This window comes from Papaver somniferum, chromosome 4 (genome assembly GCF_003573695.1).
Source record: "Papaver somniferum cultivar HN1 chromosome 4, ASM357369v1, whole genome shotgun sequence".
Lineage (NCBI taxonomy): Eukaryota > Viridiplantae > Streptophyta > Magnoliopsida > Ranunculales > Papaveraceae > Papaver > Papaver somniferum.
In genome coordinates, this window is record NC_039361.1 from 9930099 (window position 1) to 10001773 (window position 71675).

General features: G+C 36.4%; 8 protein-coding genes and 1 pseudogene across 10 annotated transcripts; 8 read left to right on the top strand and 1 right to left on the bottom strand.

The window, feature by feature from the left end:
- Nucleotides 1–3826: 3826 nt before the first annotated feature.
- On the top strand, nt 3827–10080 carry LOC113274718 (polyadenylate-binding protein-interacting protein 11-like). Of its 2 annotated transcripts, none has more exons than XM_026524107.1 (12): nt 3827–4179; nt 4300–4908; nt 5027–5134; nt 5240–5284; nt 5383–5455; nt 5539–5651; nt 5795–5854; nt 5936–5983; nt 6073–6141; nt 9103–9164; nt 9271–9338; nt 9651–10080. In XM_026524107.1, the coding sequence occupies exons 2-11, from the start codon at nt 4384–4386 to the stop codon at nt 9323–9325; spliced, it is 1158 nt and encodes a 385-aa protein (XP_026379892.1). In that variant the 5' UTR covers nt 3827–4179; nt 4300–4383; the 3' UTR covers nt 9326–9338; nt 9651–10080. The 2 variants fall into 2 exon arrangements, with proteins under 2 accessions (XP_026379892.1, XP_026379891.1); XM_026524106.1 differs by having other exon boundaries at nt 3829–4179; nt 5024–5134.
- Nucleotides 10081–17241: 7161 nt separating this feature from the next.
- Nucleotides 17242–17898, top strand: LOC113271976. The gene has a single exon (XM_026521897.1). It carries the CDS (start codon nt 17242–17244, stop codon nt 17896–17898), a length of 657 nt encoding a protein of 218 aa, XP_026377682.1.
- Nucleotides 17899–22083: 4185 nt separating this feature from the next.
- On the top strand, nt 22084–25271 carry LOC113274721 (short-chain dehydrogenase TIC 32, chloroplastic-like). Its single transcript, XM_026524112.1, has 8 exons — nt 22084–22410; nt 23031–23262; nt 23399–23478; nt 23707–23860; nt 24061–24139; nt 24259–24343; nt 24744–24805; nt 24941–25271. The coding sequence occupies exons 1-8, from the start codon at nt 22305–22307 to the stop codon at nt 25097–25099; spliced, it is 957 nt and encodes a 318-aa protein (XP_026379897.1). The 5' UTR covers nt 22084–22304; the 3' UTR covers nt 25100–25271.
- Nucleotides 25272–25714: 443 nt separating this feature from the next.
- LOC113274720 (short-chain dehydrogenase TIC 32, chloroplastic-like) lies at nt 25715–27187 on the top strand. Of its 2 annotated transcripts, none has more exons than XM_026524110.1 (4): nt 25715–25999; nt 26064–26295; nt 26648–26733; nt 26982–27187. In XM_026524110.1, exons 1-4 carry the CDS (start codon nt 25891–25893, stop codon nt 27020–27022), a joined length of 468 nt encoding a protein of 155 aa, XP_026379895.1. In that variant the 5' UTR covers nt 25715–25890; the 3' UTR covers nt 27023–27187. The 2 variants fall into 2 exon arrangements, with proteins under 2 accessions (XP_026379895.1, XP_026379896.1); XM_026524111.1 differs by having other exon boundaries at nt 25715–25978.
- A 142-nt stretch (nt 27188–27329) lies between these two features.
- Nucleotides 27330–30019, top strand: LOC113274719 (short-chain dehydrogenase TIC 32, chloroplastic-like). The gene is made up of 8 exons (XM_026524109.1): nt 27330–27609; nt 27850–28081; nt 28217–28296; nt 28586–28739; nt 28893–28971; nt 29340–29424; nt 29517–29563; nt 29674–30019. The coding sequence occupies exons 1-8, from the start codon at nt 27504–27506 to the stop codon at nt 29833–29835; spliced, it is 945 nt and encodes a 314-aa protein (XP_026379894.1). The 5' UTR covers nt 27330–27503; the 3' UTR covers nt 29836–30019.
- A 29164-nt stretch (nt 30020–59183) lies between these two features.
- Nucleotides 59184–60035, top strand: LOC113271977 (F-box/kelch-repeat protein At3g06240-like). Its single transcript, XM_026521898.1, has one exon. It carries the CDS (start codon nt 59184–59186, stop codon nt 60033–60035), a length of 852 nt encoding a protein of 283 aa, XP_026377683.1.
- A 3081-nt stretch (nt 60036–63116) lies between these two features.
- On the top strand, nt 63117–63779 carry LOC113271978. The gene has a single exon (XM_026521899.1). It carries the CDS (start codon nt 63117–63119, stop codon nt 63777–63779), a length of 663 nt encoding a protein of 220 aa, XP_026377684.1.
- A 99-nt stretch (nt 63780–63878) lies between these two features.
- LOC113271979 lies at nt 63879–64853 on the top strand. Its single transcript, XM_026521900.1, has one exon. It carries the CDS (start codon nt 63879–63881, stop codon nt 64851–64853), a length of 975 nt encoding a protein of 324 aa, XP_026377685.1.
- Nucleotides 64854–67909: 3056 nt separating this feature from the next.
- LOC113271980 overlaps nt 67910–71675 on the bottom strand; it is a 9003-nt pseudogene continuing 5237 nt past the window's right edge.

Below are 71675 nucleotides of genomic sequence, written 5' to 3' on the forward strand. Positions count from 1 at the left end.
CAACACTAGTGAAACAAACCCATTGATTTAAAAATGAACTAGATTTAAGTGAAGCAACACATTAATAAAATCAAGTTCTGAAAGGAAAAAATGAAAACCTAACCGATCTTAAGAAAGAAAAAAGAAAAAAACTTATTACCTAAAAAGATTTAAAGACGATGAGGAGAATAGATTTAGAAGGGGTGTTTGAGTCTGCTCAGATCGATCCCAAAAGGACATATATGAGTAAATGGGATTTTTATTGTGAAGGGTTTTTAATAGCAAAGGTTAAGAGAGAGATATTTTTTTCAATACTACTAATATTTATTGAAAAATGATATTAGTTGTTACGCTTAAGTGCTTCTTATCTCGATCTTTTTTCCCTTCAGTAATATCTTAACCTTTTCTTAATAAAAAAAAATATCTTAACCTTTTCCGATAAAATAGAAAAACTAGTCGATCACAGGTGAAGCACTAAATGTAGATTTTAGTAATACTGGTAGCTAATATTTATTTTGTTGAACCGCGGATAGATATCTTGCTGTCATGGCACCTTTCACATAGGGACACTAATTTAGTTTGGTACTATCAATAAACAGGTCTTGCCTCAAAAATAGATAAACAGGTTGAGTATCAAAAATGTGCGACTCCTCTCCAATAAAGTAATTTTGTGAACCAATCCGTTCTCCGATAACTCCCCATGCAATATAGTAATCAAATGAATTGCTCCCTCACCCAAAAACGTCTTTGTGGTTAAAAAGACCAAAATCAACAATTCCTGGGTGAAATGGATAATTAGATTTTGATATTGTTTAAATGGACAAAAATGTAAAAATAGACAGGATGTAACCAGTTTCATCGTGCCCATTTTCAAATATTTTTTCTTATTTTTAATTTACACAAGATGTATCCAGTTTCATCGTTGCTATTTTTTAAATTTAAGCTAGGATGAAACCAGTTTCATCCTTATTATTATTTTTTTTTGGCCATTTCACCCAACTATTTTTTACTCGTCCATTTGAACCGTGATTTAAAAATATTTAGACAAATGACCCATTTTCCGTTGATTGTTTTTCCTAGTTTTTGAGGTTTTTATCATTCTCACGTTAGATCGATCAAAAAAAAAATCATTCTCACGTTAGGGAGGCTGCGAATTGTGCCTCATGCTATGCATAACAATTTGCACGTTTGATTTGGAGCTGGGTTTCCATGTCGGAAACCGATAATGATAATTTAGTCAAACTATTGACATTTTCAACCATTATTGAAAATCCAATTATTAGGTTGTTGTAAATTCTAAGCATAGACTAAGAAGTGGAATACGGATTTGGATGAATATTAGTTGCGTTTTTGTTTTTTTTATGTGAAGCGTGATAATGTTTGCAACAACCACTCTTCACATTTTCAGGACATTTTTCTTTTAGTTAATACCAAGCAGGAAACCAACAAAATAATAATAATATAAAAAAAAAGAGATCTAGACTTACAAGTCGAGGGTATAATACTAGAATCCATGATTGATAAGGGCTGATACCGGAATTACTGGGGACTGATATCATTTAACCAATCCGACGGTCAGGATTACTTAAGACCTTTTTGTCCTATATGAAATGGTATCGGCCCCTAATAATTTGGTATCAGTCTATATCAATCGTGCTAAAATCTACACTGATTATCTCCAAATTTAAAACTAATTATTTTTTTAGGAGTGTTAACTGATTTTTTTTGTTGCTGAAAGAATAGTAACATTATTTATTTTTTTTGATAGCAGTAACATTATTTATTAGATAGATATATTCTCTGGGGTACGAACACCCCATTGAATCATTCATTACAATTACATTAAGAAAGTGTGGGCATGTGTTATCCCAAATAAAATATTATGCATTTCTTCTCGTACGTAGTTGTTGGTCAATCGCGTAGTTTGCTAATCCATCTGCAACTGGGTTCGTTTCTCTGTAATTATGAGTGAGTTTGACTTCCCCAATTTGTTGCAGATGTTGGTTTATCTCTCTGACCATGTTGCTAGTGATCCACGGTGTTTTCCGAAGTGACTGTATCAGGGAAGTTGAATCCATCTTAAACCGGACGTGTTTCCATCCCTGTGAAACCGCCATTTTTGCTGCCAGATGAAAAGCCCATGTTTCCGTTACCAGTGTTGTTGTAGTTCCTATATGAGCAGCCGTCGCATCACTGTTGTACTATGCAAATCCATCTCGCTCCTGCTATTTATGGTTTCCCTCCTGGTTCTCCTTTACTGACACCCTCGATATTGATTTTCACCCGGTTTGGTGGTGGGGGTAGCCATTTAACCCAGATTGTCTTCGGTCTGTTTGGTGGTTGTTCTGTGTGTTGTTCTTTGACACACTAATGCTTGTAACCTGCTTATGCGCCCATTTATAGTCCTTAGTAAGAAGTAGTGCCATCTGAAGGAGTCCAAATTTGTCCACACTCCTCTAAAGAGTGTATATCTAACATATTCTTCTGATTGGTTGATTATTTAACCGATGGCCCCATTACCCTTTTTGTTGAGAATCTCGACCCTCGTCACATCACTCTATAAATTAAATCGATGATGGAGATTGAAATGTTACGTGCACACTCATTAAGGAGTGTGCACAAATTAAGACTCTCTAAGAAGTCTGATTTAGTGTTTGTATTGTTTTTTGGTAGACCCTTGTATTGCGTGCTAGCCAAATCGTCAAAATCGTGAAACAACACAAAGTGAAGTTGGTTTTATTTTCTGCTATTTCCATGAACTCTCCAAAGTTTTTTGGTACCTGAACCCGCTGTTGTGATGAAACATTTGCATTTCTTGTTGTTTGTCTCCACTGGTTAACAATGTTGTTAGTACGTGATAGGGTTGTTGTTTGACAAATGGTATTGGGCATCGAGTGTGCTGGTAGCTGTAGCTGGTTATATGGTTTATTTGTACTGTCATTTGTGTTAACTGATTATTCGTATCTTCTTCCTTTTAATGTTGTGTTTGAAATGAATTAATCTCATGGAAACATCTATTTTTTCATGCAAATAACGTGTTTTCTCTCGTTTGATTAAAGAAAATTCATAAAATTGTAGGTCCATTTATTAAAAAACGTGCTCTAAAATATGTATTCAAAATAATTCCATGAAAAGTGTCTTCTTACTTCTCCAAAAATACCTATCTCATGGAATACACTTTCTACGAAATTCTTTTCTTTTTCTGGTACCAAAAATAGCCTAAACAAATTTACCATAAAATCAATTAGGCTCTCCGTAACCGTGAGATAGATGTTATAAAAATCTTCGGTTAGAGATTTCTTAAGTCCACCTATGGATATATCATTGGAGACCTGACTTCATTCTTACAAATTTTAATAACATATATTGGTTTGCACTCAGCTTCAACTTTTAATTAAAAACTGGCTAGCAAGTAATAATCGTCCCTCAAGCAGATGCAACTGCCTCCAATTGCTAGCTAGTTGTAAGGTTCCTCATGCACTTTATTTTTATTTTTGGCTAAAAAAGGAACTCTTAAAAATTTTATTTTTATTTCTTCGTATCTTCATCCTCAGTCCTGACTCTGTCACATGGGTGATGGCCTATACTTTAGCCTTCATCGGCCTTCAGCCATGTCATTCTTAGTATTCTGGTAGATGGTGTTTACCATAGCGAGCCATAAAATTGCCATAACCACCGATCCATGCATGCAAACCATCACTGTCTTGGTAAAAAGAGGTGTGCTACAGGCCTACAAGACTTTTTATAAAATGGCGTAATAATTTATAAATGGTGAGGTCATTTCATTTAGTATATTATAACCTCGAAGGACTAAATTAAAAGATAAAATTGAGACTTCCATTTTTATTATTATGATGTCATTTCTTCAGGAAACCGACGATCCGAAGAAGAACTTCCCCTACTAAAACACAACAACTTCACACAGAACAGAAGACACTTTCTCTCTATCACTCTCTCTCTCTCTCTCTCTCTCTCTCTCTCTCTCTCTCTCTCTCTGTCTGTAGATTTTAATAAAGAAAAAAATAATTTAATAAAACAAAAAGAAGAAGAGAAATCTCTTCTCTTCTCTTTTTTTCTGGGTTTTTGATTTGATTCTTCTTGTTGATCTTTTGTTTGAGAGATTTTGAGAAGTGTATGATTTTAATGGACTGATGATTATATGAAGAAGAAGATTTAGATAATAATAAAGAGTTTAATAAGGTACGATTTCTTTTTTCTTTCTCTTTTTTTTTTATAGTATTTTTATTTATTTTTTTTACTCTTTTTTAGGGAAATTGAGTTTTGATCGTTGAAAATTGATTAAAAGATTTGATTTTGCAGACTGATTTTGAAAGAGAAGGTGAAATAAGAAGTGGGTTTTGTTTCAATTTGTGAAATTTTTCTGTCTGGGTTTGTTTGATCATCATGGCGGTTGTTGAAAATGAATTGGGGGTTGTTAATAATGGTTCAGCAAATAGGACACAGACAACACAAGATTCATCAAACGATCTTGCTGATCAAAACAACAATTCTGGGATTCAGATGGTGGATCCTAATCCTAATTTTCACTTGAAAGTTCAGCAATTTCAGCAGCAGCAGACTGCTGATGCTCACATTAGCAGCAACAACAACAACCATATATCTCAGATTCATCATCAAGGAGACAATAACAATAATATGACTAATGGAAATTCGGGTTATGGATTGCAACAACAACAGCAACAACAGAATAATCATCAACAGAAAATTAGTGAAGAAGGGTTTAAAAGGGATATGAGAGATTTAGAGGAACTTCTCTCTAAATTGAATCCTATGGCTGAGGAATTTGTTCCTCCTTCACTGTCTAACAATGGATCAGTAGTAGGTGCTGGTTTCTACCTTAACAATTTTGCCATGCATAGTAACAATGGCAATGGCAATGGCAATGGAAATGGAAACATTAACAGAAGGGTATGATTGAATTCTTAATTTTGTTTTTCATTTTTATTTGTTTCATTTAAATTGCAGTTATTGTTTTTCTGTTTCTTATGTCTTTTATTTTCTTTTGGCAACTTTTTATGTATAGAAGAAGAATAATTATAGCCAGGGAAGGCGCAGGATGAATAGTCGAACAAGTATGGCGCAACGAGAAGATATAATTAGGCGCACCGTATATGTATCTGACATTGATCACCAGGTGAAATGTGATTACGTTTGGTTCCCAAGTTTGTGGCTCTCCTTATTTGTTTGTTCACCGATGTATTGAACTAAATTTGGTTAATTGGTTCTTGGTACTACTCAGGTTACTGAAGAACAGCTTGCTGCTCTCTTCATCAACTGTGGACAGGTAACGTTGTAGTTCTTTAAGGTCATTTTGAAGTGTTTGTTGTGTTGGGAGTTTAAGACTAATTTCTTTGAATAATTTTTATATTTTGTGTTTTAAAGGTTGTGGACTGTCGCATTTGTGGTGATCCTCACTCCGTTCTTCGTTTCGCTTTTATTGAGTTCACTGACCAGGGTAAATTTAACTACCTTAATGAGTATTCTACTGATAGAAATAATAATGGATATCCGTTTTAAGATTTTTCTTGTCTAATTTAGATGGTGCAAGAGCTGCATTGAGTTTGGCCGGGACCATGCTTGGTTATTACCCAGTAAGGGTTCTGCCTTCCAAAACTGCAATTGCGCCGGTTAACCCAACATTTTTGCCGAGGGTAAGAACTGAGGAATCTGTATCTTCTTGTGTGGCACTGATTGATTCATCATTTCCATTTGAATCTGGATATCCAGAAATTAGTACAAGAGTTGTTGATATTCTTAACATTTTGATAATGCTGAACCTGTTGTTATTGGTCAGTCTGAAGATGAGCGGGAGATGTGTGCGAGAACCATCTATTGCACAAATATTGATAAAAAGGTAGTTTGAGTTTCTTTAGTGAACTTCTTGTGGTTCAGGTTTCTCAAGTGGATGTTAAACAGTTTCTCAGTTGTACTTTAGGTTTCTCAAGCGGATGTGAAACACTTTTTTGAATCCATCTGTGGAGAGGTTGGTGATTGCTATTCTAATAATTCCATGAGACTTTCACTCTATGTTTGGCACACAGAAAGAGCTGATTGGGCGTATCTTTTGTGTAGGTTTATCGTTTGAGACTTCTCGGAGACTATCACCATTCTACTCGTATTGCTTTTGTCGAGTTCATAATGGTATTTCCTATATATTTTTTTCTTTTTTTTACTGGCAAAGGTGTTATGTTCTTGTTAGTTTATCTTATATCTGATGATTTGAAGAGGAAAAAAACCCTAGCAAATTTAAGGTTCCAATTTGATACGCAAAATGGCTTTAGGAATCATTTTCTTTCTTCTGTTATACCCTTGAATTTATGTTTTAGGATGGAACAAGAGTAGGTACAGTCGTATAGATGTTTACTTTCGAGAACTTAATAGTAGAAAAATAAATAGACGTTATTACAGAATGTTGTTTATCTGATATAATGTATACCAGAAGCATTATTGGTATCATTTATTTCTCGATAGAAGTTATTACTTCTGTTGGAAGCTGGCCGTTTGATGGAGCGGCATGTTCAAACCCTAAACCTAAATGACTTTAGGTTACTTATTTAATTTTCAACTACATGGTTTTAAAAAAGAGAGTAGAAATTCTGACCTGTGTTACAAGGACACGGTCACAAAAGATTTTGAGCCGTGTCGACACTTTTGACACGTACACGCGTGTACGACACGGCGGACACGGCTCAGTTACCGATAATGGGGTAAAATATTTAGTATTTGTATTAGGAAACAAGATATTTTATCTATCCTTACTTCTATAAGAACCTTTATCTTTCGTAAAATGATATTTTGTTATTTTCAATATAAGGAGTTTTATCTTTAGTAATAAAAATAGAGACTCTGTAGTAACTCTCCACTGATCTCCCTTAAATTTTCTTAGCAAAAATAGAGATATTTCCCTACAACTACAGCTATATCTATGCGATCATGAAGATATATAGAAATATCAATGGAGTTTTCTAATGCCTTTTTTTTATTGATCATACACATATATGTATGTATTTTGCTAAGTTTCCTATCCGTGTCCATGTTTTCTAGTTTTTTAAGTTGTCGTGTCAAAGTACGGTACTGGACACAGGACACTTACACCACGTCAGTGTCGTTGTAACACAGGTTCTGACTAGATTTACAATTTTTGAATGGCGGAATATGTTGGTAATTAGGAATCTAGAATAGGAAGTATCAACTGGCATTAATTTTTGTTACTGCTTCTACAATAGTTCTACATCATTACGTGAGAACTTCTAAGTTGTTTTACTGTGTCAAGAGAACATTGTGAAGGATCAATTATTTTTCATATTGGTTGGTTACTTGGTAAGCGGTCTGTGATGCCTAAACTTACCAAATTAACTCAACCATATACTTGGTTGCCAATTAAAGGAGCTACAAAGATATTTGAAGTCTGCAAATGCTGTATTGACTGAACTTAACAAGAAAAGTGTTTATTAAGCTAGCACGTTTTAATAGGAAGTTTTAGTCAAAGCTTAGTAGTGATTGGATTTTCCTAGCCAATGCGATGAATAGGTTAGATGTCACTGTACAATTAAAATAAAATAATCTTCAGAAAGAAACTTCTGGAAAGGTCTGAATTATGAAGTTTCAAGCATAACATAAGCAATTGTCGGATTTCCTAGTCATTTTCCATGAATAGGTTATGTTCTATAAGTCATCCAGTACTTAAAATTTTTGATTGGTCATAAGAAAGAGGAATTTTTGTATGAATTATCTGAATTATAAAGTAATCTGTTCATTAGCGAGAGAAAACAAGTATTTTGAGTCTACGCGATGGCAAATCTAACTGTATTGAAACAAGTACTTCATGTGTTAGCGAAGAGGGCTAAATTTCTTTTGTTAGATTTTGATGTTTGAAATTGTTGCAAATCTAACTGTATCGAAGTTCACAGAGAAGATTAATTACACTAAATTCCTAATGTATCCCTGCTACACTATTTTAGAGCATCAATGGGTTCCTAAGAATCCTAACTTCAAGAGACACCAGCTTTATAGAGCAATTCAATATTAGGGGAGCAAGTCAGTATTAACGAACAGGTCACCATTGATATTTACGTTTTTGTCTTCAGTAAATAGGCTTACTTTGTTATGTACGATATGTCGAATTCGGAAACTACTTTAGATGAATGTTTTTGGCCAAGGCGCCATATATTTGCAATCAGCTTTTTACATGTTCAAACCTGCGAAAGCTATTTATTGATAATGCATTGGTGGATTTGATGTGAGAATGCACCTTATCCAGTAGTACATAAATTATTTTCGGAAGTAGAAAGATGATTGAGAATTTAAGATTTAAGCTTACTCTATAGCAGTTAGGTTATGTGGAATCTGCAACAACCTTTAGGAGAGAAACAGGTAAAGATATCACTAGTCAGATATTTTCTATGACTGAATCTAGCAATCGATTGGTAAGAGTGTTAGATGCAAGGGAATCATTATCTCTAATGTTAGAAAACTGACCAATAATTTCCCAATTCCATCGTTTTGTTTTCTACCATTAGAGATGCTGATTCCTTCGCCGTAGCACTCTTATCGATTGCTAGATTCAGCAAAGAAAATATCTGACTAGTGATATTTTCTAGAAGTATACTTCCATTTCCAGTCACTGTGAAGAGTTGAGATAAACCGTGTAAGTGCGATTAGACTGGAAGTATGTTAGAGAAGTTGGTTAGCCAAATTCGAATTCCTCTGCATATCAACATGTTTATTTAGTTACTAAACCAGAAGACATGATTCTTGGACCTGGCATTATCGAGTTATAAAGCATTCCGGCTATGTTGCCTAAGTTATGCTTCTGTAATTCTTAATGTTTTGTGTGCTTGTTTATTTATTTTTTGACCTCAAAAAGCTTTGAACAAGTTGGTGAAATGTGTCAAAAAGTAAAAAACACTACTTCTAGTAGAAAAATCCCCTGATATTAGCAGTCAATTTATCTGTATACTAAAATAATTTCATGCTATATGACAATTTCATGTTAACTGTATGATTCTAGTCCTCATTTATTTGCTGTTCATGATATCTGCATTGGTGTTTTATAGTTCCCAGTTTTTTGTTTCGTTATACTTGATGTTACTATTATTACAGGCTGAAAGTGCAATTGCTGCTCTGAACTGTAGTGGTGTGGTGCTGGGATCCTTACCAATTAGGTATGTTTTCAACATTTTCTCTTTTTTGGCTCTAAGCAGAAGGTTCTAGGTTGAGGCCTGGTTGTTACAATTTGTTTCTGATCATTCAATGAATTGCTGAATCCAGAGTAAGCCCCTCAAAGACGCCAGTTTGCCCACGTTCACCTCGTCAAATGCACTGAGGAGATCTATCAGGTCTTGCAAATTGAGATTTATATTATACTCCGTATTTATTTTCTTATTTAAGCATGACTTGCACCTTGGCGTATTTCTTGACCGTACACCTTATGCGTGCCTACCTGTGGAGTCGGCATGAAGATGATGCAAGAGCTGTTCTAACGCTCTTGGATCATCTCAATGCAGGTTCCACGCAAAGGTACAAATATAGCTAAGCTCAAGTGGGCTGTTGCATTTAAGAACCATTATAATCCAGAATCTTATCAAGAGTTCCATTTTTGTTACTTGGTTGTTTTCCTAAATGATTGCACATGTTTATCTGTTTTCCAGACGATCAAGCTGAAGAAGCCAGAATCTAAATATACGGTCCTGCATTCCAGTCGTGGCTGCAGGTCTCCTAGGTTATGTTACCGCTTTATGTATCTACTGCCCTTTATGTATCTACTACTCAAGATACAGACATTTAAAGATACCTCTGGTCGGTTTTCATTTATAGTTCTTCTATTTCTCTTGTTACCCCCTTTTTTTTGCATATTTATCCTGCAATCTTTTGTTTTATCCAGGATTAAGGACATATATGCTCTGTTAATTTCTAGTATGTAGAGTTGGAATGGAACTTGGAGGCTTTAAAAGTGTTAATAATGTTTCCTTAACTGCAACAATTTGTCTTGCAGGAAGATGTACCAAAAGTTTATATACGATAGACTGGTTTCTATCTGTTTTACTATTCAAAGTATTTTCTTGTTTGGCGTTTATTTTTCATTTGGCGTCATTTGTGTGTGGATACATGGATGGGTCAGTCGTCTAAGTGGTCTGTGTTGTTGTGGTTTTCAGATGGGTTGGCAAACTTTTTAGTGTCACAATCTTGTTCCACAGAACATTTTTTTTTCTGCAACAGTGGAGACAGTTTTCAGTCTTGTTTTTCCTTTCCTTCCATGATATAGTAAATTACTCTAGCTTTGTAAGCTTGGGCGCATGGCTGGTGGATTGTTCAGTTGCTCCATGTCTATGTAAATTACTCTATGATATTGTTTCATGCCTTAGGTAGGGGACCTAGTTCAACCCATGACAGGAGTTAAAAGTATGTAGACTTGTAAATGAAGTCGTATGGGTTTGTTCAATGTAGTCAGGATTGGGTTTGTCATCAAGTGATTGCAGAAATTGGTTGGTTGATGCAGTGTCTGAATTATCACTTGGCCAGAGTTATGGTCCTTCTGGGATGGAAGGTGTAATATTCAACATAAAGTATATTCTTTTGTCAAGACCTGAAAATGGAAAATAATTTGTCCAAGTAACTTTTAATCTAGCCGCATCACAACAGTAACAAATCTTTTTATAAATATTATCAATTAACCACTAAAATAAAATGGTTGTTTTTTGAATCCCTTTCTCTCCTAGTACGACTCCTCCTCTCTCCTAATTGCATGTTTTCTCTCCCTGGCGGCTATCCCTACTAGCCGTTGGGTCGTCCAACGGCTAGTTTCAGCCGGATTATCTCGTCAGAATTCATGTCAAAACTCTAATCTTCCCTTTTCCTCTGCCCTGTTTGCTATCCTGGTGCTCTGTGAATGAATCCCAACAGTTTTTACTACCAATTTAGTATCTCTCTTGCAATCAAATGACCAATCCAAATAAAATCTCAGCTTTTCCGGCAATTTCAAATTACTCTAGAATCAATTTCACCTACAATCTGAAAATCTCTAACATGACTTCAATCACTAATGTCACAAACCGAGATCAAATCACAGAAGATACAAAGTTGGAAGCTGGAACTCTCCCTTCCATGAAGAACAATCAACATCTGAGCTATAAGAGAAAGAATTTCTATTACTCTCTAACACGCAATTGTCTCATCATATAAGAAATTGCCTCACACCACTCTAAAGAATGCACACTACATCAATCTTACATCCTGAAGCAGTACCTAAGCAGATATCTCAAACACCATAGGCAAATCTGGATGATCTGGCATACTAACATCTCCACCAATTACTCAATTTATGGGAACTGGTATTTTCACAGTTTCTACTACTTGATACAATACTTCTGGAAGCATCTAAACAGGTTTGAACATGTATGTCCTTCCTATAAGTCTCCCTACTCCTATACCCTTTGCTTCTCTGAGAATTTCTCTCATATCAATCTATGTGTCATTCAATCTTACATCAGCAGTACTAAGTATAACATTCCTCATTCAAATGTTATTTTCACTAAACATGAATCTCTAACTATCATTAGTAATTTAGTATCCCCTGCATATGCAACCATGATAACATTAGACTACACATCAAACTTAAAATCATTTGTTGGCCAAGCTGCAATACCATGATCAAAATAACATCCATATCAATTTCCTTAACCCTGATAATAATTTGCTTGTCTATACCTGGTTTTCTTTACCAAAAAAACAAGTAGGTACTCTTTAAACCCAAAAGAAAAAATAGTTTTCTATCTACCAAGAAATTTCAAAGAGTTATCATTGTGATATGCAACTTGTTTAATCCTCACACCACTCTGAATTATGTTGTCATAATTACCAAATTAGACAGTACTATCCTCTCCAGATGCTTCTGTAGTCTCTCTTGCAGGAACATGAACAGGAACATGATCAGCTGGAACTTCTACATTCTCTTGTGTTGGATTGGAATGGGTAGGATCTGGTCCTGGTGCTGGTTCATCATACGGAGGATTAACTTCTCCATACCCTGCATTAGCAATGGCATCCACCTCTGTAGCAATCCGACCAATCACAGGGCTCAACATGTCCAATTGTGGGAATATCACAGAATGAGGAGGGATGTGAATGGAAGCATTCTCTCGGATTGTTGCTCTGACAGGCGCAGGCATGGTAACTGCATAAAATCCGTGACACACTCCACCACATACCACGAACCGATCACCCACCAGTACCACCCCTTCATTGACCACAAATCTCCCTCGCCGGGATGAGTTGCAAACACCACCCAACCATCATTGACACCCCATACTCTATCTCCAAATGGTTTTGGAGGAGTCCCTTGCTGATCTTGACCCCCACCAGTAGTTGTTATTTCACTTTCGTCTCTAGCCCTATTTACACTGCCACTACCACCACCAACTTCATTAATGATGTGTCGAAATACATACCTCCCCTCATCTCTTTCATAAGTAGACCTATCTTCACCCACAGAAACATCCTGGAAAATTGGTGGAATAGTAGTTCCATTAACACCCATCTAATCATGTTTGAACCCAATTCTTATTGCAATAATTAATATTAGAAGAGAATAAGAAAATTCATAATCTTGCATGTCAAAGATACTTACCTGGTTAGAAGATGGCAGATTAAATCTTGGCCTCTTCACAATTTTCCCATGCCCTGGAGGGATCTGATGATGGGTGTCGTAGGCTCAACAAATTATTTATCTTATTTCCGCACAATTAACTGGTAATATAATGGAAGTAAGGATCATTCCCACGAAGAGCAGTGAGTTTTAGTTGTCAAAGTGTCACAAAGGGGGGTTTTGTTTTAGATTGTGAACAAAATAAATAATTAAAGCAAATAAAATTGTATTGTAATCAATAGATAGAGATATGATCGAGGAATCCTTCTTCGTATGTAAACCGTCAATGAGTTAACATATTTATCTATTCATCATTAATCATAGATTATCACCAACCGTAGAAAAACAGCTAAAGCAGTGCTATTCTCTAAAGTTCTTTGGTCACTGGGTACCGAAGCGCTCGAATACCAGATTTTATTCGTCCAAACCACCAAGTAGTAGCGCACTCAAGGTGTAGCTTGGTCGAATGCTTTATGTTTTGTAACTTAGGTTAATTCTAGTAGTTAGACTCTTAGCGCAAAGTCCACTTTCTAGTGTTGTTTCTATGCGTGATTTCTCTACAGAATCCCTCTGCAAGGTTTCACGTTTTCTACTTGTGTAGGGGTTATTCAACAATTACACGGATATCCTAACCCTTTACTAGATTTAGATTAATCAATAAAATGATTTAGTTGGCCACCTAGAACAATCAATCAATCAATCAATCATAATATTTACTCATAGTAGAAACAAATGATAATCATATAAAGAAATCAAAATAGATTCATATATTAAATCAAATCAAGTTTACAACTTAGAATTCATCCTCAATCAATAGGTATTTATCTACTCATGGATGTAGAAGCATCCATGATATATATAAGAAAAGTTTAGAGATATCGTTAAGATTGAGAATCGCTCCGAAACCCTAGCTTTCGCTCCATGTGATTTTTCTCCTCTCCAAGACTTACAATTTCGTGATCCCTTGATGATGTTTTATTCATGACCTAATACCTCCTTTTATAGGTTTACATTGCTTGGCCTTCACGTATTTAGTTCGGCTCAAGAACCCGACCCGAAAATATGAAATAACGACCCCAAACGCGACCTTAGGCCTTTCAAGGTATGAATACACGTTTTCCTACTTGCTAAGTATGCGTACCTCAAATTCCAGCAGAAATTTTCGGAATTAAGTATGCGTACCCGGTATGCGTACTTTATTGTCTTCCATATTCAATAAAAACTTGTTTTGGCTACAACTTCTTCATCCGGACTCAGAATGACCTCATTTTTTATCTTTAAATTCTCTTCAAGATGATGATGAGAAATCCTTAATTTGAATGAGTTAAGATCGGTCTTTGGCCCTTCTCTTGATTTTGAGCGTTTTGCTCCTTTTCGTCACATTTCTTCCACTTCTCTTGGACTTGGGAACTTGGATACTTAGAATAATTCTCTTCCTAGCTCTTTTCAGCACTTTGTAGCTCCTTTTTGGATGATTCACTTAATAGAGGCAAACAAGAGAAAACAAGAGTAATAATACGAAAATATGCAAGAATAATAGCTAAAACAAATATGGAATGAACACTAAAATCATATGAATTATGCACTTATCATATGATCATACATTTGCTCTATTTTACGATTCGATTGTGGCGCAAATTAGCCCAGTGCCAATTGAAGTTGCGGGTATAGTTCATTGCCTCCCTACCATTTGGGAAAGCAATACCATATGGCAGACTAAAGATGGGGATATGAGGATTGTACTAATCCAGAGTACGCTCCATAAGTATCTCTGGGGTTTCCTCTACTATGTATCCCTCATAATACAACACTCGAGGCATGTTTTGAGAATTTACCTGAACTTAGAAAAGGTTCTTCTCTGTGTTTTTGATCTGGATAGACTGAATGAGAAACTGAAAGACTTTCTCATTTTTTTGCTTAAAATATGGCTGGGAAGAGCAACTGTCTCCTCATCGCATCCGTTGATCGTCTCACTCTCCTATTTAATTATTAAGAAAATCGGTCCTAGACGTTTGGTTCAGACGCAATTGTGCTCTGTCAAGTCTATTGGCTATATGATTTGGAACTGCACCTATATTATACTCTCATTGGCACATGCAGAGTGTCTCCAAACACTTGGCAGTAGCAAATCTTTCAATGCATCGGGTTAGGACTCGGGTATGATTAATTACCCATTGTTTTCGGTATCCGACCCGTATAAAGATCCATTTCTGGATGCAAAGTCTTTGCTGGCCTACAACGCTCAGAACTACAAGCCATACTCACCAAAAATTAACCACTATGGTTTGGGTCACTACCAATTTTATGCCAGTCAAAGAAACGCTACCAATGAATTCAACGACATCAATTCTGACAAAGGATCCAACCGCGTTTGGAGTCTTTTGGTCAAAAAAATTCACACACAATACTACACAATTTACCATCTGAATCAAGGTAACAAGTACGAACTGTCTTCTAGCATTATTTTTTTGTTTTGTCACAGGACCAACAACCAAGTCCCATTAGTCATCAAGCTTCAACCACAATACGCGCCTACTTCTCCACATGTGAAAGCGATATGTCTCCAATTTGTTGCTAGAGATCTTACTGGCTATTTCAGCATGGTTGTCCTTATACACCAACAACAACACACAAACTGCAAAATGTTTCTCAACCATCAGAATGTGGAAAACAACAACAAACAAACTTACAAACCCGTGAATCATATTCAAATTAAAGCTTTTAATCTTTCCCTCCATTTAGACACCCCTCATACTCACCTTTCTCTCCCTAGTGAACATTACCCCCCTTCTCCCTTTTCTGCAAAATTAAACATCACATTCTTATGGCTTCATCTTCAAACACAACCACACCCAATATTGACAATCTTGTAACCAAGATGAACATTGCTCTCACTATCCATGAGGATCTCTTTCCTAAAGTTTTCATAAACCGTGATAGTGTCAGAACCAAACAACCTCTAGACTGGAAATGGTGCTTCATTGGAAAACTCTGAAGTAATATTTGCTTTCAAACTTCCAGAGTGAGTAATTTCATCAACAATTACTGGGAACTTCAAAGTAGAGTTGAAATGGAGGTATGAAACAAGAGAAGAAATTACTACATCCTTAGACTCACTCATGAAGAAGATTATTCCACTTTGAGAAATGGAGGAACAAGAGGGGTTTTTGACAAACTCATGGTCCTAGTAGGAGTTCCAGCAGGGGGTCCTGACTTGATTCATGAAGAACAATTCTCAAAAATGATGATCTGGCTGCTCATCAAAAGAATACCAACACATATCATCCCTCACATCCAAGGCATTCTCAGGCCTATTGGGGTATACCAAACTGCAAAAAAAGCTTATGGAAGGGACAAATTTGAGAAAAACCTGGAGGTAAAACTTACAATTGATGTCACCAGACCTCTAAAGTTTGGAATTGAAGCTTATGAAACTCCAACAACATCCCACTGGCTGGAATTTGCTTATGCTCTAAATGAAATAAAGTTTTGTAAAGTTTGTAGAGTCCTTGATCATCCAAGCCCCCTGCCCCACTGCACCAAACCCCTCTCAATCCCATTACAACAATCTCCCAACCCCCCAGCCAACCCCCGCCAAAAAAAATAAAATAAATAAAAACTCAACAACAAAAAATTGTTCAAGCTGGAAGGAATGTTATTCACAGGTCTTACTCTGATGTTGATGTTGCAGTTGAGTTTGAGATTAAAATGAAAGTTGCTAAAAAATTGGAGCTAGAAAAAGCAATTGCTAATATTGCTTCCTCTTCAAAAGATCCTATCATTTTTGGAGAAAAAAACCTCCACTAATGTGGAAACTAATTCCCCTCATCCAGATGTTATAGCCTTCCAAATAAGAAACAGGAAGTTGGAACTCTCCAAGAAAATTGTTGGAAACTACAAGAAAAACCTTCCAAATATGAAAGCTGCTGCAAGAGCCAAAAATGATGGAACTTCAATTAATGCTCAAACTCAAGATGTGGATCCTGATGGCATCTTCCCTACCTCTCCTCCACCTAAACCTTTCCCTTTCAACACCCTCCCAACTCTTTCTCAGATTAAGGAGAGAATGGAGGCTGAAATGGCTAAAATGAAGAAGGAAGCATGAAAGGCTAAAAAGAAAGCTCATGTCTTTGATAAAACTAGTTCTCCTACTCATATGCCCAATTTTATGGAACCTAAAAGAAAGAAACCTCTCCCTGCTGAGGATGATATGGACATCAACTCAATTGATTCTGATTGCCTCAAAAGATTCAAAGACCAAGATGATCTTTCTGCTGAACCACTGGACTCCAACATTCCCTTGATGACTAATGGTGACTCAGGCAACTCCTCTACCAAATCCATGGTACATTTATATATTCTCTACAAGTTTTTCATATTTCTGATTTTTAGACTGAGTAGCCACTTAAGTTTACTTACTTACTATGACAACATTGCTAAAAGACCTTCTTCCAAGTATCCTAATGTATCCTATTTATTGTCAAGGATTGGTCACAAAGGATGCTAAAAAATATCTCAATGATATGTTGAATAAACTCAACCCTGATATTATTTTTATCTCTGAAACCAAACAAAAACAAGAAAATCTCAAGAAAACCATGAAAGATGTTAATGTCCAGAATTATTGGTTTGTAAACCCAGGAGGGGCTAGTGGCACTGCTGGTGGTTTAACATTGATATGGAAAAACAATAGTGATATTGAGATTCTTTATTACTCCTTAAACCATATCAATGCAATAGTCAAGCCTGTCAGTGACACTCCTTGGTTATACACTGGTTACTATGGTAGCCCCTATGACACCAATAGTAAAATAGATACTTGGAAAATCCTGGAAAACATTGATGTCAACAATGCTATCCCTTGGTTGGTCATTGGAGATATCAATATCATTCTCCATGACACTGAAAAATTCAGTACTCATCCTTTGGATGCAAATGAGGCGGCTATCTTTGGAAACAAAATCCTTGATATGGATTTAGTTGATCTGGGCACCACTGGTTGTCCCTTCACTTGGTCTAACAAAAGAAGTGGACATGCTCTCACTGAACAGAGATTGGATAGAGGGATAGCTACTGAAAGTTGGCTCCTCTTATATCCCAATGCTACCATATCTAATATGCTAGCTATTGGATCAGACCACCACCCAATCCTTCTTAATTCTAATCCAACTTGGCAAACTGGTAAAATTCCTTTTAAATTCTTTGGTCCTTGGTTGGACCAAAAGGATTGCAGGAATATCATTGCTGAGTGTTGAAGAAGAAATCTCACTGGCTCCAGTTCTTTTCTCATTGCTATGAAGCTTAAAGATATCAAACTTCACCTCAGAGTTTGGAACAAAGAGGTTTATGGTAATATCAAAACTAACATTGAAGAATGTAAACAACATCTCTTATGGTTACATAACAACTACTTCAGAACTGACAAAAGTAAAGCTGTCAGCTTAGCTAAGCAAAAGCTCAGTGATTGGCAAGATATTGAAGAAAAATTTTGGAGGACAAAAAGTAGGGATCAATTCATAAAATTAGGTGACCAAAATACAAACTACTTACATAGAACTACAAAGTGCAGAACAAGAAGAAACAAGATAGATACTATCCAAGACAGTGATGGAAATTGGATCTCAGATTATCAAGAATTGAAGAACTGCTTTACTCAACACTTCTCTAAGATGGCTACTGCTGAAACAACCCTCATTAACCCAGAAATTATGAATCTAATACCCACTACCATCACCCCTACTAACAACAATATGCTTAACATAACCCCAGATTACAATGAAATTAAATCCATCCTTTTTAGTATGGCAAAAGAAAAAACCCATGGGCCTGATGGTTTCCAACCTAATTTCTTCCAAGAAAACTGGGAGCTGATAGGAGAAGACATTGTCAAGATGGTGCAACATTTCTTCATATCTGGCCATATGTACCTTCATTTCCCTTATAACCAAGATAGACAATCCAACTTCCCCAAGCCATTTAAGACCTATAAGCCTCTTCAATACTACCTACAAAATCATATCCAAACTCATATCCCAAAGAATGAAACATATCTCAGCAAAATTATATCACCCTATCAATCTGCTTTCATTCTTGGAAGGAAAATCTCTGATAATATTGCTATTGCACATGAGCTCATTCATTCCATGAGATCCAAAAGAGGTATCAAAGGTGAAAAAGGAAGTATGGGGATAAAGATTGACATGGCTAAGGCCTTTGATAAAGTTGACTGGTTTTTCCTCAACACTATTATGACCAAGATGGGCTTCAATGATCAATGATGCCAAAAAATAATGCAATGCATCTCTACCACCACCTCTGCTGTCCTTATTAATGGCTCTCCTGATTCTTTCTTTACGCCTTCTAGAGGTCTTAGATGGGGGACCCTCTGTCTCCATATCTTTTTCTTTTCTGCATGGAAGCCCTATCCAGAACTCTTATACATGCTGAAGACCTTCGAATCATCTCTGGAATAAAGATTTGCTGGGGAGCTCCTTCTATAAATCATCTTCTATTTGTCGATGATTGTATAGTCTTCTGCAAAGCAAACAAAGTAGAAGCTCAAAATCTCATGGACATCCTCAACATATTTGGAGACACTTCTGGCCAACTGATCAACATCAATAAATCTGGAGTGTTTTCAGCAGGAACACTGATCCATCTCTCATCCCAGCCATCAACAACATAATGGGAGTTAAAGTTCTGCAATTGGATGATAAATATCTAGGATCTCCCCTCTTTACCCACAGAAGCAAAACCAAGTCATTTAAACCAGGGGTTGACAAGATGAAGTTGAGATTGTCAAGTTGGAAAAATGCACCTCTAAATCCTGCTGGTAGGGAAATTCTCATTAAAACTGTTACTTCTACAACCATTATCTATCAAATGAACTGCTTTAGAATTCCTAAACAAACTTGTCAAGATTTAAACAAGCTTCAAAGAGATTTATTTTGGGGCAAAAATCTAGAAAACCCCAAAGGCTACTACCCAAAGGCTTGGACAGCTGTCTGCAAACCAAAGGAGCTAGGTGGATTAGGTTTCATGAACATGGAACTCTTCAACAACTCTATGATTACAAAAATTGGATGGAGATTGGAACAAAATAAAGACTCATTATGGTATCAACTAATGGATGCTAAGTACCTGCTGGGGAGAAATGTGCTGAATATGGATACAAAAGCTAAAGATGAAGACTCTTGGATCTGGAAAGGTATCCTTGAAGGCATACAGAACATACAACAACATTTTATTGGAAAATAGGCAATGGAAACAGCATCAGAATATGGGAAGACCTATGGATCCCAAACTCAAAAGTTAAGCTCATAAAACCCACTCACTGCCCACAACATATTGAGATGCTGACACACCTCATGACACCCTCTGGGGACTGAAATACTCACCTTGTTGAACACATCTTCAGTATAAACATTGCTCAAACCATCCTGGCACTCAACACTCACCCAGGGGCAGATGACACAATTCAATGGAATTTAAATGAAACTGGAAAGTTCTCTGTCAAAGCCATTTACAAGGCAAAGATAGCCAACTTATACAGGAATGACACCATTACAAGAAATTGGGAGGTTATATGGAAAATGAATATTGCTCCAGTTATAAAAATCATTATATGGAAATGTGCACATGAAATCCTTCCCACTAATGTAAAGAATGCAAGCATTCTGCACTACATTGATCTTATATGTCAAATTTGCAAAAGTGGGGAGGAAACAATGACGCATATGTTCTTAAACTGCCCCGCAACAACTGATGTTTGGCATGAAGTTCTCGGGGATTCACATAGAAAGTTTGTCAACACCACAAACTTCATGGATTGGTTCAACTCCTGGCTCATATCTGGAAGTTCTTCTGAAAACTACAATACTTATGCTACTATTTGTTGGTATATTTGGAAGGCTAGATGTGATCTAGTTTTCAATTACATAAAGCCTAATGCCAAACAAACATCTCTTAACATTAAGCAACACTTATGTGATTATAACAGGGTTCACAACTTACCAACTCATGCGCTAAATGATTTTCTCTGAATGGAGAAGAGCCTGACAATCAGGTAGATCTTACAATGCCTTATGATCCGAACCAACATGCTCCACAGGAGTTTGGTTTTATCATCAAAATCTGTACTATACAAGACCCTGAAAACTTAAAATATTTTTCTGCACTAACTATCTTGGATGCTGCATGAAACAACATTGATAGCAGAGGACACTCAGGCCACTTGGGAGAATGGGGAGCAACAAGAGGTGCAGATCTAGCTTTCAACTGGGCAAAGGAGCAACAACACATGAATATTGAAGTTCAAGATGAATCCGAGGAAACTCTATTAAGATTCCAGTTCCTTTATAACCAGGCCATCAAGGGAAGATTCAACCTGAGTCATTATGAAAACTTGCAAAGCACTAATGAAGACACTCTCTTAAGAATCAACCCAATTTCTTTTGTGTTAACTAGTCTTACTTTTATTCATAGACTCCAAAACTTGCAATGTCTTAATATTACTATTATGTGTAAGAACTATCAAAGCAGGCTTGGCACAAGCACTGTACTACTTTGTTTGGTTCTTAGGCTAAGTCCTATGGGCTAGATTGAGATGCTAGATTGACAGTTAAGTGTTGCAAATAAAAAAAAAGTGGTCTAAAAGTTAACACTAGTTCTCTCTCCTAGCAGCTAGTTCTCTCTCCTAGCATTTGCTCGCAGTTGAACTAGCAGCGAGATTGAAGCGCTGAATGGTTCAACGCTCAAAAAGTGACCATAACGCTGAATGGTTCAACGCTCACAAAAATCAGAAAAATCACACGGATCACAAAAATCACAAAGTTTGATCTGACGGCTGAAATTTAAAGCGCTGAATGGTTCAGCGCTCAAAAAGTGACATTTAGGCTGATTGTTTTCGCGCTCAAAAAACGACCATAACGCTGAATGGTTCAACGATCACAAAAATCACAAAATCACACGAATCACAAAAATCACAAAATTTGATCTGACGGCTGAAATTTAAAACGCTGAACCAAACAGCGCTGGACAGTGGTCCCAGATAACGTGGACTGCTAATCTAGCTGCTAGATTAGCACTCCCATAAGACTTAGGAAGTTTCCCTAACTGACGTGAATTGCCAATCTAGCTGCCAATCTAGCAGCTCAATCTATCTCATAGGACTTAGCCTTAGGCCCTGTGTAAGTTTTTTCTATAAAAAAAAATGGTTGTTTTTTATGCTATTGCCAGTTCAAAAACAGTTCCCTTGACACAACCTAGGGGGTATATCATATGGCAAATGAGGACAGAAGTGTCCATCTAAATATTTTTTATTTGCTTCCAAAAGAATTATGAGTATTTTTTTTTTTATTTTCATTTTTATAATAATAAACGTGTGAAAGATTTTCAATTCTTTTTGTTTGGAAAAGTAAAATAAAAGATTCCAACAGAGGACATTGGCAAGCTATCCACCACCACCTTTACCTATCCTGATATTAACAACATGGGGAATATCAGCCGGCAATTCGTGGAATCATAAGTACAGAGAGCACGCTAGACAAAGTCCGAACCGCTGGACTCTTATAAAATCCAGAAACCTACCGTATTTCAATTTCTAAGCAGTTAAACTGAGAGCCAGAGGGAGCAGAATTTGAAGAGAATTCATCAGACAAATATGGTGTTGTTTAGTAGAAAAGGAGCATCTGGGTTCTCAGCTTGTAATACAGCTGAAGATGTCACTCAGGGTATTGATGGCTCTGGTCTTACAGCTATTATCACTGGTAATAACCTATCAAACACTCCAATTCTCTGAAAATTTGTTTAAGATAGAACTAATTTCTGTTATTTTAGATGTGGGTTTTCAGTGAAATTTTTATTTTCTTCTGTTTATGCTGAGATTAGGTTTTATTTGGTTCTTTGAGTTGATGTGATTTTGGGTTTAGTTATAAGTTGTTAGAAAACAAGGATTTTGCCCTTTGTACTTGAATTGAAGTATTAGCCTGAGATTATCTTTGTACGTTGTGGTGGAGCCTCTTACTGGCCAATTACTAGGTCTATGTGGGATCTCATCCCTTGAATGGTTTTTGGTCTCTCTTGCCGGCTTCCGTAATCTGTCTGAATAGCCTTGTTGTATTCAATCTACTAGGACTTGCCAGGGTTCATTTATGAGTACTAGAGTGAATTTCGCGTATTCCTACCATTTCGTTACTTGCTTGAGTTTCTGAATACCAATTGCTCTAAAACACTAATATGTGCATTTGTCTGGAATAATAGTTTTGTTAAAAATCAAAGAAGCATTTGAATGATGTCATCATTTTTGTGAATCGTTGAAGCATTTGGTACCTCAACATTGTAATTGCATTTTCATATTTATATTCAATACTTATCATTGTGATGGCAGGATCATCAAATGGTATTGGTGCTGAGACTGCACGTGTTCTTGCAATGCGCGGAGTTCAAATTGTCATGGCAGTGAGGAATACGGCTGCGGGTACAGCTGTAAAAGAAACGATATTGAAGGAAACACCATCTGCTAAAATTGAAGTATTGGAATTAGATCTTAGTTCCATGGCGTCAGTGAGAAAATTTGCCGGAGAATTCGAGTCCTTGGGGCTTCCGCTGAATATCCTTATGTGAGAATCTAAAAAATTTGAGAAATTTATTATCACTATTCTTCAACAGTTTCATTTTCACATTTGTGAACGCAAAGCTCTTTTGGGCATGATTTATGACTTATGCGTAAAATTGATTTTGTCCACCTTGTCGCAGTAATAATGCAGGAGTTATGGCACTGCCTTACAAGCTCTCTCCAGACAAAATAGAGCTTCAGTTTGCAACAAATCATCTAGGTACTGTAAGCTGCATAACTGGTCTTCATTAAATTTTTCCTGTAAATATAAAGATGATTTGACCAGAGAAAAATTTATCATAGAGATTGATAGGGTACTGGTCCACTTCGTACTTGAGTTTTGCATTATATTGGCTGGGCCGTCTTATCTACTTCCTTTTTCCCCCAACTTAATTCGAGTAGGAAGGGTACTTACTGATGTTTCAATTTTAATTTCAATTGTCTTGCAGGTCATTTCTATTGACAGATCTTTTGTTGGGGACGATGAAAAGGACTGCATCTCAAAGTAACATTGAAGGAAGAATTGTGAACGTTTCTTCTGAAGCTCACAAGTTTCCCTACAAAGAAGGGATTCGCTTTGATAAACTCAATGATGAACAAGGGTTCGTAACTTGGTGATAAAGATATTTTGTTACTCTCTTCCAACATGATACTAGATGGTTTTTCACTTGTTCTTGAAATGATTGAGTTTAGAATAGCTTGTGGTTGTTGCATCTGAGGGTTCTTGATGTTTATTTCTTTTACTTGTTAGAAGACTTACAATGCAACAAGTTGAATCCTAGTACCACTCTTTAATTTACAGTTACAGTAGCTTCGGGGCTTATGGACAATCAAAGCTTGCAAATATTTTGCATGCTAATGAGCTCACTAGACGCCTTAAGGTACTATTATCCTCCACTGTTTCTTGTATTATCATGCTATTACCAGCTTGAAAATGATGAGCAATTCTAAGTGGAATATACAATGACTTGGAAGTTTGTTCCGTTTGTTTGATGGACAGGAAGAAGGGGCGCAAATAACAGCAAATTCACTTCATCCAGGAGCAATCATGACAAATCTTTGGCATAATAGCACCTATTTTGGCGGTAAATTTACTGTCCATTGATTCTATTTGAACATCTCTTTTGCAAAGATATTTGTCTGAATCTGGAAATCATAGAAAATCCCTTCTCATTTAAGAAGAGTTAAAAGAATAATGCAGGCTCATCTTTGTTGTACAACAACAACAACCAAGCCTTTAGTCCAAACAAGTTAGGGTAGGCTAGAAATAAAACCCATGTCGAAATCTATGGGTTTCATTTCATAAAAGAACCCATAGACTTCTTGTACCAAATGAAAAATTGGGAGTTTTCTTTACCTTGCCCGTAGGCCCGTACAGAACTTTGATGTGTTGAATTAGCCAAGATCTCTCTGTGTCTCTGTGTGTATTCTGGCTTGAGGTTTCACGCTTTTGTATTAATGATATGGATACACACTCTTTGGTAGGTTGGGTTTCTAAATATGTTGTTGCTCCGGCTGGGAAGTTTCTGGGGAAAAATGTTCCGCAGGTATGTTCTTTTATTAATTAATGGCGCAAAAGATGTTTCCTTTTTCTTTCTCAGATTTCAGACAGGATCTGTTTCGTTAATACTACTTACGTGATAACTAATCTTACGTGATTCCGTTGGTCTTCGTTTTTCTAGGGGGCATCAACGACATGCTATGTTGCATTACATCCGAGCAACAGAGGTGTAAGTGGAGAGTATTTTTTGGACAACAACATTGCGAAGGCAACCGCACAAGCTAAAGATCCGGAACTAGCAAAGAAACTTTGGGATTTCTCCATGAATTTGATCAGTTGAACAGCTCCTCCTCTTTGTGGCGGTGATGGTGCTATAGGCTATGGTGGTGTAAAACTACGTTATAAGTTTATAACAGTAAGTACGTAGTAGAAATTTCTCTGAGACAAACACTCTTAGTTTATTACCGTGTCATGATATAAAACTTCAGTGTATATGAAAAGTTTGGGATTGGGAATTACTGTGTCATGACATAATACTTGACTTTTTTTTTTATTTTTTTTAACTGGGGTCATTTTAGACCTTTGGATATGAGGTAGTGTCCTAGCGTTGAAAACCCAAACAACATAGAGTACTATTTTAGCTCTGCTTTTGAGCTCAAACACGTCTGCCGATTTTGAGCTCTGCATTTCACAATGTAAAATAGTGACTTAATTAATTCAACACAAATTTCCTTTTCTGGACTCTGATGTCACCGTTCACCGGAGTTCAAAACATGTCTACACCACATTCTTTATCAATGAAACAAATATCCTATGGACGTTACTTTCCAAATTCTTCAGGAAAGTGATAAACGATGACACGAAGACATTATAGAGAAGATCTTCGATTTTATTTTGGGCAAACTCCTTTAAAAAGCATTAATTTATGAATGGTTTCACTGTCATTCTAGTGGGTTCTTCATCTTGTGACCACATATGTCCGAGTAAAACAGTGCAGGACCCATCAGGCGGTTGGAATCATAAGTGCACACAGGGAGGAGAAGACTTTTTGTGAGTGGCTCAAATTCTAAGACAAATTTTTACAATCAAATCGGAGTTTGAATGAAAATTTAGAGGAAGAAAGAAGGGAACATGGTGTTCTTCGTTAGAAAAGGAGCATCTGGGTTTTCATCCAGTAGTACAGCTGAAGAAGTGACCCATGGAATTGATGATGCCTCTGGTCTTACTGCCATTGTTACTGGTAATATATACGAGGATTCTGTCATTTTAACTGCATTTTCATATTTGTAATATTTTGATGGCAGGATCAACAAGCGGTATTGGTGCTGAGACTGCACGTGTTCTTGTAATGCGAGGAGTTCAAATTGTCATGGCAGTCAGGAACACGGTTGCGGGTACGGCTGCAAAACAAACAATATTGGAGGAAACTCCATCTGCTAAAATTGAAGTATTCGAGTTAGATCTTAGTTCCATGGCGTCAGTGAGAAAGTTTGCCGCAGAGTTCAAGTCCTTGGATCTTCCGCTTAACATCCTTATGTGAGGATCTATAAAATTTGAAGTCTTTTTTGGGCTTGACTATTTTCCAGAATGGCTGAATATTTGAATCACTAATTTTGGCTGAAGCATGGATACGAGTAAATTCTAAGAAACTGTAATTGAATTTATACTCTGTTTAGAATTACCCGTAATTAATTGTAAATTGGTTCAATTGGTTATGAGTTATGATGTTGATTTCTCATGCCTTTCTGCATTTGCAATAATCACAGTTATCCTTTGGATTCTGTGAATTAATACTGCCAAGACATATTGTCTATTCTTTCTATATGGATTCTGATTTTGACTGTGCTGTCTTGGTTTGGGGTTCATACTACTGATATGCACACACTAGCTCTCCCGCAGGCAGGCTGGTTAGGTTGGTTTTGCAAACATGTTGTTACCCCGGCTGGAAAGGTTATGGGAAAAAATATTCAACAGGTGTGTTGTTTGAATTAGTGGTGCAGTAGATGTTTTCTTTTTCAGTTTCATTTTCATTGTTCATACAAGACTGTTTTGCTGATATTCTCTCTGTTTTTAGAAAAGAGGTACCATCACAATTTTATTTTTACGTAAAAATAAGTTAAATTGAAAAATGATAATATCTATTTCCTTTCTAAAAACAAAGGGAGTATTAGTCAGTAGTTACTGTCATCCATGATCCTGTTGACAATATATGGTTTTCCTAGGGGGCATCTACGACATGCTACGTCGCGTTACATCGGAGTAACAAAGGCGTAGCGGGAGAATACTTTGTAGACAACAACATTTCAAAAGCAACTTCTCAAGCAACAGATTCAGAATTAGCAAAGAAGCTTTGGGATTTCTCCATGTATTTGAAAAAGTGAATTACACAAGATTTTCACCTAACATTGACCCAGAATCCAGTTATTTGACCAAGGTTAAAATCTCTCCTTGACTCCTTTACTAGTTGACTCCACTTATCATCAGTGACATTATAATCCTTTTTATGATGACTCAAAAAAGCACTTCTGATTAAAAAAATAACTTTAAGTCAGATTTGGATTTATTTTTCCAAGAAGCTAACCCAAACACAACTTAATGTACAGCCAAAATACTATTTAGCACTCATCTTAGAAAAGGGACATCATTGTGCTCAGCACTGTTGATTGTTAGGTTCAAAATCATTGTGTCTAAAATTGAAATCTTGATTGATTGATTGTTATTCCCAAATTTAGAAGAGAAAAAAGATGTGGTTGTTTAGGAGAAAAGGTCCATCTGGTTTCGGATACCCAAACACAGCTGAAGATGTAACTCATGGAATTGATGGAACTGGTCTTACTGCTATTGTTACTGGTAACTAACTAAATTTATGATATGGGTTTTCTTTTTTGAGTGTTTTCTTTACTGGGTTCACTTTGATTTTGCTTAAAGACATGAATTTGTATCTATAGTAGTTGTGTTTGATGAAATTCCTGAGAGAAACAAGTATATGGGTTGTTTTAGGGAGATTGGTTTTGTGATTCATACCTGAAGGAATATAAATCTGAATGGGTATTGGTTGATATAGAATTTGATGTATTTGTACTTGTATAGGTGCTTCAAGTGGTATTGGTTCCGAGACTGCGCGTGTTCTTGCTATGCGTGGAGTTCATGTAGTCATGGGAGTTAGGAATATGGCTGCAGGTCAAGATGTTAAGGAAACAATACTAAAGGAAAACTCTTCAGCTAAAGTTGATGTTATGGAGCTAGATCTTAGCTCCATGGCGTCTGTGAGAAAATTTGCGTCCGAGTTCAAGTCCTCGGATCTTCCACTAAACTTGCTTATGTAAGTAGAACAGTCAATGTATCATCTTGATGTCAGAGGTTTATATATAAATGGGATATGAGTTTTTTCTTTGAGTATGTTGTATCATTAACCATCTGGATTGCTGAAACTGATTTTCTGTTTTCTTTGATCCAGTAACAATGCAGGAGTCATGGCGTGCCCCTTCATGCTTTCCCACGACAATATAGAGATGCAGTTCGCCACAAACCATCTAGGTTTGCAGCATGATTCTTTTTATATGCCTATGAATCTGTCTTCAAGTATTGTGTGTCCGAAACCCAAAATAGATGTGTATTTAGACAGAGACTAAAATGAGTGGTTCATTAAATGGATTGAGTGAAAGATAAATGTTCTTAGATAAGGTCTGCTTTGGAAAGAACCGAAACGAAATTTTAGATGTCCAAGAAGTTCAATTAAACATTCTTCTTTTATTTTGAATTAAAGACTCTTAAATGTGCTTGAAATTATGCAAAGTTAATTGTTTACCTTTTCAACCTCTTTCAGGTCATTTTCTTTTGACACAGCTTTTGTTGGATACTATGAAAAACACTGCGCAAGAAAGTAGCGTAGAAGGAAAAATTGTCAATGTATCATCCGAGGGTCACCGCTTTGCATACAAAGAAGGGATTCGTTTTGACAAAATCAATGATCAATCAGAGTAATTTTTTTAGCAATACATACTCTGTTACTTTTTATGCAGTTATCGTTGTCATTTGTTTTAAGATGTTTCACATTCGATTTTTTTTCTTTCCAACTGTACAAGTATAGAGATCTAGCTAAACTCTTATGTCTTGCTCTCTCTAATTTACAGGTACAACCAAATTTGGGCATATGGACAGTCAAAACTTGCAAACATATTGCATGCCAACGAGCTAACAAGACGTTTGAAGGTACTATCTTGTCTCTTTGATTAACGAAGATATTAACAAAAGTTAGACACTCCACAAATTTGGGGAAACCTTTCCCAATTACATCATCACAGAAATTTAGATATCTTAGATAGGGGATTTTGGATCCCAACCCCTTCACATTGTCTAATTTCCACTTGCTTTGCAAGAAAATCTTGCCAAGTTATTCCCTGTACTGGTTCAAGTAACAGCTAGTTCACTTCATCCATGACCCACTTGATTGAGCCGTAAAGTTCTCTTAGACTGTGACCACTGATGAATATTTCTGTCTGATTATGTGTATCTTGTAGCTCGCATTCTCGAGCTCTATTCCCTTATTTCTGATTTTTTTTTAATCTTTGTTCGAACAGGAAGATGGAGTTCAAATAACAGCTAACTCCCTTCATCCAGGATCTATAATAACCAATCTGTTAAGGCATCACAGCATTATAGGCGGTAAATCACTGGGTACATTTTTCACTTAAAACGTTCTATCTGTATTTCGTGCTTATGCTACGATATCTGCGGTTGGTTTGTTTTTTCTGCAGGCCTTTCATATACTATTGGGAGACTCGTGCTTAAGAATGTTCAGCAGGTAATCATACATTGAGAGTGCCATAGTCCTCCTTTTACTTATTCATAAGCAGAACACGTAATAACATTAGCCAACTGTTCTCTGTGTTTTTACTTTTCTCATGGTTTCAGGGGGCATCAACAACATGCTATGTCGCGTTACACCCAGAAGTCAAAGGCGTAAGTGGAGAGTATTTTATGGATAACAACGTTTCAACACCAAACTCACAAGCTCTAGATACAGAATTAGCCAAGAAACTGTGGGATTTCACCATGAATTTGATTCAGCAGTAAATGAATCTTCTCTTCAAACTTTTTATGTTGTGTTTTTACTAGGGTAATACGAAAACAACAAGAATAAGTTTACTGATGTAACGTACCATAAAAAGGATTGATTAATGTGTTTAATGTTCATGTTGGAGGAAATGTAAACAAAAATTAAATTTGGCTTCTCTTTATTTTACCCTCATATTTGACAGTAAATCTTAGCATATTTCAAATCTGTTGATAAGCTGCCTCGCTTATCAAACATTAAAAGCCCCTCTGGCCTCTTTTAGTATGAAAATTCCACCACAACTACAACTACAAGTCAACAACTGACTAACAAACAGTTGTACTGTCAAATCTTCTTAATTTCACGAGCCCTGCATTTTAATTCCTTGTACGTTTAACATCACGAAGATAATAAACACAATCATGCACAAGATATGACCAAACACAATCTGTAGCTTAATTATCATCTAATCCCAAAATTAAACACAAATTAACCCCAAAAATTAAGAAGAAAAATGAACAAGATGTATCCATTAGCCCTTAGAAACTTGTAATTTGATGATCTTCTTTTATTTTTCATGGAAGTAATCTGAGAATCTATATATACAAGCATATGAAGAATCTTTGAAAATAAAAGACTACTACTTTTAAGTTTGTGACTACTTGACCATATATCCGTTTCGCAGCAGCAGCAGCAGCTAGTTTCTCCGTTTATGATGAGAGTGGTGGTGTAACAAAGAGAAGCTCAAGGTCAGGTGGTTGATAATACCCATTCTTAGGCGCTTGTGTTTTTGCTCCTTGGGGTTTATTCTTCTTTGGTGGTGGTGGTGGACATTTCAAATTCAACCGTATCTGATTTTCATCTCTTATTGGTGTCTTGCATCCCTCTTCTTCTTCTTCTTCATCACTACCCATCCTCTCATTCTCATTCTCATATTCCATCTTTTTTCTCTCTTCTTAATACAACCGAACCAAGTTATAAACAAATGAAGAAACAAAAATGGATTTGTGCCTTCACCATGTATGCCGTATGGGAAGACAAACTATATAGTTGGTGTTTGTTGTTAGTTAGTCGGATATGGGCCGAGAAAAAGGGTCATTCAGGGTAAGTGGTAGGATAGTAGTGGGGAAGCAATGCCAGGGCTTGCTCCGAAAGGAACCAATTTAAAGAGACCTACTCAACCCCCACCCTAGAAAGTGGATTAATGGGAAAATGCACTTACAGCTCAGCAAGGTAGAGTCCAGGTGTGCCTATTTATTTATATCTACGTGTAAATGAACTGGAAGCCTAATGGACTATATGCCAAGGTAACTATACTGACGTTTCCTGTTATTTTTACGAAAATCAAATCTCACACCAACTCTTGACTTGAAATTTATAAGGAGATAATCATAGTAGGGAGTCGTGGGGAGGGCAGGGAGACGTGGTAGTCAATCCCACTGCACCGTTCTCAAGAAAGTTGCCCCATCTCCGGCATCCTTACAACCACTGAATTGCCAATCCTTGACCATCCTTGCAACCTAGACTACACGTGCACCACATATACCGGGCACAGTGCAAATTAAAGTCTGCAGGCATCCAACTCAAAACCAATTGACAATGAGTGGAGTGATCTTTCCATATTACTATATTTTAAGTTATTAAAGGAATATTAACAGTGTGGGACTATTATCCTTCACACGCTCCATCACGTGTAGCCTCGTTGAGTCTAATACATGGACCTACGTTGTGTGGTGACCAATACAACAACAACCCTAAGCTCATGTTTATAGAGGAATAGTGGGATGGAAATACGGAGGTCTATGCAGCTTACTCCGTAGATTATGCTCGCTGGATTCATGTTCACCATCTTATGAATGCGATGGGGCTGTTCGGATGGACTACCCATTCGGATATAAACAACGTAATCGTATTGACATTTTGGGTTCCTGTAATGGCCTGATTTGCATGGGTATTTCAAGTGATCGCAATTATGCAATGAACTCCTATAAAAACAATAGTATTTGTGTATGGAACCCACCAACCAGGGAGTATAAGAAAATACAGGTACCAGAACGTGATTTTGATCTCTGCTCAACAAATCCTCGCAGTGTTAGATATGGGTTTGGTTATGCTTGTATCACCAATGACTACAAGGTTGTAAGGATATCGAGTTACGAAAACTCAGATTGTTTAAAAACTGAGGTTTACACGTTAAGATCGAGTACATGGAATTGCACTCAAATAAAATCTTGGGTTAAGTGGTAAAATGTCCCAAAATGGACATCATGGTTATGAAAATGTCCCGGACGTTAGGCGAAAGATTGAAATGCCCCAAAATGATATTGAATGTCCCAATCCGTTAAAGTTGCCGTTAGACATGGTTAAGTGGTCAAATTCAGAAGCATGTGGTCCGCATGTGTGATAAGATGACATTTATATCCTTTTGGGGCATTTTGATGACATAAAGGTGACTTTTTTTTTGGCTTCTGGGGCACTTTAGCATCGTGTACTAAACAGGAGACACTTGGCAAAGATTCAGAAATATGGACGGTCGCAGATGAGTGTGTTTTACCGAAATGATAATTATTTTTTACAAAATGGTTGGCTGATACAAAAAACTCATTTGGTCATTCACATTTAACCGACGCAATACTTTCGTTTACAAATTACAAAGTAATCCTCTTCAACCATCCCTTCTATGTATTTCTTCTCTTTATTGTCTCGTATTTCCTTTTGCAAATTTCTTGTTTCCTGATTATGAAGATACAAACAAAAAATGTTGTTTACAATTTGCTGACCATTCTTTCCGACTTCCCTTTAGATGGATGATATATCAAGTGACTAGCATTAAGTCATCTATGAAATTCCAAAGAATTACCAATTCATTCTTTCTGCACCAAATGCTCCACATCTGCAAGCTCGACCTCGCCTCTCTGCTATTCTTCATTTTCCTTCTGAAATAACAACTCGATTCGCTCCAGAGGCTTTCTTCTTGTTTCAGGAACATGTTTGTAAACAAAAGCAACTGAAACAGCTGAAATCAAAGATAAAATGAAGTAGGTTCCTCCAACTGTAATGACGCGGGATACAAAAAGGAACGACATGGCAATGAGGCCACTGCATAATCTGTTTCCGACTGCACCAAGTGCTGCTGCTTGAGCACGAACCCGAAGTGGGAAGATCTCAGATGTCACAACCCATCAAACTGGACCAATTCCCACTGAGAATAACGCGACGTGTCCACAGATCAATAGAATTGCCAATGCAATGCAATGCCCACTTGTCCGTTCCCCATAACAGTGAGTGTAAACGCCAATCATAACAATACAACTCCTTGAATCTGCCACCCATATCAGTTATCCAGAAATCCCTATCTTCACTACCCATTCTCAAACAGTAAACAAAAATAAAACTAATCAATGAACATTTAACAAGCCCCTACACAAAGTTCATTCCATTACAGCAAGTTTATAAGGTGAGATTACAAGGGTAATTGCTCACACTTAACCACTATATGATTTTACATTAGTCACCTAACTGGTGTAAATGCAAGTCAGGGCAACTTCAAGTTGCATTTCACAGCAAAAAAAAAAAAGATTGAAGAGCAACTTATACAATTTAAAACATCCACAAACATTAAAAGAACACTAATATTTGCATGAACCAATATTAGTTTCAAAAGAGGAAAACTGTTAATTATTATGTTTTAGTACTTTAAATCAAATTAAAATATTAACAAAGTGTTAAATTTCTGTTAAGGAGACTAGAGAGACTAGATCTACAGTGGAAAGAAGGAAACAAGTGGGGTCAAATAGATCAGACCGACACAAACGTCTATTCCGACGATCACATGTAAATTTTTACCATTCATTCGTCCATTGATTCCAGCCTTCTTGGCAAAGGTGAGTATAGTAAAAATCTCATGAGAAACCCAAATTCACGCTTAAAGACATCTTCGAGTCAAGAGAATGTGGTATTGGAGACAACAGAGATCAAATTTCAAAGACATGACATGAAACATGTGCTAGACATTTTTTAAGAGTTCAAAATGGAAAAAGAAAAAAGGAATCGATTCAGTTGTTATGCACGGAACAGGAGTAATAACAGTCGAGAAATAACGAATGATTACTCGAAAAAAAGAGATCATACATTTTCAGAACAGTTCTCATTTTTTAAGCTTCACCCTGCTACAGCGAGCACTAGACACTTCTCATTTTTTAAGCTTCACACTGCTACAGCGAGCACTAGACACATGTGTAAAACAACTCCCTCTGATGGCATATCATAAACGAAAATAATACAGACTGTGATTTTTATATGTTTAGTTAAACAAGCAAACAGGCAGAGAGATCGAAGATGAGATCAAAAATGAGAGGTGATGACGTCTTGACAAGGCACACATAATTTGATAACACTAATTAATGTGAATGGATAATGCTTATGCATATGATAACACTAAGCTTATGCATAAATTGTAATTTGTTCTACCATGAGGATCCTCAGAAAATGCTTATAGCTGTCATTAATTAAATTAAACAGGTCTCAAAGAAAATGTTTCTGTCCTAAACAAGGATTATTTGTGGGAACACACTAACAAGACAAAATGAGCTTTAGCTCTACATCACATGAGAATTAATTCAATTAAACAACACACCATAGAGAAATATCCCAATTGAGTATACAGGGGAGATACATTCCATACATAAATCATATCAACATTGGAATATATTAATCACTAATTTCATTTCTACTCTCTGAAACCCTAAATCATATAAACCAAACCCTAAATCATATAAACATTTTTTATCTGCTAAAAATTCAAAAACCCAACATTTTAATCTCGAATTTCGTTTTATTCAAACCCTATTTAGAGTTGATGAAACCCAATTTTGTTTCCCTGAAACCCTTATTTCATTTATTATCTTTCAAACCCTAATTTCATTGATTCTCTCTGAAACCCTAATATCATTTCTTCTCTTTGAAACCTAATCACAGTTACCAGTTTCACAAATTATCAAATTGAAGAAGATATCGTGGCTTGCTTTTCAATGGATCTCTTTACTGGTTAGGTGTTGCCATCACCCAAGAAACCTCTTCCGAAGTTATTATATCTTTTAATATTAGCAATGAGAGAATCGTTGATGTGCCATTACCAGAAGAAACTATGTTACACCTAAGAAGTAAAATAGTCAGGAAAAATCTAGGAATGTTGAGCGATTGCCTTTGTTTAGTCATAAATCTCCCTGGCACTCGTACCGATATATGGGTAATGCAGGAACATGGAGTTAGAGAATCTTGGACAAAACAATTAACCTTTTCCGAATAGTTTGTGTACAAACGTGATTACTCGAAGCCGATATGGACTCTTCAGAATGGGGAAATTCTCATTGATTTGGGATACAGTCTTCTCTTATTTTATCCAAGCAATGGAGTAGAGATAGTTTTGCATGTCCCGAGTTTCCCCGAAAGAAAGAGAGTACGACAACCAGTGATCTTTATGGAGAGCTTGGTGTCAGTGGACACGGGCGCTTATGCAGACAAGTCCTGTGCCAAAAAGGAATGAGGTAAATATTTCTCTGGAGATACTTCAACTCCTAGTTAGTTATTCGGCGAATAATTCGTGAATGAATCCGAACCGTCCGAATTCGAATCATACGGCCGGATACTTCAAACACCGTCCCTGTTACGCGAACTATATGGATATCTCGAATCATGCGCGAATAATTCGTGCCGTATGAAAGTTCGGCGTACTGATTTGCGAACTCAGGACGTCAAGATCCCTTGAACTATCTCGGAGCCAATGGACCAACAGCTCGTTGGTGATATAATTAAATGATATTTAGTATATATTGCATTTTTAGCACAAACTACACATCCCATCCTATAAAATTCTAAAATTTTATTATTTAATAATGCCGAATTTTGAATACCGAACTCACATTCCTATAACGAATTATACACGTATTATGAAAGCCTCCCTGATAGATATTGAAAAAGCGGGGGTCTAACAACACCACCTAATATTTCGCTTAGCAATCTGTATGGAAAAACTCCAATATACTTTTTATGAGAATCAACTAGACAGTTAGACTCAATCAATAAAAAGATATATCAAAGAGTTTATATCTCAATCTCTCGATTTGATCTTTACTCAAGCAAATGGAAATCTGCGAGTCTTTATCAAAGAAAGATAACTTGGACGGTACCAAAGACCAATGTCCAAGGATCAATCAATATCAATCAACAACCAAAGGTTCGATTTACAATTGGTGATCTTTAACGCACAACCTGTATTATTTGAATTATATAAAAAATATAATGCGGAAAAGAAATAACATAGACACCAGAAATTTTGTTAACGAGGAAACCGCAAATGCAGAAAAACCCCGGGACCTAGTCCAGATTGAATACACACTGTATTAAGCCGCTCCAGACACTAGCCTACTCCAAGCTAACTTCGGACTGGACTATAGTTGAACCCCAATCAGTCTCCCACTAATTCAAGGTACAGTTATACTCCTACGCCTCTGATCCCAGCAGGATACTGCGCACTTGATTCCCTTAGCTGATCTCAACCACAACCAAGAGTTGCTGTAACCCAAAATCACAGACTTGATAATAAACAAATCCGTCTCACACAGAAAAGTCTATCAAAGGATAAATCTGTCTCCCACAGATAAACCCTAGGTTTTGTTCCGTCTTTTGATATAAAATCAAGGTGAACATGAACCAATTGATAATCCGGTCTTATACTCCTGGAGAACAGCATAGATTAATCAATCACCCCTCTACAATCCTTCCTGACTACACATGCGGTTTGTCGAGGAATCACAAACAGTGAGACGAAGATGTTTGTGACTTCTTTATCTTGCCTATCGGAGAACTCTCACGATCTCAAGCCAATCATTCGATTGTACTCGTACGATAGAAGATGCAAGATCAAATCACACAACTACGATAAAGTAGTATCGGTCTGGATTCACAATCCCAATGAAGTCTTTAAGTCGTTAACCTGATTTTAGAGAAGAAAATCAAAGGTTAATGGAGTTCAACTATAGCGGGCGCACTAGTAGCACACAGACGTGTGGGGATTAGTTTTGCACAATGCTAGATGTCTTCTTTATATAGCCTTCAAATCAGGGTTTTGCCTTAGTTACAAAGAAATCCTTATTCACCGTTAGATGAAAACCTGATTTAGATTCAAGCTAATATTTCTCAACCGTTAGATCGAAAACTTAGCTTGTCACAGACACTTGGGTAGGCGTTTACTGGGTTCGTGAAAACCATGCTCAAACGTGTACGTGTATGTTGGTTCAACATAGTAACCAAAAATATTAGCCATATGAGCATCTCATATTAACCTTGTTCTTCTTCACCATAACTAGTTCAAGTGACTCAAATGAACTAGTTAAAGAGTTGTTGAATTTTTATGAGATCTTATGTGACTACACAAGACACAATTGAAACAAAGATGATTCGATTCGATTGAATCGGCTCATGAACATTATAGGCACGGTTTTCATAAAGCATTCCTTAGTAATTTAATGTTTCATGTTCAGAGCACATCTTTAGATCATAACCTCTTAAGTTCACAAACAAGTTCGCGGACTTAAGTTAATCGGTTGAGATTTCCAAACTCAGCAGAAATTCTCGGAAAGAGAACTTCCGCCAGTTCGCGGACTAAGCACACAAACGAGTTTCGGAAAATCCCAGAAGAAATTCTCGGTCGAGAACTTCCGACAGTTCGCGGACTTGGCAAGCCAATTCCACAATCCTCCCGATTTCTCTTGATCAACAAAGTTCGAAAACTTCGGTTCAAGGAATACATGGTTATGTAATCTAAACTCTCATTTCAATCATTGAGACATTCTCAGAGGATGCTATGTAGCCGTTATTCACAGACCGATTCACGTCAGAGCAATTCTCAAAGTGATTGAAACTTTTCATGACTTTCGTCACTAGGTGAAGATAAACTTGATCAAAGCGAAACTCTTTACCAACACGCGCTTTCGAGATAAAAGATAAGAAATGAATGCTCAGCTTGAAATGTCAAATGTGTATGATCTAGTCTATACAACATACGACTTTTGTCTCATAAGAAATAGGAGATAGAATAGATAGACTTTTGAGTGATAGATAAGTTCCAGTCTCCACATACCTTTTTGTTGATGAAGTTCCACATTTCCTTGTATAGATCTTCGTTGCTGTATGATGAATCACCATGAAGTCCTTGAGCTCAACTACACTTTTCTATCCTAGTCTGAGACTTAGCTATGTAGGCTAGAAATCAATACTTATAGTTTTGATCACTAACATTGAAAAACATGCTTGAGATAGCAACACATGCGAGTTTGACCGAGCTATGCTCTAACAATCTCCCCCTTTGTCAATTTTAGTGACAAAACTATTAATACATATGAAATACAAAAAAGATAAACTTTAGTGGCTCCTATTCCATAGTCTAATCTTCAACGTTCCTTGAAATCTTCATCCTTCCAAGTACTCCAATGATCCCAAAAGTTGTAAGTTTAGCACCATCGTTGTTGAAGATCCGTAGCTATAGCAATGAGAGAAATCGAGATTCTCGATCATTATTATACAGTGTCATAATATTATTATATAACATCAAAGTCCAATTGTATCACGAATTTAACAATAATACTACGGTGATATGTATCACTCCCCCTTAGTCAATACTCCATCTCGATCATGGATACCACTCCCCCTTACACAATGATCCGAAAACCATATGTATTTGTAGTATGAACTACAATATTTCTCCCCCTTTTTGTCAATAAAATTGGCAAAGGTACAAGAATGGGATCATAATGAAAATTCAACAAGAGACATTTCATGACCAAAATAAAAATACATACCAACTTAATTTAGATGCAATCTAATAGCCGAAGCTAACAACATTCATCAAGGAGTTTTAAGATACAAGATAACCCCTAAAAAATTCCACAACCGCACTCCCCGCAAGATATTACCATTAAGCACAAGTTCAAAGGAACTCTCCCCCATTTGATGTCACTCCCGAAAGAACAACAAGAGCGACCTTAATTTCGAAAGAAAAGAAGGATTTTTTTAATTGGACACCAAAAACCATGGAAATGATTTTCTATATCCAAAACTCAATCAAATTAATCACAAGTAAACCCATGATTAATTTAATCAGAATACGCAACTAAATCAGACCACAAAAGTGATCAATTTAATTGGTTGTGCTCAACATAATAAAACTCACGGAGCTACGACTAAGATAACCACACGGAGATGACTACCTTAATCGTTCAAATACTCAACATAAGGAAAACCTTATGGAATATACGACTGCATCAACCAATAGAACATGATTAGTATAGCCATTCATATACTCAACACAAGAACTTGTGGAATATATGAAAAAGTCAACTAGATTAATTACAAGAGAATCTATAATTAATCTAATTGGAATACACAACCAAACTAATCACCGAAGCAATCAATTTAATTGTCAAAAGATTTTGCTCGACAAAAGAAGACTTTCGGAGCAAATAACTAAATAACCAATCAAGATGATTAATTTAGTTCAAGAATGCTCAACATATAGCATCTCATGGAACAACCAACAAGGCCAATATTAATCGACATAGTTGTAAGGTGCTCAACATAAGATACACAATGGATCCTTCACGGTAAAACATAACAAAATGGATCAATGAAGATCAATACCGTGGATAACATACAAGGATCTATTCTATTTTCCATCACTATTATTTTATCCTTGTCACACAAAAGATTTAACCATATTTTCCATCAAATAATGACTGCATAGGTATAACTTTTGTATTTGTGAAAAGTCCATTTGTCCTTTCATCAATACGAATACCAATTTATGAACGACTTTACTTTTGAAAACATATGGGACCTTCAAGTTCACGGACGCATACAATACATATCCCATAAACAATTGCAATATCACAAAATCATCAAGATTAATACTGCAATAACAATCTTTTCCCTTAGAAGGTAGAATCAATCTTTTTCGCACGGATTTATACCAAGAGTGGTTACCAAAAGCGTATAAAAAGATTTCCTTAACAAAGAAGAACATACAAAGTCATTGACGACTATGCGCCATAGTTCACATGAGATGATTGTGAACACTCAAGAATATATAACAATGTGAACTACTACCCATTCTCGAACTTCCTTCTTTGTGATTCACCAACATCACTCTTGTAACAGCCACAAAATAGCTTAGAATAGGATTTCTCCAAGAATCCCATTGCCCAAGTCCAAGAGAATAGAATAAGTACAACGAAACGGAGCAAACACTAAAAAACAAGAGACAGGACAAAGACCAATATTAACTCATCCAAATTCAACAATTCTCATCTCCATTTTGAAGGGAATTCAATAAGGAATATAATTCAAAAAGAATGAGGTAAATCCGAGTTCGTACGAAGAAGTTACGGCCATAACAAGTTTACCGAATATCGACGTCATGTATGCATACGGGTTTGCGAACCTAAACCCCTGGATTTTGATTTTAAATGCTGTTATGCGTACTTGGTATGTGTACCATGTAGTCCAAACATCCCGAACTATTATTTTCAAACCTAAACATTTAAGAACCTTAAACACAGATCAAGTTAGGTAGAAATGAACGATAAGCAAGATTTTTATAAGTATTCTAAGCAAATAAAAGTACAAATATTTCTCAAGTTTATAGACATACCTTTTTAGATGAATCCAATAGAATTCTACCGCCTTACCGAACATAATATGTGTGCCCCAATTCTTGTGCTTCCCTCACCGTATACAAAGCAGGGCATTCCTTGGTGAGGATGCACTTCCAACACAATCAAGTTGCGTTGGGGTGAACAAAGTCTTGCTCACCACAAGTGACCTTTGGATTATCATGAAAGAGATCACTTTTAGAACCTTTCACATCCAATTCCATTTTTCCAAAAAACTTGTTAAGTTCCAACATCATGGATACTGCCTTTTCCATAGTCATGGAGTTTTCTGGAAGATCCTTCCTTTTCACACTCAAAACATCATTGTATTTCTTCGGTATCCACTTATGAGTGCGTTTAGGAATAGTCAGAACCTTCTTCTCATCACTCTCTTCTATAATTATTGGAAGAGAATTGGATTGACTATTCTTTTGCAAGTTAGTCTTTCTCTAATTGGGAGCATCGGATCTTGTCTTCGTCTTTAAGAAGTTATCCTTTTGATAACCATTACGATTATGAAAAGGATTCGTACGACGTTTATAGGCAAATCTAGGTCTATCATAGTACTGATTCCTTTGCCTAAAGGTTGGACAATTACAACCTGTAACGTTAAGAGGATCAGTCTTAACGTATGATCTTGGTTTCACAACTTCTTGTGATGCCCAAACAAGAACATCATGAAGTTTCTCATTCCTTATACGGAAACGACATCTCCTTTCCAGGTGACCTTTATTTCCGCAATAGTGGCAAACATAAGGAATGTTCTTACCTCGATCCGTGTGTGCTAACTTTGGAGGTTGATAAACTTTGCTCTTTTGAAACTTAACTGCCGGAGAAGGTATTTCACTTTTTCCATCAGTGGAAACCTTTTGTTGAGAAGAATTACTAGCCTTGACAAATTTTACCTCTTTACTAGTACTTGGAGCATCTATTCCCTTATAGCTCAATCCTCGTGTATCACGATGATTTTTACTTGCTCCTAGCATAGTGGTTAATTTGCTTGAACTAGTATTGAACTTTTTCAAGTCATCTTCCAACATCTTGATTTTATCAAGAGCAGCAACTAAATCAGCCTCAAGGCATTTTTCTCGAGTGAGATAAGCGCTTTCTCTGTCGTCAAAACTTGTTTGCTTGGAGTTAAACCTTGATTCATATTCTGCAAGTTTCTATTCCAACAAAAAGTACTTTTGATAAAGATTATCACATTCAAGTGACTTCATAAGTAGGTTTTCCTCAGAATCCTTGAGGATCGATTCGGCAGAACGATTCGAAAAATAAACACTTGCGTAACATCTTCTCAATTTCTTGTTTTCTCGACAGAGAGGAGTCAGAAGAGGTGTGACATGAGAAGTTGTAATCTTCTTCATATTCCACGAATCCAAAAACTTAACATACTCTGAGACTTCCTCATCAACATCTCTATCAATATCTGAATCACCTTCATCAGAAAGTTCATCCAACTGTTCTTCTAGGAGAGTTTCTCCCAATCAACATTTTTTACATCAAGAGAATGTTTGGATATTGACTTAGATGTGAAAGTTCTCTCAGGTGAATCCAAGATTTTAGAATCATCTGGTAATTTCTGAACTGGTACGTTATTAGAGATAGACTCGTCCATAATAAGATCGCTACAAACACAGACTTATAAGGTCTTTAACGTGTTTGCCTGCTCTGATACCAATTGAAAAAGCGGGGGTCTAACAACACCACCCAAAATTTCGCTTAGCAATATGTATGGACAAACTCCAATATACTTTTTATGAGAATCAACTAGACAGTTAGACTCAATCAATAAAAAGATATATCCAAGAGTTTATATCTCAATCTCTCGATTTGATCTTTACTCAAGCAAATGGAAATCTACGAGTATTTATCAAAGAGAGATAACTTGGAAGGTACCAAAGAACAATGTCCAAGGATCAATCAATATCAATCAACAACCAAAGGTTGGATTTCCAATTGATGATCTTTAACGCAAAACCTGTATTATTTCAATTATATAAAAAATATAATGCGGAAAAGAAATAACACAGACACCAGAAATTTTGTTAACGAGGAAATCGCAAATGCAGAAAAACCCCGGGACCTAGTCCAGATTGAATACACGCTGTATTAAGCCGCTACAGACACTAGCCTACTCTAATCTAACTTCAGACTGGACTATAGTTGAACCCCAATCAGTCTTCCACTAATTCAAGGTACAATTATACTCCTACGCCTCTGATCCCAGCAGGATACTGCGCACTTGATTACCTTAGATGATCTCACCCACAACCAAGAGTTGCTGTAACCCAAAATCATAGACTTGATAATAAACAGATCTGTCTCACACAGAAAAGTCTATCAAAGGATAAATATGTCTCCCACAGATAAACCCAAGGTTTTGTTCCGTATTTTGATATAAAATCAAGGTGAACAAGAACCAATTGATAATCCGGTCTTATATTCCCGAAGAACATCCTAGATTACCAACACACGATTTCGAGATAAAAGATAAGAAATGAATGCTCAGCTCGAAATGTCAAATATGTATGATCTAGTCTATATAGCATACGACTTTTGTCTCATAAGAAGTAGGAGATAGAATAGATATACTTTTGAGTGATAGATAAGTTCAAGTCTCCACATACCTTTTTGTTGATGAAGTTCCACGGTTCCTTGTATAGATCTCCGTCATTGTATGATGAATCGCCATGAAGTCCTTGAGCTCAAGTACACTTTTATATCCTAGTCCGAGACTTAGCTATATAGGATAGAAATCAAGACTTATAGTTTTGATCACTAACATTGACAAGCATGCTTGAGATAGCAACGCATGCGAGGTTGACCGATCTATGCTCTAACAGATATCATGGTTGGGTTTTACGATGGTTTGGTTTTGATTGGAAAATATAATAGACATGCGGAAACTACTATTGTCCTTTCACACGCCCCTTCACGTGTAAGCCAATCATTGGATTAGTGTCCTTTCACACGTCCCTTCACATGTAAGGCCGGTCATTCGGCCTAATATCCAGACCTAACACGTGGACCTACCTACGAGCGGTCACGGGCCGGTCGCGTACAAGGAGCGCCTAGGTCTGATACCATGAATATTATTAAAGTCTGTGGACATCCAATTCAAAACCATTTAGCCTAGCTCTATACCATGTTAAAGTCCTGGCATCCAATTCTCAAAACTCAAATTAGTCTGGGCATCCAATTCTCAAAACCATTTGATAATTAGTGTACTAAAACCAGTGATCTTTATGGAGAGCTTGGTGTCAGTGGACACGGGCACTTATGTAGACAAGCCCTGAGCCAAAAAAGAATGAGGTAAAGATTTATCTGGAGATACTACAACTGTCTTTTTATGAATGTACTAGACAATTGAAAGTTCCGGTTAATTTTCTCTTCGCTTTCTCTCACGCTGAATGTAATAATGAGGTTAGGAAACAACTATTCTTTGGAGTATGAACATTATGGTCATGCAAAGTTAAACTATTATTACCCTGACAAGACACTTTCGAAGATACTGTGATAATGAGGTTAGGAAACAATTATTCTTTGGAGTATGATCATTATGGTCATGCAAAGTTTAAACTATTATTACTCTGACAAGACACTTTCGAGGTTAAATGTATTATGAAAGACTCCCTGATAGATATCATGGTTGGGTTTCACGATGGTTTGGTTTTGATTGGAAAATATAATCGAGATTCGGAAACTACTATTGTTCTTTCACACGCCCCTTCACGTGTAAGCCAATCATTGGATTATTGTCCTTTCACACGTCCCCTCACATGTAAGGCCTGTCATTCAGCCTAATATCCAGACCTAACACGTGGACCTACCTACGAGCAGTCACGGGCCGGCCGCGTACAGGGAGCGCCTAGCTCTGATACCATGCATGTTATTAAAGTCTGCGGGCATCCAATTCAAAACCATTTGGCCTAGCTCTATACCATGTTAAAGTCTAGGCATCCAATTCTCAAAACTCAAATTAGTCTGGGCATCCAATTCTCAAAACCATTTGACTTTGACCCTTCCATATGACTCCCTCTGTTTCTAAAAAATAGTCCGGTTTGTGTGTAAATTTTGAAACGGAGGGAGTATCTTTTAAGTTAATTATGCGGAAACTAGCCTTGTGGGACTATTGTCACATGCTTCGAGCACTACACCGATATGGACTCTTCAATTTTATCCTGGCTTAATTGGGGCCTGTGCCACTTAATTGGGGCCTATAGCTAGATGACAAAATAGGGTCATTAAGAAATATTTCATAGAAACCCCTTATCCACTATTTATGTTAATACCTAATATAACCTTATTAAATTAGTGCTAATTCGGATTATTAAATAATACTTAATCAAGCTAATCCTGAAATTAACTTTCGTTAATGCATAATCAACAGTTGTCAAAATTTTTAATTTTCTTTCGAAAGACTCGATCCAGAATCGGTTTATGTTACTTAATTTGTAAACCGATTTTGGGTTGAGTATTTTCAAGTAACGAAGTAAACCCAGAATCGGAGTTTGAACAATACCAAAATAAACCGATTCCCAAAATCGGTGTTTATATATATCTATATAATCCGATTATTCCTTAGTTTCAGAAACAAAATATCCATTACATAGTTTAGGAAATTATCGCAATACATATAAGATTCAATACGGGAATTCTAGAATTTGACACATCAAATGCTCGTTAATGAACCTCCGAGCACGTCGGTACAACGTCGTGTATTCTTTGTGGTGAATGAAATTTATTTCCCCATTACGAATTCTCCATAGCCCGTTGAAACATTCCAGCTGAAATTCAATAAATTCTTAAATGTTAGTACGTGAACTTTTGACATAGGTATAAAAATGATCGCATTACTCATTTTTTCCCTAAGAGGAGCTCGTGGATGATAGTCGTACACCATATTTCTAACTTTTACGTACTCTCGCATTGCAACTTTAATGTATTGAAATCAAAATGCCAAGTCCATTGCGGTTATTGGGATTCCCGGTACGCTCGTAAAAGAACTCTTTAACTCTTTTCCAAAACATTGAATAGATTTCATTCGAACGTTCATGGAACGTATTAGCAAACGATTTAAAGAGACACAAATCTTCAAACGGTTCCCATTCTATTTTCTAGAATAAGTATGTGATATGGGAGTGGATGAAAGAGATTGTCCTTATATAGATAAGGACTCAACGACTATTTTTTTCAAATTCAAAACAATCGGGTTTTAGGTATGTCCACATAAACCGATTGTGTCCTTACAAAATCATATAAATTGTGCCTCTCAACAAGCGGTTTTTTTTAATGCACATGTAAACCGATTGTCAAAGTTACAGAACTTTTCTTCATACAAATTGGATTACATATTTATACATGTAAACCGATTCTAAAAGTTACAGAATTTTTTCTTCTTAGCAATCAGATTACATTTATGTACATAAAAACCGATTCTTGGCTTCAAAAGTTAAAGGAGTTTTCTTCATGACATTCGGATTTTATAAAGGTACATGTAAACCTATTTTGAAACTGGACCTCTTGGAAATTGTCAGAATCGGTTTACATATAGTTACATGTAAACCGATTCTGACTGAAAAAATGCCAGAATCTTACAATTTTCGCACATATTGTAGTTGGTTATTTTATCGCGTCTTGGACAAACACAAACAATTTTTTAAAGAGACCAGATTAAGTCATTCATAAACTAGGAATATAACCAAACATAATTCGACAATAAGTTTAAGACGAGACATAAGTTTTGACTCCATAATTATCCATAGTTAAAGACATAAACATGAATGTAACTATTCATTCATCAACATCCCCACCACGACCACGACCACGTCCACCGCGTCCTCGTTTAGGAGGTTGGGCACTGCTCGATGCACCTTCAGACATCCTTTTTGGGGGTGATCTCTTCCTTTTTTTTCTTTGGCTCCTCCTCTTCCTCCTCCTCCTCCTCCTCATCATCATCCTCTTCCTGCTCCCCAAACTTTGCACCAGCTTCTACATCTTCGAGACCTTTCAATTCATCAATTATCTTTTCATTGACCTTCACATTTTTCCCTTACCTGATTTCTAGCTTTGCCTGGGTTACCAAGTGTCCGACTCGTCTTCTCTGTTTCAATTTCAAATAACAAACATTCAATATATAATGCTAAAACCATTAACAAAATCGTAATAGAGTAACAATACGCACCAAGTAATCGAGAGCCGTATCTTTGTCCTCTATCTTGGGCCTCTCATCTACTCGTATCACTAGAGTATGCGAAACTTTGAGGTACCACGGTATGTAACCCGGAATTGTATCGTCATCTGCTCGAGATGGACCATCCAAAGGATATCTGTGAAACGCTCTGTCGTCCCAATAATCACATGATGGTAAAGGCTTGTGAAAAATGACAATATCATTATCATATGATTTGGTTTTTGTCCAATTGATGTTGAACATCTTGTGCGCCTTTGGGTTTTTTTGTACGTAACCGCATTGTATTGCATATCTTGTTGGGTTGTACATTACATATCCTCTTGTGTGAAACAAAGTCCCACAATATTCACTTTGATCTCTGCATCCAACCTTCTTTCCTTTTCCTTTATCCAAATCCTGCTTGTAAGGATCAAAGACAACATCCTTTGTCATCAAGTTGTCTAACTGGCGTCTTAAATTCAGAAAATCCCTTTTTTGTTTCTTCGGCTTACTTCTGTAGTTGTAATTGTATCCATAATGCTCTCCGTCCCATTCCTTGTTCTCAAAAGCCCTTTTAGCAAATATTGGGAAGTGCAAATATATCCACGCCTGCAGAAAAGCCATATTCCCTCCGAGTTGGTTCCTGGCTGTCCTAGAAGCCTTTCTCAACTCCTTCAACGAGTATGCAAGCATGGCAGTGCCCCAAGAATATTCGTGCATCTTGTCAAATGGTTGCAACGGCCGGATAAAGTTGGCGCTCACACACGCACCGGAAACGTCGGGGAAGATAACAACTCCCAGGACATAGAGGACATACGCATTGGCCGTGGTGATGATACGTTGCAGCGTCACCTCTTTTCCCTGAGCACGAAGCTTCTTTGTTCCCATGAAGTCCTCCCTCAGCTTCGAGAGATGGAATATCCTCTGTTTTGACTTGCCTACTAGCATCTCCTTCTTGGTCTTCTCCTCATCCCATTGGAACACTTCCTTGGTCCACGCATAAATTTTGTCCCACGCAAGCTCTTGCGCGTACAATTTGTGCTTCACGGATTTACTTTCTATGATTAACCCAGTAATGAACTTCGCATCATTTGGAGTTATCGTCATTTCTCCAAACGGAAGATGTAAAGTATCCGTTTCCCCGTAGTATCTCTCGGAAAAGGCAGAACAAAGGGGTCTGTCGTAACCAAGGTGGTCCAAATTGTTGACCGCAGGTACCAACCCCGTAGAATTGACTAGATCGACTACTTCCAGAACTTCTCCTTCGGTGGATTCTGGTGCTATAAGTGGCCATTACCTCATCATACTCATTGACGTTCCTGGCTTCATAAGACGAACTGCATCCTTGTGATCCTATAAAACAAAACAACCACGATGGATAATCAAAACACTACACGGATAATAATGTTTACATCACATAGCATAAGGTTTAGGCACTTACTATGGTATTATAAACGACGGAGGCCCAACTGCTTTTGTAACCCCATAATACATTTCCTCCATCACCGGGTATCCATAAAGGTGGATCATCAGGGCCGGGAGCAAACATCTTCAGCGGGTCAGGAATGTGGTCACCTTTCTTCTTCTTTGCTCCTTATTTCTTCTTACCTTTTTCTTGAGCGTCTCCTCCTTGGTCTTGTTGTTGAATTTCTTGTTCTTGCACTTGTTCTTGAACGAATTCTCTTATATCTTCATAAACTTCCTTCTCACTTTCATCCTCACCTTCTTCTTCATCACTTTCATCCTCACCTCCTTCTTCACCACTTTCATCCTCACCTCCTTCTTCATCACTTTAACTCTCATCACTTTCTTCTTCAACACATTTCTTGCCACGACTTTCTTCTTCAACACCTTTCTTGCCACGACTATCTTCATTACTTTCACTCTCATCACTTTATTCTTCAACACCTTTCTTTCCACGAATTTCTTCTTCTACATTCATCTCCTCCTCACCACCTTCTTGTTCAGTAGGTGTATCAGAATCAGATTCTTCATGTGTTAGTTGCTCCGCTGGAGGTGGTGGGTCATTGATGCTGATCCATTTGGCTTTACTCCCCGTGGCCCTTCAGTGGGAAGCATTCAAATTTTGACCCCCTTTTCGACGAGGTTCCAAAGTCTTAGGAGTAGCAAGGTCATGTCTCTTCTTATATTTCTTTTCGACTTGCTTTTGTTGGTTGTCCTTGTTTGTCCTGTAAAATATGGAGTTATGCGACAAACAACAATGGAATCAAATGCATTTTTTCTAAGTCAAGGTACACAATCGTTTTTTGTTAAGTGCTAATGTAAACCGATTCCATAAATCGGTTTACTCGATATACATATAAAGTCCGATTCCAACTACACAATCGGTTTTTGTGAAGACATATGTAATCCGATTCCAACAAAATAAAGATCCAGGAATATTGGCTACAACAATCGGTCTATTTATACATTAACGATCCCCAATTCCTTTTCACATGCAGAACAATCGGTTTATAAGTTGAAGAACATAATCCGTTTCTAACAAGCATCGGGTTACTTCGACATTAACGTAACCTGATTCTGTGAACACTGAAATCTTTTTATTTCAAAATTCTCGATTTCTAACCTAATGCATGTTACTAAAACCTAGTTTAGAGGACTGGGTTGATAGAAAAGTACCTGATTCGACCCATTTTTTCCTCTTGTGCGATACGAGAGGCTTCGGATTGTTCTTGCACTTCCTTCGTTCTATTTCGAATCGCTTCAACAAGTCCGGGATTGTCCGCACTAGAATGATTCCTGTTAGTAGCATACTTAGTTCTTGGTTTCGACATTTTATAGAAGAAAGAAACGATTAATCGTTTTTGAATCGTCGATCATCGACGATTTTCGGTTTCAAAAATATAAAAAGAGAGGGAGTTGAGGAGATGAAGAATCGGTTTTTAGGTTAGAAATGAAAACTGATTTATGTTAGTTAGGTTTATTAAGGATTGATGGAGGTAATTTAGTAATATTAATATTTTTTGAGGATAATTTTGGTAGTTTACATAAATATTAGACACCCCTTATCATTGTGTATTAGGTAGATGAAGTAATCTATAGGCCCCAATTAAGTGGCATAGCCCCCAATTTAGCCAGAAATTTTATTGTCCTTTATTTCATATCTGGAAAGAAACTCCTAACTGTACAAGTATATAGATCTACCTAAACTCTTTGCGTTGCTCTCTCTCTAATTCACATGTAGAACCAAATATATTGCATACCAATGAGCTAACAAGACGTTTTAAATCTATCTTCTCTCTTTGATCAATATATATATATATATATTAACAAAAATCGGGCGCTGCACACATTTGTGGAAACTTCTCCCAATTACATCATCTTACAAAATTCATTCATCTTAGATAGTGGATTTTGGATCCGAACTTACTTTACATTGTTTAGTTGCCATTCCTTCGCAAAAAATCTTCCCAAGTAATTCCTTGTACTGGTTCAAGTAACAGCCAGTTCACTTCATCCATGCCCATGACCCACTTGGTTGAGCCGTAAAATTTATTAAGACTGGGATCACTGATGATTCTGACGAATATTTCCGCGTGATTATATGCTTCTTGTAGCTTGCATTCTCGAATTTTATACCCCTATTTGTGAAAACATCAAGCAAGAGGATGAAGGTAAATCACTTTATAAAATATTCACTTAAACGTATGCTACAATAATACCTTCTGTTGGTTTGTTTTTTCTGCAGGCCTTTCATCTACTACCGGAAGGCTACTCGTGCTTAAGAATGTTCGGCAGGTAAATTATATATCGAAAGTGCACCGTCGTTCTTTTACTTTTAATACGCTGAACCCATTATAACGTTAGCTAACTATTATCCATGTATCTGCTCCTCTCATGGTTTCAAGGGACATCAACAACATGCTATATGCTAGGGGAATCACATTCTCCGTGTAATAACAGTTTAGTTGCTTTTATAATATATTCATGCTTCAAAAAAACAACAACATGCTATGTCGCGTTACATCCAAATGTCAAAGGCGTAAGTGGAGAGTATTTTATGGATATATAACAACATTTCAACACCTAACTCACAAGCTCAAGACACACAACTAGCCAAGAAGCTCTGAGATTTCAACATGAATTTGATTCAGTAGTAAATGAATCTTCTTCTTCAGACTTTTAATGTTGCGTTTTCACTAGGGTGATTATCCATCTTTAATACGAAAACGACTAGAATAAGTTTACTGATGAAAAGTAAACAAAGGATTAATGTGTTTATTTCATGTGGGAGGAAATGTAAACGGAAATAATAACTAAATTTGGCTTTATTTATTTTTTTACCCTTATATTTGACAGTAAATTTTAGCATATGCCGAATCTTTTGATAAGATGCATCGCTTATCAAACACATTAAAAGCCCCCATGGCCTCGTTTAAAATGAAAATTCGACTACAACTACAAGTTAACAACCGACTAACAAACAGTTGTACTGTCAAATCTTCTGATTTTTTTTTCTCAATCAAGCAATACGTTGAGGTATACCTAAACTTTTTATCAATTTTCTTATCAATTAACATGTGATCTTTTCTTCCAGGTTCTCATGTTGTATGTATGTAATTTTTTTTCTTTCTTCACATGTATATTTGTATCACATGTGTTGATCATGTTCTGATTGATTAAATGAATTTTTTAATTTATGATTGCGTATATTGTATATACATATATATTATTCTAATTATCCCTCCATGTACTAATCTATGATCTACTCATATATATATATATATATTATTCTAATGTTTGTTGTGAGATGTTTATTTGTTGTATATAATCTGTTTGTTCCTATTCGTTTCTCGAGATTATTATGATTATTATAATATAATATTGTATTGTTTGTTGTTCAACCAACTGTATACCATGTTTAAATCTGTTTGTGTATCTAATAGATATGAGTGATACATGTTTGATGTTATTTTATGTATTCATACTAAAATCATGTTAATGATCTCTATGTGATAAAGTTTGATTTTAATATGCCTGATGTTGTGTAAATTTAATATTTTCATATATTGTTATGTCATCATATGTTATTAAATGTTTTCATATGCCATCATCAAATAGAAAATTTTGGACTATATCGTTTTCCTGTTTATTCTTTTGGCTTGGTGATCTTCACATGTTTTATTTTATAAGATTTTTTGTTGATTATTTATGTCGAAGAGTTGTATGTCCTTTTTCAACCAGTGATTTATTTTAATTTTTGAAAATTTTCTGATCATGATTGTTTGTACTGCATGTGTACTGTATGTGTGTGATTGTCTTGATTGATTTGAGAAGTAATAATAAAATAATTAATATTTTTTTAAGTGCTACGTGAATGCAACGTCTGTTTTAATTATTTGTTTAATTAGTTGTAACGTCTGCTTTTATTATTTGTTTAATTAGTCGTAACGTTTTCAATTAGTTGTAACGTTAGTTTTAATTATTTGTAACGTCTGCTTTTATTATTTGTTCAATTAGTTGCAGCGTCTGTTTTTATTATTTGTTTAATTAGTTGTAACGTCTGCTTTTATTATTTGTCTAATTATTTATAACGTCCGTTTTTTATTATTTGTTCATTCATTTTGTTTGTATTAAATCAATAAATAAATTGTAACCTATGCACTATTATAATGTTATGACGTTATTGTTGCCAATTGACCAAGTATTGTCAATCGTTAACGGGGTTATTATCATTGGTTGGTTATTGACTATCAACTTTGACTGTTAACTGAATTATGATTATTGGCTGGATTTCTGGCTTAACCGATTGACCTTTAGAACCATCAAGAAATTTGGTGTCTAAAAATCCATTTTGACCATAAAGAAATTTGGTTCGAGGATTATTATGCTGGAATTATTTATTTTAATGTCCTTTATTATGGCACTTTACGGTTGGTCCCAACTCGACTCAAAAATAACATTTTGGATCCAAAAGTACTTGAGAACCATTATTATGTTTTTTGATGTAGAAACCATTTCTTTGTGAGAAATGAATATATTCCTTCATAAAACCTTCTGCCAATGACAAAGCACCGTCTAAAAGATGGAGCTAAATATACCTTATGTTTCTAAGCACATGTATTCCAATTTTTGTGGAAGCACTTACAAAGGGCGATATGATTCGGAAATTATTTTGTTTCATTTTTCTAATTCATTCATGGTACTAATAAACTAGTCTATCTTGAAGTATGCCAACAAGAGAGTCACTATCTTCAGTAATATATTCAACCTAAAGTAAGTGGTTGACATGCGAAGTGAGATTCTTTTGTCCTGTTGAGATAAAGAAATTTCTTAAACCATGCTAATCGTAGTAACATTGAAAATGAAAACCCCAAAGTAATGAGGGTTAGGCATACTGACTCATGTGAAGCATGTGAAAACAAACATATACATATATGAGAGAAATATGTATTATTGTCCTAGGTAGTAATAACACCAAGTATCAACCGAACATGGGATCAAGATAAGATGTCATTCTAGCTCACATCAAAAGGAAAGAGTTGGGAATGAATATTTCTACTAGTATTGGTACAAGCAATGCAATGCGGGTACCATAATAACAACAGATTTCCAGAGGGAGGTCATACTTTAAACATCAAATTTATTGGCAAGAAGAACTATGCTTAGCCAATTGACTATCTTATTCAGTTGAACTTTATACATTGTCTGCACTTATGGAATTAAAATTACATCATTTCCAATAAACATAAATTTTCTAATGCACTTGAGATATATTTGGATGAAAAATATATCATCCCCTCTGAAACGTAACATATATTCACTCTAAAGTACTTGAGATAAATCCCACGTTTGTCACGAATAAGGCCACACCACTTATTAAATCTCTCAAGATTCAACGTCTAACTGATAGTGGTTTTTCTCCCACTAATTTAAGGAATATTCACTAGTTTTTGAACTAATTCTTTGTAATGTGACTACGATATTGGATCATCGAGCGAAGCAATGCTTAAATTTTGTTTCCAAGATGGAACAAAGATTAAAAGTCACAAAAGCTCTATATGTACCGAGAGCGAATCACCTTGTTAAATATTAAAGATACCCATATGGAAACTCACAATGATGGGAATGTAATTTATTGCATCTTTTATAGTCTCTAATATATTTGGAAGGAAATATATTTTAGGGAAATGAATGAGTCAATCTAGTGCAATATAATTCACTATAATATTTGGATTATCGAATCCATATTGACTCCGACGATGAAATGTTGGAAACTGACTCATACAGGCTTTGGGTATAACCATAAAGAAACTTTGGTTGTGACATGATGATTGTTTTGAAAGAACTCATACAAATATCACTTTATTTGAGTGAACGAAAATGGGAAAAAGATTGACAGAATGGAAAGTGACGGCATATCTCTCAATAAGTGTTTTCTAAATTACTAGATGCACAACTCTCCTTCCCATCATGCTTTTAGGTAAGAAAGCATATCACTCATTTTTACAAAGTCTTCTGTAAAACAGGATCGAGACCATCCTAAGATGCAAATGGTAAAAATTCCATATTACAAAGAAAACAAGGTGAAATTTAGAAAAATATTCATGCAGAATGCGGACCATAAAAGTGACTTATGGCTCTGGTGAATGTTTTGACATTTCGGACTAGTTACAGTTCCCAAGAAATCTGCGTTTGGAAAACTACTAACACATATTTTACATGTAAGGGCTCACCACCCCTTGTAAATGCGAGTGAATGTACATCAAAAGGACTTGATGGTTATTGCATGTTTAATACGATCAATGAAGAGCATCCTATACCCCATGGTCTCGCAAAGGCTATCATCAAAGGTTACAGATGGTGCCTAAGGCATGGTTATGCGTACAAACCTACCTTTAATTGCTTGGGGAATATGCAATATTAACGCTTCTTTACTTAATTCATTTTAGAACCCAATATTAGTCAACCTTTTATGCGTACCAGTTGGTAACTGAATATAAGCCTGACATTTTGTGTTCTTACGCATTTTTGGTTGCACTATATATGTTCCCTTACGACTCCACATTGTACTATGATGGGTCATCAAAATGATTAGGTGATTATGTTGGACAATAATTTCCAACAATTATCCGTATTTTAAAACCTTTGGTAGGAGATCTCTTACCACTAGATTTGTCGGTTGTCATTTTAATGAGACAGTCTTCCCGTCGTTAGGGGGAGATAAGAAAAAGTATTTTCTTAGGGAACGTCATGAATTTTCGTGGTATGTTCCCACCGTGTCTCATATTGATTCTTGTACTCCACAAATGTAAATGTGAAGTGACAAAGAATAGTTGAATTTCATAATGTACACTGATGTCGCTAAAGTGATGAGATCATACATACCAGCTGCAAACCTACCTGCAAGGTTACTAATCCCCAATAAGGGATATACACCATAGACTAAGGTGTTTCAACTACACTTAGTGGAAGTGTGGTTGAGGCCATGGCTTCATAAAGGAAGATGGAGAGACCTCCAGGTTCGATCAATTCTCACCTAGAATGAAAGTAGATGAGTAAGGCACAACCTAGTTTGTATCATTAATGAAATCATCTCATTTGATTGTCTCTGAATATGTCCATGAATCAAACTGTAGGACGCTCCGAAGTTTTAAATGATTCTAGAGAACAATGAAATCCCGACATATTATGAGAATGCACATGAATCAATGGAAGGATCATGCGTGCACAATGATGATATAATCCATAAATAGTTGCTCCAGAAGTAGAGCACAATGAGATCGAACAATGCTTTATTTTGATTAATTTCAAATAAATAGCATATTTGGCCTACACAATCTAGGTAGAACTTAGTTCTTTGGCAAATATATAGGTACTTGGTGTGGTAGTGCTAACCAACCAAGTGTAAATCCTATTGGACATACATAATAAATTTTTCATAAAGCATAATGAAAAGAAAGTAGTCAAGTACAAAGACTTGCCTTGTGGCGCGAGGTTTCTCACAAAGCCCTGGAATTGTTCTCTTGTCGTTATAGAGTTCCGCTACTTAATTAGCTTGGTAATTTCAAAAGGACTTGAAATGCAACATATGTATGTGGTTGTTACGTATCTCTGAAAGAATCAAGAGATAGAAGGTATTTACAAAAGTACTTGTTAGACTTTTGTTGCCCGAATCAAGTAACTCTAAACCACAGAATGCGTTTACAATTAGATGGAAGGTTCACTTATAGATTGAAGCAATCAGGAGGATGTGGTATACCCGTCTAAGTGACTATTTGATTGGGAAGGGATAAACAAGAGTAAGGTTTCGTGCCATGCGTATTAAATAAGTTCCTGATTCAGAATTACAGCTATCTATATAGACATGATAAGTACTCTTAATGGAATAAGAGATCTTACAAGCTATTTAAAATCTGAATTTGAGATGAAAATTATGGAAAATCTCGATCTTATCTATGTTCTAAACTAGAAGACCGAGCTTGTGGTATATTATTCCACCAGTTTGCATATGTCCGTTGTCAGGCAATTTAACAAGGACGTGCATGCTGCTAGCACTCCCATGATTAGTCGAGTTTCAAATGTATGTAAATGACCATTTTTTCTAAAGGAAGATGACGAAGTTGGGTCGGGAGATGAAATTTACTTATCTAAGTATAATAGACGCATTATTATACTTAGCATAATGTACTCGACCAAATGTTACATCCTCAATGAACTTGTTAGCTAGATATAGCTCAGCGCCAACGCAACGTCATTGGAAAAGTAACCATTGACATAATTTTGTTTTATCCATGCAAAGACATAAAAAAGGAATGCTAACGAAAGTGCAATCCAAAAATTGTTGATTATGAAGGAACAATAATCTCTTATCCAACAAAAGTAATTAGGGGGAGATACGGTATACTATTTTCTAAGTCATTACCGATATTCAGTTTCGAAAAGTACATGACTAAAGGAACTGTCTGGAACAACTCTGAAAGTAATCAGGGGGAGATGACGACATCAGGGGGAGCATCCAAGGATATGATGTCGACATATTTCACTTCGAAATTGAAGATGTGCTGTACTCTTTTTCCATTCGATCGAGAATAGTTTTTCCCAAAGGGTTTTGTTACTCGACAAGGTTTTTAGCGAGACAACACTAAAAACATCAAGTATGTTGAACGTTGAAGACATAAAGACCGCGTTGATATTACTGAAAGTATCTGAATCAAAGAAATGAAACGTGATAGATATTAAGCAACGTAACTTCCAGAATCAACAACAGGGTCTTATAAACATTCAAGTCACCAAAGTAAAGTGTGATAAACTCCTTTTGGCTACATTAGACTAATGAAAATTGTCTGACACCAGGTGGAGCATCTAATGGTGTGTTGAACTATTTTCCTTTACCGAAGTTGCTTTTTCCCACATAATTTTAATACTCGGCAAGGTTTTTAATGATACAACAAAAAACACCAGGAAGTAATTTGCTAACTATGGTTATTGTCTTTCCCACAAGGATTTTATGCCTTATGAGTTGTGAAGCAACTAATCAACTTCAACGGAGCAAAGTGATCATCTGCAACGGATCACCTTTACTTACATCTGTCACGTTGTACTCTTTTCCCTTCGTCAAGGTTTTGTCCCACTGGGTTTTCCCTTGTCAAGGTTTTAATGAGGCAACGTATACGCATCCAACTATGTTCTAAGTTTTCTTTATATTTACTCTTTCTTTAGTTCAAGTTTTGTCCCTCTGAATTCTCCTAAAGAAGTTTTAACGAGGCAATTAACTTAGACATGTCGGTCTTTGAAGATCGTATTGCATGTGATGAATTACATCTAAAGTACGAGACAACATGTGAAGTACTACATGTGAAGATTTGTTACAAGGTTTTGTCCCACTGGATTTTTCCCTTGTTAAGGTTTTAATGAGGCAACTGATTTCAGCACAAGTCATCAAGGAGAGAACAACATTTGAAGAACTACATTTAAAGCACTATATGCGAAGCACTATGTATAAAGCTTTGTTATTGAACCGCATAAGGGGGAGCGTTATAGGGCCTATGGCCCATGGATGTGCGGTCCATTAGATGAATCGGTCTTCTCTTTCATGTATATAAGAGATTATATGTATGTAACAGATTGATGCCTCTTTATCAATTTCCAGTTCTTCTCTACTTTTCAATATCAATTTCTTCTCCTTCTCTATCTCTTACTTTTCCCTATTATTTCCACTGCAAAAAAAGACTACTATTTTTAAGTTTGTTATTACTTGGCCATATATCCCTTTCACAACAGCGCAGCAGCAGTAGCTAGTTTCTCAGTTTATGATGAGAGTGGTGGTGTAACAAAGAGAATCTCAAGGTCAGGTGGTTGATAATACCCATTCTTAGGCGCTTCTGTTATTGCTCCTTGGGGTTTATTCGTCTTTGGTGGTGGCGGTGGACATCTCAAATTCAACCATATCTGATTTTCATCTCTTTTTGGTGTCTTGTATCCCTCTTCACTTTCTGTCATTTGATTCTCATATTCCATCTCTGTTTTTTTCTCTCTCGAAACAACTAAACAAAATGAAGAAACAAAAAAAAATATATACTCCCTCCGTCCCTAATTAGATGACCTATATCATAAATAAGTGGAGTAATAGATTAGTATTATTATAAGAAATATGTAAAATTTGATAGTCATATTTATATTCATTAGGTAGGTGTTTTAAAATGCTTTCCAATGATACAAAGTTTACGAAAATCCGTTGTATGATTTGAGAGATAAATTATTTTAAATTTATTAGTAAATTTTAACTAGATCATCTAATTAGGGACGGAGGTAGTGTATATATATTTATAAGTGCACTTTGTATGGGAAGACAAAATCTATATAGCTGGTATATATATCTGTTGTTAGTTGGTCGGATATGGGCAGAGAAAAAGGGTCAGACAGGGGAAGTGATACCTAGAAAGTGGATTAATGGGATAATATGTTGCCGAATAAAATGCACTAATTACAGCTCAGCAGTATAGATCTACGTGTAAATGAACGCGTGCTGTTGTTAAGGTTAAAATCATTCCAATTGCTCGAAATATTTTTGTTCGAATTTAGCCCATGTAAACCATTGTATTGCGCGTCACCTTCTCAAAAGTTTCCCATCTCCGATCCGGTCTGCCTTGCAACTATTGCTTTTCCGATCCCACGGGCTTCCTTGCAACCTAGACAACACGCGCAGCACATATTCTGTACGCAGTGCACGTGCACTTATTCTGGGAAGCCCTAGTATTTTTCTGTTTATAAGACGTTTCTTGCTGCTAGGGTTAAAGAAATCCTAGTTCTCTGATCTTACCAGTAGAAGAAGATGAAGAAAACATCTAAGTCGACTTTATGGAGCCTTCCACAAGAAATTCAAATAGATATATTTCTTAGATTACCACTGAATTCCATCTTGATTTGTAGGTGTGTATGCAAGCTCTGGCGTAATCTATTTTGTAGCCCTAATTTTATTAAATATCACCTTAATAATAGAATCCAAAACAACAACCCTAAGCTTATGTTTCTAGATGACCAGCAGTGTGATGGAAATAAGGAGGTCTGTGCAGCTTACTCAATAGATTATGCTTCACTATCATCATACTCATCGTCAATGGATCAAAAATTCTGTGAATGCGATAGAGCTGTTCGGATGGATTACCCATTCCAATATAAAGAATGTACTAAAGAATATAATCGAGGTAATCATATTGATATCTTGGGTTCTTGTAATGGCTTGATTTGCATGGGTAATTTAACTGATTTGGATTATGCAACTAACTTATATAAAAACGGTAGTATATGTATATGGAACCCATCAACCAGGGAGTATAAGAAAATACAGGTACCAGGGCGTCACTTTGATCTCTACTCAAAAAGTACTTTCAATATTAGATATGGGTTTGGTTATGATTGCATCATCAATGACTACAAGGTTGTAAGGATCTCAGGTTCCGGAAACCCGGGTGGTTTAAAAACTGAGGTTTATCAGTTAAGATCGAGTGCATGGAATTGCACCGAAACAAAATCTTACAAATTTCCTTATGAAAGAAGATCTCGTGGCTTGCTTTTCAATGGAGCTCTCCACTGGTTGGGTGTTGCCATAACCCAAGAAACCTCTACTGAAGTTATTATGTCTTTTGATATTAGCAACGAGAGAATCGTTGATGTGCCATTACCAGAAGAAGCTATATTACATCTAGGAAGTACAAAGGCTAGGAAAAATCTACGAATGTTGAGTGATTGCCTTTGTTCAGTTATAAATCTCTCTGGCACTCGGACCGATATATGGGTAATGCAGGAACTTGGAGTTAGAGAATCTTGGAGAAAACAATTCACCATTTCCCGAAAGATAGTGGACGAATTCCGTTAATTACCCTAAGCCAATATGGTCTCTTAAGAATGGGGAAATTCTTATTGAATTATGATATGGTCTTGCCTTATTTTATCCGAGCAATGAAATTGAGAGGTAGGAATTACTAGCTAGTCCAGTTCTAGCAGACCCAGTTAATGGCTAGTCCATCCGTGGAAAATATTTACTCTCTAGTCCAAAAACATGTTTTTGGACTAGATTATTTACTCTCTAGTCCAAAAACTTCGTGGAGACTATAAAGTGTATTTTATAAATTCCTAAAACAGCCTTCCAGGTCTAATTAGTATCAACACATGTAAATGTTACTAGTAGTATGTTACTACATACTAGTAGTATCAATACGGTGATACTACATATTAATATGTACTGTACTAGTAGTAACAAAAATATCTTATTGTTACTAGTAAATTATGTAACTACTTTAATATACTAAACTAGTATACTACTATAGTATAGTATACTAGTAAACTAGCATATTTGTAAACTAGTAAACTATTAGTAACTAGTACTAGTAGTAAAATATGTAGTATCAATACATAACAATTTTTTTTGATATGTAGTATCAATACATAACACATATCAATATGTAGTATCAATATATAACATACTACATATCAAACATACTACATATCAACATATAACATACTACATATCCATATGTAGTATCAATACATAACATACTACATATCAATATGTAGTATCAATATATAACATATTACATATCAAACATACTACATATCAATATATAACATACTACATGTCAATATGTAGTATCAATACATAACATACTACATATCAATATGTAGTATCAATACATAATATATTACTACTAATACACTAGTTACTACTAGTATACTACATACTACATATGTTATTTCTACATACTACATACTAGTTACTACTAGTATATTACATACTACATATGTTCTTACTACATACTACATACTAGTTACTACTAATTACTACTAGCATACTAGTAGTAACTAGTATACCACATATGTAATATGTAGTAACATATGTATTATTATACTACATATCAATATATAACATACTACATGTCAGTATGTAGTATCAATACATAACATATTACTATTAGTATACTAGTATACCAGTTACTACTAGTATACTACATAATACATATGTTATTACTGCATACTAGTTACTACTAATTACTACTAGTATACTACATATGTATTATTATACGTAATGTTATATACTAGGGTTAGTAGAGTAATTTTACTCTTTTCAAAACTTTTTTGGATTAGGGAGTAAATATTTTTTGGCGCTGGACTAGCCAGTAACCCGGATCGGATCGGGTTTTCTGGAGAGGCCATTCCATGTCGGGCGTGGTAGTTTCTTCTGTAAGGAGAGAGTACGAGAACCAGTGATTTATATGGAGAGTTTGGTTTCGCTTAACACGGGTACTTACGTGAAGAGGTCCTGAGCCATAAAAAAATGAGGTAAATACTGCAGCTGTCTTTCTTAAACAGGGATTTAGATATGGTATGAAACTTAATATTTGCATATATTTTTAACCATATTCATTTATATTTGCATGCATGATCAAGTTGATATGAATGTTACTTCTATAAATTATGAGAAAGCATTTATATATACCTTACATTGCTGCTAGTAGCTAGTTCACTTCCTCCATGACCCACTTGGTTGAGCCGTAAATTTTCTCTGATGAATATTTATGATTCTGTGTGATGATTTGACCCTTGTACTTTGCATTCTGGAGTGTTATTCCCTTTAATCTAAAAAACAAAAAAATATATTTTTATGGCATCACAGCATTACATAACATGTAAATCACTGGATACAATTTTCAATTAAATGTTGAATCTGTATTTCGTGCTTATGCTACAATATCTGGTTGAACGATTTCAACGTCTTTGGTTTTATCATATATGCCATGACCCATATCTTCAACATCTTTAGCGGAGCGAGCAAACTTCAGCATTGTGTTGTGTCTATCCCAACCAATAGTTTGTTCAGCCAAAGGATAAAGCTGTTCTCAATCCATTGTATAGAAATCAGCATCTACGCTTTTACCAATCACTTTAAGGCCGTAACCAAAGATCATCTGGAGTGAACCCCACCTCGCCGAATGGGAGATAAAATGTTTATGTTATGGGGTATAATTTCTCAACTGCGCATATCACCATATTATAATCACTGTGCATAGTGAAATGCAGGCTATAAACCAGACCTCTGTACGATAGCCACCACATCCCTCCGTAGGATACCCACCGCCTCCGTTACCTCTTGCAACAAATCCGAAGTTCCAGCTCTTTGGTGTCTCTATAGTCGGACTGAATCGTTATGCTCCTATAACCCCGCTTAAGTAAGTAAACACAATTATCGATTAACAAAAAGGAGAAATAAGAGAAGGTTAAAACTAACTCCATCTTCTTCTAATTCCGATTCTTCTTCATCATTATCTCTTGCTATCTCCATCTTTGGTTCACGACGTTCATTTGTGTAAACTGAAACGGTTACTTTCCCACAGAAAAATGATAGCATTAATGTCTCACTCAGCCCTACATTCAGGATCGTCCGATCTTGTAGTTGATAAATGTTGAATCTAGTCTTATACTACCTCAAACCAATTTGTGTTATTCTATATATCAATCTAGTTCATCTACTCGAAACCAATGATGATAATCTCACATGAACAATGAAGTCCATACAGTTCACCGGAACATCATTCCCATTCGACAGTTGAAGGTGGTTTCGACGTCATGTCTAGAACAACCCGGTTTAAACCCCTGACACTATTGCCAATCTTTGCGGTCACATCATCAAGAAACTTACGATCAAAATAGTACCTGGTACATTGTCATCAAGATTAAATGAGATATATAAATAGGATATCGTTATACTCAAAGATCAAAGTCAGAAAATGATGGACCACCAGAAGAACTGACCTTAGCAGCTAGAACAAGGTGCTGGGCTAAGTCTATTTTTAACTGTTGATGGGTTGTTGACATGCATTTAATTTAATATTGTATACTATTATGTAAGAAGGTTAACATTTCAAGCATTAACAAGCGGTTTGGCTGGAGGTGGGTAAAGTGGATGAAAAATTGTTATGAAGATACGCGGTTATCTGTTATAGTTAATGGGGTAGCAACAGGCTTCTATAAGGGATCGAGAGGCCTTCGGCAAGGGGATCTCCTCTCGCAGTTTTTATTTCTAATGGTCGCAGAGGTATTTTCAGCTCTTATGAAGAAGGCAGAAAGAAATGGGTTAATAAGTGGTTTCAAAGTAAAGAGCAATGGAACGCCAATAACGCATTTACAGTTTGCAGACCATACGATTGTGTTTCTTGATGCAAATCCTGCACAGTTTACGGCATTAAAGCAAATCCTAATTGAGCTGCAACAAATTACTGGATTGAATACTAATTTGGAAAAGTCTTCAGTTATTGGAGTAGGAGATGCCGCCAGTAATTGCGATAAATGTGCTCGCGTACTGGGGTGTGAAGTTGGAAGCCTTCCAATTAATTATTTAGGACTTCCTATTGGTAGTTCTTCAAGAAGGATAAGTATTTGGGATCCGGTTATTGATAGGCTAAAGAAAAGGCTAGCGTCATGGAAACGACAATACTTATCGAAAGGAGGGAGGTTGATCCTTCTTAAGAGTGTTTTAAGATCGATGCCAATATACTATCTCTCGTTATTTGCAATTCCAGCATCAATAGCAAATACATTGGAAAAAATCATGCGTAATTTTCTTTAGGGAGACTCTGAAAATGGAAAGAAGATGCATTGGGTCTTATGGCGAAAGGTGTGCAGGTCAAAAAAAGAAGGTGGCTTAGGGGTTTAATCTGTAAGATTAATGAACCAAACCCTGTTAACTAAGTGCCTATGGAGATATGGAAAAGAGAAATCTAGTCTATGGCGCAAAATCATCCAAGAGAAGTGTCGAGGTGATGAAGAGGCATGGACTGCTCCACAAACAAACCATACTCAAGGGTGTGGGTTATGGAAAAATATTCTGAAGCAATCAAAATTTTTGAAAAGTGGGACTAAGCAAGTTGTATCGAGTGGTAAGAATGTTCGTTTTTTGGAAGATAGTTGGAAAACAACACAACCCTTGAAGGAGCTCTTTCCTAAAATTTGGAGAAAGTCGAGCAAGAAAGGAAGAGTGAAACACAGAATGGTGAACATAAATGGGTTGCAAACTCCATCATGGGATTTAGGCTTTAAATCGGGTTTCAGAGAAGAAAATATAAGTGATGTTGCTGCGCTCATTGAAACTATTGGGGATCCTAGCAATTTAGGAACAAAAGAAGATACAAAGTCATGGACTCCGGGAAAAAATGGAGAATTCTCAGTTTCTTCTTGTTACGAAATGATTGATGGACAACAACAATTACTAGGACAAGCTCAAGCTCAAGCAAGACAATGCAGAATGCCGTCGAATTACATTTGGAATTCAGCCATCCCAACGAAAGTGTCATTTCTAGTTTGGGCTGCAACAATGAATGGATCACCAACTATTGATCGTTTACGTCGAAGAGGGATGGCAATCACAAACATCAGCTGTTGTTTGTGTCATCAAGAACCCGAATCAATTTCACACATCTTTATTCAATGTGAGTTTGCAAAGAAGGTGTGGGGTCATTTCTTAAACTTGTTGGAAATTAGATGGAGGCCTTCAGATTCATGTATGGATTTCATTGTGTCTTGGAAGTTGAAATTCATGACCGAACCAAGGGAATTTCTAAATTCTGTTTGCCTTTCGCTATATGGAAGCAAATCTGGGAGGAAAGGAACGATAGAGTTTTCCGCAACAAGGAAAAAACAGTAGAAAGGGTTATTATTCAAGTGAAGGCTTCCTTATTCAGTTGGGCGAGAGTTCATGAATCCTTTAAGCATTTTAAGTTTGTGGATTTCATGCACGGTTGTGAGGTTTTTAAGTAGTAACTATCTTCAAACATGTACTAGGGGAAATTTTTTTTTGTTCCATGTTTTGCACTCCGCTTTACTCGTTTTGTGTTGTCCAGTTTGAATAGCTGTGTGTTGTTTCTTTTAATGCTAGCTCAACACTCTCTAGTGAATGAATTTTATCTTCTCCAAGAAAAAAAAATAATTCAAGCATTAACTCATTGGTACAAGTTTATCATTCAAATGCCCCAAGACAGCTCCTCAGATACTACACGAAACAAATAACGAAATAAGTAAGATGGAACATGGAACATCACTTGAACCTGAAAATTGCACTACATCCATGTGCATCTGACTGGCTAGAAGTAAGATGTTTTGATAAATCATACAGCTTATAAGATTCATTTGGTTAATGTCCTAGTTTACAGAACTAATCCTCTCATTGTCGTACTGATGCAATCGCTATGGTGAAATCATTTTACCCTTAAAGATATTGTTCCGGAGAGTGGTAAACAAAGAGTGGTTGATTTTGTTCCTGATATCAAATTTCTTTACATGGATATCTTCATAGTATTTGTTTGTTAGTATTGGAGTATGTCACACTTTTGGAGAAAAGAGAAAATTTAAGAGAGCCTCATGTTTTTGACTATGCCAAGAGAGAAAGACTCTGAATAACACTGTGGCGGGATCATACTAATTCATATATGGCAAGAAAGACTCACTACTAGGTCTCTCCGAACTATAGAGTGAAATAAATGATTGCTTTTACAGAGAAAGAGGTTCGAAGGTGCACACTAATGTATTAAAAACCTGCAAGCCATATTTCTCAATTTTTTTAGCTGAATATTTTAATAACTGATCCCATACCATTGTAAAGTTTGTTAATAACCTCCAGTACAAGAACGTGATCTGCAAGATAACCAAATCTTGGCAGTCAAGTATTTCTTAAGTTAGGAAACAGGTAGGAGTCTAGACTTAGGAAATTAATATAACTTGGTCGGCAAGAATTTATTCTTGGCCTGCAAGTTCTGTCAAGTATAAATAGGTTGGTTTCTGTAGAGGTAAAACATACAGTCGAGAGTCTTTCATTAGTCGGAGATTTACACAACAAGGAGAGTGTTTTATTCTTGCAAGGGTTGTGTGACTAGAGACAAACATAATGGGCTAAGGGTTCTTGTAATTGTTCTTCAGATCTTTTAATAAAAAGTGTCATCATTCTACAGTGGACGTAGGTACACCGAACCACTATAAAATTCCGTGTCTTGTTCTGTTTGATATTCTCTTGATTGGTTCATTATTTGCTGGTGATATTCTGTGTGTAACATTGATATTAAACTAACTAGACGATTCAGACCTAACAATTGGTATCAGAGCCAGGGTCGTCTAGTTTTGTTTACTCAAAGATCAAAGTAGACGGTTAGAGATGGTAGATCCAACGGGAGAAGGTCCATCTGCACCAAAAACATCAACAGCAAGGCAACAACCATGAGGATCGATGTGGAGAAGTTTAACGGGAGGACAAATTTTGGACTTTGGCAAGTTCAAATTAAGGATGCGGTGATTCAACAAGGTTTGCATAAAGCCTTGAAGGAAAATAGGCTGACAGATATGACAGATGATGATGAATGGGAAGAATATGATTTGCAGGCTTGTGCTGCAATTCTTTCGTGTTTAACCAAGGAGGTCATGTATAATGTTATGTCTGAAAAGTATGCAAAATCTTTTTGGAAAAAATTGGAGGGTTTGTACATGACAAAGTCTCTCACAAGTAGATTGTTTCACAAGAAACAAATGTATCAATTTCGATTCAAATATGGTACGTCTGTTAATGAGCATATTAACAGTTTCAATAAGTTGATGACTGAATTGACTAATGTTGGAGAAGTTGTTAAAGACGAAGATCAAGGTATGCTACTATTGTGTTCTTTTCCAGATACATATGATACATTGATACAAAGTACACTGACATCAAAGGATACTATCAAACTAGATGACGTAATTGCTTCTTTATTAAGTGATGAGTTCCGTAAGAAGGATGCAATGGAAAGTGATCAAGTTGTTGGGTTATATGTAAACAATGGGAAGAATGGACCAAAACCTGGAAAGAATAAATCCAAGTTTAAGGGAAAAACCAAAGGGAAACATGAGAGGTGCTGACGGTTACATGTGTTGATCATCATGAAGTATGGATTTTTGATTCTGCTTGTTCTTATCATATGAGTCCAAACAAGGACTGGTTTACCTCTTATGAATCTGTAGGAGGTGGTACTGTACTACTTGGTAATAATTATGCTTGTGGTGTAGTCGGGATTGGAACAATTAAGATCAAAAATCATGAAGGTAAAGTACACACTTTATCTGGGGTAAGGCATATTCCTGATTTGAAGAAAAATTTGATATCACTTGGTACTTTAGAATCCAAGGGTTATCGTATTGTAATGGAAGGTGGATTTACAAAGGTTTTAAATTCAGATTCTAAAGTGGTGATTCAAGCTAAGAGAGAAAGAAACTTATATTTCTTATAAGGAGGAACAGTGGTAGATGGAGTTTATGTTGGAGTCGAGAATAATGAAGATTCTAGTATTTCGAAACTTTGGCATATGCGGCTGGGGCATATGGTGAAATCATTTTACCCTTAAAGATATTGTTCCGGAGAGTGGTAAACAAAGAGTGGTTGATTTTGTTCCTGATATCAAATTTCTTTACATGGATATCTTCATAGTATTTGTTTGTTAGTATTGGAGTATGTCACACTTGTGGAGAAAAGAGAAAATTTAAGAGAGCCTCATGTTTTTGACTATGCCAAGAGAGAAAGCCTCTGAATAACACTGTGGCGGGGATCATACTAATTCATATCTGGCAAGAAAGACTCACTACTAGGTCTCTCTGAACTATAGACTGAAAATAAATGATTGCTTTTGCAGAGAAAGAGGTTCGAAGGTGCACACTAATGTATTAAAAAACTGCAAGCCATATTTCTCAATTTTTGTGGATGAATATTTTAATAACTGATCCCATACCATTGTAAAGTTTGTTAATAACCTCCAGTACAAGAATGTGATCTGCAAGATAACCAAATCTTGGCAGTCAAGTATTTCTTAAGTTAGAAAACAGGTAGGAGTCTAGACTTTGGAAATTAATAAAAATTGGTCGGCAAGAATTTATTCTTGGCCTTCAAGTTCTGTCAAGTATAAATAGGTTGGTTTCTGTAGAGGTAAAACATACAGTCGAGAGTCTTTCTTTAGTTGGAGGTTTACACAACAAGGAGAGTGTTTTATTCTTGCAAGGGTTGTGTGACTAGAAAGAAACAGTCGAGAGTCTTTCTTTAGTTGGAGGTTTACACAACAAGGAAAGTGTTTTATTCTTGCAAGGGTTGTGTGACTAGAAAGAAACATAAGGGGCTAAGGGTTATTGTAATTGTTCTTCAGATCTTTTAATAAGAAGTATCATCATTCTACAGTGGACGTAGGTACGCCGAACCACTATAAAATTCTGTGTCTTGTTCTGTTTGATATTCTCTTAATTGGTTCATTATTTGCTGGTGATATTCTGTGTGTAACATTGATATTAAACTAACTAGACGATTCAGACCTAACAACCATCTTAAAGAGTGTTAATAAAGATCTGAAATTAATAGCTCAAAGCAGCCTTCGTTGCTTTACCGCAAAGAAAGAAAGAAAGAAGAAGCTTAATTTTTTAAAAATATAAATTAGAAGAGGAAAAAAAAGGGAAGAAAAACAACTCACCAGTCTGCAGTCGTACCATCCTCACTAGTAACACCCCTAAGAGAAACAACATGAGAATGTGTTCTCTGATCACCTTAAGTTGTTCAATAAGCTTCAATTTAATGTCTTTGGGGAGCCCCCCAACGTTGTGATGGCTCTTGATTGTGTGTGAATGGCTTCTTCCGCTTCCTGGTGGTGGGCATGATTCAATAACATCAGGATAAAGGGTTCCCTGAACCAAGAAAGCAGGCTTCTTCCCTATTCTCTTCTCTAAATCTGTGGCGAAGTTATCAAAGAAGGCAATAAACTCCTTTCAAATTATTTTTCTCTTAGTCTTAGGATCTTCTACGCCTTTCAGCTTGCCTAGGAACTGCTCAACTCCATCATGACAAGTAACTGGCAGGTGAAGGTCCTTTTCAAAGAGTTCCATCACACGCTCTTTCTCCTTATGCCTCAATAAACCATTGCCAAAAAAAATACAGTGAAGCCTATCTCCAATTGCCTTATGCACCAAAATAGCTTCCACTGTAGAATCGACATCCCCAGATAAAGCACATATAACATGATAATCATCAGCAACTGCTCGTTTAATGAGTTTAATTTCTTATTCTACTACATCTTCCATCTTCCATTCAAGAGTTATTCCACATACATCCAACAAAAACCTGCTCAGTGTTACCATTCCTTCCGTTGAATGTGTCACCTCGGGATGATACTGAAGTCCGTAAAACTTCCTCTTGGGATCCTGTTGACTCTTAGCAGCAACACTAAACCCATCGGGAAACTTCACAGCTTCATCACCATGACTCGTCCAAACACTCTGTTTAGACCCAATCGCGCCACTCTTATACGACCCACTCTCCTTTAATACCTCAATCTCCATTTTCCCATACTCTTGTTTCTCACCAGTATGAACAACACCACCAAGTTCCTGAAAAATCAGTTGTAATCCATAAGAAATACCCAAAACCAATATACCGTTAGATTCGACATATTCAATAAACCGATTTGGTAAAGTTGGTGCATCTTCTGAATGAACAGAGTGGGGTCCACCTTATAAGATCATGACTTTAGGGTTTAAGTCTGTGATGGTTTCGAGTGATGATGTGCCAGAGATACATAGTGAGAAGATGGTGTCAGGATTTTCTTAGGGAATAATCACTGACAACCGCGGAATAACGGATCTTGAGATATTATGATGAATAATAAGTAAACCAAGCACAAGCAACCATAATAATACGAGAAAGATAAATCAACTCACAAGACACAAGATTTATAATGGTTCGACCAATACATACAACTTGTATATATTGTCTACCTCCACTTTGAGCCACACCAACTCAAATCCACTATGAAGAAAAATGATTACAGCGTCGTGTAAATCCCAGCAAACCCTTGGTTACACTGCAACAATTACCAGAGACGATAACCTTGTCTCTTGTTCCTCACCAATATGCTCTCACAAAGAAACCCTAGCTTTAGACCTAAAAGCTATACAAGAAATCTCTCACCGACCTCTTAATCGTTTTCTACACAATGCACAAATTCTACAAGGCCTAACTACCTATTTATATAGGTTACAAACTTGGCCACCAAGAATTCTAACCGGTTTAGGAAACTCCTTACCTAAATAACCACGACTAACTTTAGGAAATAATTAATTAGTCTTCAATAACTAACAATCTTCTACTTTGAAGACTTATTGATTGTCTTCCATTCTTCAACTTTGGATTGACGGTGCTAAAACATCTTCATGTCAGTGCGGATCCCCTCCCAGATCCTCATTCTGAGAGACCAAATAAAGCCTTGCAGAGCTTTAACTTGTCTGATGTAACTCCCTTGGTAAACATATCCGCCGGATTCTTCGAACCAAGAATCTCCTCGAGCTTCAACTCTCCTTCTTCTAAGAGATCCCGAATGAAATGATAACGAATATCTATATGCTTCATCCTAGCATGATAGTATGAGTTCTTGGCTAAATGTATGGCACTTTGACTGTCGCTAAACAGAACATTATCTCCTTGTTCCTTACCCAACTCAGCTAATAATCCTTGTAACCAAATCATCTCCTTGCTCGCTTCCGTCACCGCTATGTACTCCACTTCCGTAGTATACAATGTCACCAACTTCTGTAACCTTGAGTTCCAACTCACTGCAGTTGACCCCATAGTATAAACATAACCGGTCGTACTTCGCCTTTTATCTACATCACCTGCGAAGTCTGCATCCACATAACCCCTCAAAATAGAACCACCTTTTCCATAGCACAATGGTACGTTTGTGTTACCTCTCAAATACTTGAGAATCCACTTCACAGCTTCCCAATGTTGTTTTCATGGGTTGCTTTCATATCTACTCACTACTCCCATTGTATATGCAATATACGGTCTCGTGCACACCATAGCATACATTAGACTCCCAATAGCCGAAGAATATGGTACGTTAGACAAGTACTCCTTTTCTTCATCTGTCTTCGCACACTGCATACTCGAAAGACGAATTTGACTTCCAAGTGGAGAACTAACTGGTTTAGCATTCTCCATATTGAACCTTTTCAACACTCGTTCAATATATTCAGCCTGACTAAGCATAAGTACACCCTTGGATCTGTCTCTTATGATCCTCATACCAAGAATCTGTTTTGATTCACCAAGATCTTTCATAGCAAACTCACTTTCTAATTGTTTCTTCAAATTCTCAACTTCTTGTAGAGATGTTCCGACAACCAACATATCATCCACATACAGTAGTAATATGATGTAGTCAGAACCATTCCTTTTGAAGTAACAATAATGATCTGCATTACACCGTGAGTAACCACTTCTATGCATGAAGTTATCAAACTTCTTGTACCACTGTCTCGGGGCTTGTTTTAAACCATACAAACTCTTCTTTAGCTTGCACACCATCTCTTCCTTGCCTTTTACTATTAATCCTTCTGGATGCTTCATGTAAATTTCTTCATCTAGGTCACCATGAAGAAAAGTTGTCTTTACATCCAACTGTTCAAGGTAGAGATC

Coding starts and splice junctions, on each gene's coding strand:
- LOC113274718 (XM_026524106.1), top strand. CDS start 4,384: ATGGCGGTTGTTGAAAATGAATTGGGGGTTGTTAATAATGGTTCAGCA. Junction 5,855..5,935: donor GCACAAATATTGATAAAAAG/GTAGTTTGAGTT, acceptor GTTGTACTTTAG/GTTTCTCAAGCGGATGTGAA. Junction 5,984..6,072: donor TTGAATCCATCTGTGGAGAG/GTTGGTGATTGC, acceptor TCTTTTGTGTAG/GTTTATCGTTTGAGACTTCT.
- LOC113271976 (XM_026521897.1), top strand. CDS start 17,242: ATGAAAGATGTTAATGTCCAGAATTATTGGTTTGTAAACCCAGGAGGG.
- LOC113274721 (XM_026524112.1), top strand. CDS start 22,305: ATGGTGTTGTTTAGTAGAAAAGGAGCATCTGGGTTCTCAGCTTGTAAT. Junction 23,861..24,060: donor AAACTCAATGATGAACAAGG/GTTCGTAACTTG, acceptor TTTAATTTACAG/TTACAGTAGCTTCGGGGCTT. Junction 24,806..24,940: donor TGGGGAAAAATGTTCCGCAG/GTATGTTCTTTT, acceptor TCGTTTTTCTAG/GGGGCATCAACGACATGCTA.
- LOC113274720 (XM_026524110.1), top strand. CDS start 25,891: ATGGTGTTCTTCGTTAGAAAAGGAGCATCTGGGTTTTCATCCAGTAGT. Junction 26,296..26,647: donor CTTCCGCTTAACATCCTTAT/GTGAGGATCTAT, acceptor TGCACACACTAG/CTCTCCCGCAGGCAGGCTGG. Junction 26,734..26,981: donor TGGGAAAAAATATTCAACAG/GTGTGTTGTTTG, acceptor TGGTTTTCCTAG/GGGGCATCTACGACATGCTA.
- LOC113274719 (XM_026524109.1), top strand. CDS start 27,504: ATGTGGTTGTTTAGGAGAAAAGGTCCATCTGGTTTCGGATACCCAAAC. Junction 27,610..27,849: donor TCTTACTGCTATTGTTACTG/GTAACTAACTAA, acceptor GTACTTGTATAG/GTGCTTCAAGTGGTATTGGT. Junction 28,082..28,216: donor CTTCCACTAAACTTGCTTAT/GTAAGTAGAACA, acceptor TCTTTGATCCAG/TAACAATGCAGGAGTCATGG.
- LOC113271977 (XM_026521898.1), top strand. CDS start 59,184: ATGTTTCTAGATGACCAGCAGTGTGATGGAAATAAGGAGGTCTGTGCA.
- LOC113271978 (XM_026521899.1), top strand. CDS start 63,117: ATGAAAAATTGTTATGAAGATACGCGGTTATCTGTTATAGTTAATGGG.
- LOC113271979 (XM_026521900.1), top strand. CDS start 63,879: ATGAACCAAACCCTGTTAACTAAGTGCCTATGGAGATATGGAAAAGAG.